Below are 71,510 nucleotides of genomic sequence, written 5' to 3' on the forward strand. Positions count from 1 at the left end.
TAGGAGCTTGTTATTTCGTACCTTTGACCCTCCCTATTTTCCGTTTATTTATGCTTATGAATCTTAGTTTTTTTCGCATGCAAGCTTTCCGTTTACGTGAGTATTATGGCTTTTGGTTTAAACTTTTTCAAAGACTCCTAGATAAAAATAATTTTTCACCTATATTATATTATATAATTTTACTTTTAGAGGACGTAATAGCACACCACCCCTGTTTTACGACTTAAGCGTAAAGCTCTGTGTGGTAGGGTGTTACACTTTCCCGATATCAAAAGGCTAGTAAAATTTCTACTTGTGGCAATCGACTACTTTACAAAATGGGTAGAAGCCCAACCACTCGCCAAGATAACAGCCGACAAGGTACAAAATTTCATGTGGAAGTTTATCATATGCCGATATGGACTACCTAAAGACATTGTTACTGATAATGGTCGGTAGTTTACTGATAGAAAAATAGCATCTTTTTTACAAAACTTAAACATTTCATCATTACGATTGTATCATGTTTAGTTACATGTAATCCATTCGAAGGTTGGGAGGTACTCTTTTCCCTACCACCGAGGTTTTTCCTAAAAAACGGGTTTTAATGAGGTCGACCACCTCAAAAATGTCAAAACCATTTTCGAATACAAATCCATATCTATCTCATTTGAATATCAACACAGTAGCATATATAGCGAATGGAAACAATATTCCATACATACAAAAAAAAATAAAACAGCAATCATACATGCTACACTATCAAACAAAGCACTTATAAGAGTTTCAAAATGAAACAAAACAATAATAGCCAGCTCTTTACAAACTTCTCAAAATAAAAAAGTCAAACAGGCTTATTTTCTGCACCTACAATCTCATCCTGGACCTCGTCTCCAGGCTCATCATCAACCAATTTTCTATCCACAACTATTTTCGTCACGTCAAATTGACTGGTTTCAAAACCATGAGCAAAAACTTGAACCTGGCTCACTGTACGGTCAAAACCGGCAGCAAACAACTCCAATCCCTCATCCTCCAACTCATGAATCCGGGAAGACAATTTTTCCTTCTCTACATCAGTTTCTTTCAGCTGACCTTGAAGGTCCCGGATCTGATTTTGTAAATTTTTCACTTCGGTCTCCATGTTTTTCATCTTCTTGGTCAACTCAATGACCACCCCATCTCGTTCAGCAAGAGAGTTTTCGACTTTTGAAACTTTATCAAGCTCACTCCTTTCTTTAGCACCCAACAACTCCGTACTTCACCCAACACACAGCAGTCTAGTAGCAACAACCTTACATAATAGAAATTTGGTCAAACAAATGCAAAATCCAAAAGCGATGTAAGTCAAAATATTAACATACGCACCTGCAAGTACAGCCTGATAATTTGCTTGCCAACATCCCTCAGAAGACGCACATCATTTGGATTTTGTGCAACCTTATCAGCTAAAGCCCCAAATGGAAAACGATCACTCCAAATCGAATCCACACCTCCATCAAATGAAAACTCAAGTAAATGCATTTATCTTTTTGCCTCACTCCTAACTCCGGAGCAAAGCACCAAATCCATGTAAGACCCAGAAATTTTAAATAAATCTTATTATGAATTAATTTCAATTCATCTATTCATTAGAAATTCTATTTTCAGAAATTATTTTATTAAAGCTAATTAAATCAAAAATTAAATCAGATTTTGATAATTAATTAGAATTTTACCTAATTTTATAATTATTGAATTATTTTCTATATTTAAATTATAAAATTAGTAGTTATGGAATGAGAAGAATTTTTATGTGATTTAATTCAAATAATTGATATTTCTATGATTTAATACTTTAAGTTTTAGGAATAAAGAAAATAGATCTTATTATCTTATAAATTCAACTAAAGAATTTGATTTCAAATCAATTAGTATTTTAATACAACAAATAATATTTTAAAATAATTTTAAAGATTAAATTAGATTTTAAATTAACACTCTATACCCTAATTTGATTAAAATTAACTAAATCCAAATTAATCCCAAAATCCCCAATTTTATACACAAACCCTAACCTTAATTTTACCCTAATCCTTACCCACACTCACCGCCACTCATTAGCACTCACCCTATTCCCCTTTTCCCCAAACACATACACAGCAGGCACAGAGAAAGAAAGAAACGGCAAAAAGAAAAGGGAGAAAACGGGGAAAGAAAAGAGGGAGAGCAGAAGGGGGAAGAGAGGGAGACGGCGCCGGTGGGCATCATTGCCACCGTCGCCGCCGTTGTGCCGTCAGGAGGGAGATCCGAGGAAGAGAGAGAGTGTGGAGTTGAGGGAGCAGAGAAACACGCCGCCACCTCCAGACGCTGTTGCTGCCGCCGTCGCCCTCATCCCGAATCGCCATCATCGCCGGTGTAGGGAGAGGAGTTATCGCGCCACTGTAGCGCCGCCGCCACTGTTGGGTCACCGTGCTGTCGTCTGAGAACAGAGAGCGTGCGCGAGGAAGGAGAAGCCCTGCCCTCGCGTCCATGGTTGTCTCCGCGGGTCCCTGTCGCCGCCGCCTCTGAGTTCGTCGCCGTCAAGCAGAGCGCGCACAGAGGAGAAGCCGTTCAAGCCACTGTCAAGTCACCATCGATGAAGCTTCAACCGCTGTACCTCTGGTCGCCGGAAACTGCCGTTGGAGCCGCCACCTTCTTGGTAAACCCTAGCCCTGTTTTGGTTTTCTCTTATTGTCGGTCAAAATCCTGGTTACTATAAGAGCTGTTGCTGAGGTTGTTTGTGCCAGGGATTGTTTATCGCGAGTTGCTCTGTCGGAGCTACCATTCCACTACTGCCGCCTTTGCTCTGAGCCGTTAATTGTAGCGAGTATTGTTGTCATGGCGGCTGCTCGGTTTAGTCGCTCCTCTTTAGCATGGTAAGCTATTCCTTATTTCAATTTCGAACTCTGTCAGTTGTCGCTGTTCTATTATATGTTAAGACTCTCCGACGTTAATGCTTTAGGATCGAGGTCCGGTTGCTGCACGTTGGTAAATTTAAGTTGCTGTTATGGGTGCGGACACCATGGAGATGTGATTGCGATTGTTACCAATGTCGGGCCGAGAGGAAAAGAGTTCCGGTGACGTGTTTGGTCTATAGTTTCGACTTATTGAGGTAGGGGTTTTTCCTAAAATCTACTTTATATTACAGAGTTGTTATGAATAGATATTAATGTGAGAAACATATGTCTGTGATTATGATTGTCTTATAAATGTGGTTGTTTGCTGGACTGAATGATTGGCTACTTGATTGCTTGAGTAGTTTGTGATTGCTGAAAAGAAATTAGTTTGAAAAGTTTAGTTGATTATTATGAAAAATGGCTTTCTTGATTTTGAAGCTACTTTTGATAATGTGAACGAATCGGCTTTGGAAATGATTTGGAATATGAAATTGAATTGATTTCGGAAACGGTTTAATTTTGAGTTAGTCTAATTTTATAAATGATTTAGTATTTGAGCTGGTTTGGTTTTAAAAAGAGATTTATTATTGGCATTTATTCGCTTTGAAAATAAATTGATATTGGAGTTGGTTGAATTTTGGAAGATGATTGAGATTTGGAAATAGTTGAGAAAATGTTTGAGAAATGTTTGGATGGAACCCGAAAAGGGTGGCAGAATCCGAGTTTTAGAGGAGATGCTGCCGGAATTTTATAAAATTGGAAGTTTTGTTTGAAGTAATTGTTTAAAAAGATTTAGTTCTTAAACGTTATATGTTTAAAGTTGATTTATTTAGAAAAGAAAGAATTATATTTTGGATTGAGATTGTTGATTAACGGAAAAAAGGATGATGAGGATGGATTTGAAATATGATTTTTGAATGAATTTGGAAATGGGATATGGATTGACGAATGATGATGATATTGATGAATGTGAATGAATTATTTATGTGGCTTATGAATTTGAAATATCTGAGATACGAGGTTCCCTGGATTAAGTGCCGTGGCTTGCCACCACGTGTACCAGGTTGAAAACTCGATACTCTGTTGACCCTACGACGTAAGTGTGACCGGGCACTATATAAATTCCCGGGAATGTTACCCCCATTGAGCAATATTGATTATTTGAGAAAAAGCTATGCATAGACTCTTGGGGATGCACGTCGGGGGACAGTCTAAGGACAATTCAGACTTGTCAGGTTGGCTGGATAACCGACAGATGAGCCTCATCAGCCATAGGACAGGCATGCATCATATGCATTTGTATGCTTTGCTTGGGTTTGAACTTTTTTTGGTTTGCCTAATTGCTAAACTGTTCTTAACTGCTACTTGAACTATTTGCTGTAACTGCTTCTTACTTGTGCTTTCCTTGTCTGTCTTACCTGTGTTTGTCTTGGCGTGTTACATTTGAGAATGGACTTTGGTGCTGAATGAATGACTGTGTTGTTTGATTGCATGGTTGGTTTCTGATTGAGATTTGCTTATGAGAAAGGAAAGACTTTGGATTTATGAAAATATTAAACATTGTTTCTTTGAAAAGGTTTTGAACGATTAGCTATTGGATTTTTAAAAGGGTTCATAAGGTAATGATAATCATGGAATCTGAAAATAGTTTTCTTATTGAATATCTTCTTATGACAACTTTGAAACTCCGTGGTGAGACCGTGTGGTTAGGTTCTCACCCCCCTACAGCTTTACCTTTTTTCAGGAACCAGATGAAGAAGCATTAAGAAGAGTTATACTACGTTTGGTTTATATGTTGTTGTATTAATTAGATTATTTTCTCCCCTCGTCTTTGTTATTACAAGTTTGTAAGAGGGATAGAAATTGTATGTTTTATACGTATATTATATTGAATTATTATATAAGGAGTCTTGTATATGAATCTATGCCTACTTGTAATTTTCTGAAAAAAAAAAGTATCTATTTCCAGTTTTCAAAGAAATCAGCGATACAGTATCGAGTTATAGGCTCCTATTCTAATATTTAGTATGTAAAGTAGTCGTAATACTCCTTGCTATCAGAGTAGCGCAGCCGGAAGCGTGATTTCTGATAGTGAGGGTGTTACATTATGGTATCAGAGCGGTTCATCCTGATTGGAGCCTTGGGGATGGATTGGCCATGTTTCATTACATTCTCTGAATGTCCGTCATGTTGTAGGTCTTGTCCAAGTAACAAGAATTAGAGTTTATGCACATGACTGCCTATTAATTAACACTGTCAGCTTACCGTTGCATATCTGTTGATGTTAAGTCTGGCCAACTTAATGTTGATGGCTTATGTGAACGGGGAAGTTAATGGGTTATTATAGGCGAATTGGAATTGATAAGTAATAGGTAACGCTTATCGCGCAGCTTGCAGACGTTAGGAATTAATTCTCGAGGATATTCTTTTATGCGTCTTGAAAATTCTACTGATGACTTATAACTTGTTCTTCCACAGTATGCCTTGAAAACCTTCATTTGAGGCTTCTTTTCAAAAAGTAGTTTGATTATTCTTCAATCTTGTTCCTTGTTGAAATACATTCTGTTTAATTCTAACTGCTTATGTTTATGTTTACTTAATTCCTTGGAGGATTTGTTTTTGTTTGTTCAAACTCTTTTTGATTCATGTACTCTTTTGTGTGATCTTGAAATTGTTTAATGCATCAAAAAGGTCTTTGAAATCTTTAAGAAATTGTTATTGATTGGGTTGTTTTTCTTAAAGAATTTTGTATTTCTTCGAATTAGTTGAGAACTTATTCGATTTGTCGGGTCTTGTAAAATTTTGTTCGAGTTCCTTGATTAAGTTCCTTTCTCAAAATAAGAGAAGGTTTCCTTACCTTTCAATCTTCTTGAATATTTTTATGAGATTGTGATTTCAAAAATAATAATAATAATAATAATAATAGAATTTTAGTTTTAAACTTTTTAAAAGAGATATTCGATTCTCTTGGAAGAAATTTCAACTCAATCCTCTTTTACTTGATTGTACCTATAATCATTCTTTAATTTTAATAAAGGTGTTTTAAATTTTGCATATCTTTATTTATATGTATTTTTGAAACCATACCTTAAATTTCTCTTTTAAACAAAATTTGAAATTCCTTTCAATTTTACCGTGATTTCATTATATATTCCTAATTGACTAAATGCTTGAATATCTTTTGAGATTTCTGAAGAATTACTTTTGATCCTTAATTCAATTAAATTTCATCTTTCAAATTTCATATAACTTGTCTTTACCTCAGAAATAGTTTTGGTGAAAAACAACTTGATTTCCTACCAATCTCGCTTTGTTTTTATGCAAATTCTTAATTGATTATGTAAAGTATCTTTCAAGGTTGTCGAGAAAACATTTCATTCTTAGCCTGGCTAATTTTCATTTCACAAATCTTGTATAATTTAGTTCGACTTGAATTTGTTTTAACGTGACGCAATATTTACGTTTTCGATGATTCTCTTGAATTTTGTAAAACAATTGTCTTGTTCTCCTCTAAGGTTTCTATTGGAATTCTTTGAAATTAAAATTCTTTCCCACTTGCATTTTGATTCTTCCTTCCGACATCTTCGTGACTTTTGACCATTCTTATTTGTTGGTGATTTGAACCATTCCATCATATTCTTGTGAACCTTGTGCTCCTCTGACTTGGTTTTAGTTTATTTTGATCTAATTTATCACTACCCTTTTCTTGTTTTCTTTGGAGTTCCTAAATTCAATATTTCTTGTTAGGATACGAAATAACTCTTTTTGAAACGTTTTCTCGTGCCTGTACATTATTGTTTAGTTGTAATCCTACGCCTTCTTCCGAATTCATGTGAATCTTATCTTTGTCGCTTGTTCTTATCTTACTGAGAATTGTATCTCTTTGAACATACTTGCGCTTATCTCTTTGAAAATTATTTTGGTACGACACGGATCCTTGAATCTTTGAAAATGTTAAGTGTCTCTTCTAATTAGGTGGTATAGGTTTATGCGTTTTAATCGTGCCGTGTCATTTGTCTTTTTTTTCTTCTTGAGATGTAATTTATATTTCTTTGCTTCACAATCTGTACTTTATGCATATCTTGATCTATCTACATTTCTGACTTTGTTAAAACTTACAACACGATTGTTAATCTTATGTTCCTTCACGAACTATGAACCCTAGTACTAATTTGAAGTCGGTCTGCTGTGATGTGTTACTATTGGTTCCGATCATTTCTCATCTGTAAAATCTCATACTTCGACTCAGTTTGAATTTATTTAAGACTAATGCACTGTTTTTCTTTTTATTGACCCTGTCGAATTTCTTTGATTCAAGAATTATCCTCGAAGTTGATAAATGATTCCTTTTCAAAAAATTTCATTGCTTGTACATTCTTGTTACCTCCAATTTAATTCATTCTTCCAAATTCTTATAAGTACTGTCTTGGTTATCTGTCCTTCCTTTCTAAAATCTCGTGATCTTCTGAGTAAACTCGAGATATGTGTTAGTATCATGTGTGATCTTAGATATGGTAAGTAATACATTAGTCCTTAGGACACGATTAGCAAAAGCGGAAGGTAAAGCTTGTAAGTGTATGATGCCACAAGATGTTATGGAGCTTTATTTTACGCAAAAAAGTTTTGTTGACATTGGACGTTTGACCGATAGTGAATTTGCAAATCTTTGATGAGATCGAGAATTTTAAATTGGGATTTTTGACGATGAATTATGTTAAAGTGTGGGAAGTTGAAACCTTGAGGCTTGATATGAAAACTAGTTATCACCACAGATGTGTCAGAGGTGTGCAGCAGAATGGAATCATGAAGTTATGAAGTAAGAATGTTTTTGGGGAGTTATAAGTAAGTTGGGAAGCGCCTAGTAATTAATTAGTTAAGGGAACAAAAGTGTTGATTGCATTGTTTTTGCAAATATCTATCTTGAAAATTTGCATGTTAATATGTTTCAATTTTGATAAAGTATTGACACCATGTAACCCTTTTTCTTTTGAGCCTATCTTGTAACTTTTGCTTTACACCATGCTTTTCCTTTATTTTTAAGTCTTATGGTTTATCTACTAATTAAAAATTTATGTATATGCACCAAGACTTTTTGCTTTTCTAAAATATTCAAAAGTAAAGTACCAAAATTATGTAATATTTTATGTATTATATTACTTAAATTTTCGAGGACGAAAATTTTTATAAGGTGGGTAGAATGTAAGACCCAGAAATTTTAAATAAATCTTATTATGAATTAATTTCAATTCATCTATTCATTAGAAATTCTATTTTCAGAAATTATTTTATTAAAGCTAATTAAATCAAAAATTAAATCAGGTTTTGATAATTAATTAGAATTTTACCTAATTTTATAATTATTGAATTATTTTCTATATTTAAATTATAAAATTAGTAGTTATGGAATGACAAGAATTTTTATGTGATTTAATTCAAATAATTGATATTTCTATGATTTAATACTTTAAGTTTTAGGAATAAAGAAAATAGATCTTATTATCTTATAAATTCAACTAAAGAATTTGATTTCAAATCAATTAGTATTTTAATACAACAAATAATATTTTAAAATAATTTTAAAGATTAAATTAGATTTTAAATTAACACTCTATACCCTAATTTGATTAAAATTAACTAAATCCAAATTAATCCCAAAATCCCCAATTTTATACACAAACCCTAACCTTAATTTTACCCTAATCCTTACCCACACTCACCGCCACTCATTAGCACTCACCCTATTCCCCTTTTCCCCAAACACATACACAGCAGGCACAGAGAAAGAAAGAAACGGCAAAAAGAAAAGGGAGAAAACGGGGAAAGAAAAGAGGGAGAGCAGAAGGGGGAAGAGAGGGAGACGGCGCCGGTGGGCATCATTGCCACCGTCGCCGCCGTTGTGCCGTCAGGAGGGAGATCCGAGGAAGAGAGAGAGTGTGGAGTTGAGGGAGCAGAGAAACACGCCGCCACCTCCAGACGCTGTTGCTGCCGCCGTCGCCCTCATCCCGAATCGCCATCATCGCCGGTGTAGGGAGAGGAGTTGTCGCGCCACTGTAGCGCCGCCGCCACTGTTGGGTCACCGTGCTGTCGTCTGAGAACAGAGAGCGTGCGCGAGGAAGGAGAAGCCCTGCCCTCGCGTCCATGGTTGTCTCCGCGGGTCCCTGTCGCCGCCGCCTCTGAGTTCGTCGCCGTCAAGCAGAGCGCGCACAGAGGAGAAGCCGTTCAAGCCACTGTCAAGTCACCATCGATGAAGCTTCAACCGCTGTACCTCTGGTCGCCGGAAACTGCCGTTGGAGCCGCCACCTTCTTGGTAAACCCTAGCCCTGTTTTGGTTTTCTCTTATTGTCGGTCAAAATCCTGGTTACTATAAGAGCTGTTGCTGAGGTTGTTTGTGCCAGGGATTGTTTATCGCGAGTTGCTCTGTCGGAGCTACCATTCCACTACTGCCGCCTTTGCTCTGAGCCGTTAATTGTAGCGAGTATTGTTGTCATGGCGGCTGCTCGGTTTAGTCGCTCCTCTTTAGCATGGTAAGCTATTCCTTATTTCAATTTCGAACTCTGTCAGTCGTCGCTGTTCTATTATATGTTAAGACTCTCCGACGTTAATGCTTTAGGATCGAGGTCCGGTTGCTGCACGTTGGTAAATTTAAGTTGCTGTTATGGGTGCGGACACCATGGAGATGTGATTGCGATTGTTACCAATGTCGGGCCGAGAGGAAAAGAGTTCCGGTGACGTGTTTGGTCTATAGTTTCGACTTATTGAGGTAGGGGTTTTTCCTAAAATCTACTTTATATTACAGAGTTGTTATGAATAGATATTAATGTGAGAAACATATGTCTGTGATTATGATTGTCTTATAAATGTGGTTGTTTGCTGGACTGAATGATTGGCTACTTGATTGCTTGAGTAGTTTGTGATTGCTGAAAAGAAATTAGTTTGAAAAGTTTAGTTGATTATTATGAAAAATGGCTTTCTTGATTTTGAAGCTACTTTTGATAATGTGAACGAATCGGCTTTGGAAATGATTTGGAATATGAAATTGAATTGATTTCGGAAACGGTTTAATTTTGAGTTAGTCTAATTTTATAAATGATTTAGTATTTGAGCTGGTTTGGTTTTAAAAAGAGATTTATTATTGGCATTTATTCGCTTTGAAAATAAATTGATATTGGAGTTGGTTGAATTTTGGAAGATGATTGAGATTTGGAAATAGTTGAGAAAATGTTTGAGAAATGTTTGGATGGAACCCGAAAAGGGTGGCAGAATCCGAGTTTTAGAGGAGATGCTGCCGGAATTTTATAAAATTGGAAGTTTTGTTTGAAGTAATTGTTTAAAAAGATTTAGTTCTTAAACGTTATATGTTTAAAGTTGATTTATTTAGAAAAGAAAGAATTATATTTTGGATTGAGATTGTTGATTAACGGAAAAAAGGATGATGAGGATGGATTTGAAATATGATTTTTGAATGAATTTGGAAATGGGATATGGATTGACGAATGATGATGATATTGATGAATGTGAATGAATTATTTATGTGGCTTATGAATTTGAAATATCTGAGATACGAGGTTCCCTGGATTAAGTGCCGTGGCTTGCCACCACGTGTACCAGGTTGAAAACTCGATACTCTGTTGACCCTACGACGTAAGTGTGACCGGGCACTATATAAATTCCCGGGAATGTTACCCCCATTGAGCAATATTGATTATTTGAGAAAAAGCTATGCATAGACTCTTGGGGATGCACGTCGGGGGACAGTCTAAGGACAATTCAGACTTGTCAGGTTGGCTGGATAACCGACAGATGAGCCTCATCAGCCATAGGACAGGCATGCATCATATGCATTTGTATGCTTTGCTTGGGTTTGAACTTGTTTTGGTTTGCCTAATTGCTAAACTGTTCTTAACTGCTACTTGAACTATTTGCTGTAACTGCTTCTTACTTGTGCTTTCCTTGTCTGTCTTACCTGTGTTTGTCTTGGCGTGTTACATTTGAGAATGGACTTTGGTGCTGAATGAATGACTGTGTTGTTTGATTGCATGGTTGGTTTCTGATTGAGATTTGCTTATGAGAAAGGAAAGACTTTGGATTTATGAAAATATTAAACATTGTTTCTTTGAAAAGGTTTTGAACGATTAGCTATTGGATTTTTAAAAGGGTTCATAAGGTAATGATAATCATGGAATCTGAAAATAGTTTTCTTATTGAATATCTTCTTATGACAACTTTGAAACTCCGTGGTGAGACCGTGTGGTTAGGTTCTCACCCCCCTACAGCTTTACCTTTTTTCAGGAACCAGATGAAGAAGCATTAAGAAGAGTTATACTACGTTTGGTTTATATGTTGTTGTATTAATTAGATTATTTTCTCCCCTCGTCTTTGTTATTACAAGTTTGTAAGAGGGATAGAAATTGTATGTTTTATACGTATATTATATTGAATTATTATATAAGGAGTCTTGTATATGAATCTATGCCTACTTGTAATTTTCTGAAAAAAAAAAAGTATCTATTTCCAGTTTTCAAAGAAATCAGCGATACAGTATCGAGTTATAGGCTCCTATTCTAATATTTAGTATGTAAAGTAGTCGTAATACTCCTTGCTATCAGAGTAGCGCAGCCGGAAGCGTGATTTCTGATAGTGAGGGTGTTACAATCCACACCAGAGAGGATCTATAGAGATCGTTTAGACTTAAGGGTTTTTCTCTTTTTACCTTGCGGACACGCACTAGATTGTGCTGCATTGGCAGTAGCATTTTTGTCAACCTTAATAGCTGAGCTCTCCTTGACATTTTTCTTTTTCTGGTCAAGAAATGTCCTCATCTTTGTGGACGATAAGCTCGGCACTCTCCCACCTACACAATAAAGTCAAATCATCAAAACATTGAAGTGGGGAAATAACTCAAATAGCAAAACAAGCATTTACAGAGCCCTCACCAATATAACTGCTCAGCGCATCAAAATCATTTTCAAACTTCAAAACCTCTGAAATTGACAATAACTTTCTGGCAGAAAACAGCCTATGAGATAATCTAGAAACAAGTCCTCTTCCTCAAAGCTCTTAAAGGCATCCAGAACCTGCATAGGCTCAGGACACCTAAAAAGAGGAAATTTCTCGCCTAACTCGTCATCTAAAAAGAACGGATACTCTGTCTCGCAAGACCGGAACTTCACAAACATTTCTTTAAAGCTTTTGAAGGAGGATTTGTACAACACAAACAGCAAGCGACCCGGATAACTACTCAAATTTATCCAAAGACCCTTCCGGACACTTTTCGCTTGGAATAGCGAAAAGAACACTTCTAATGAAGGTTCATACTCCAAGAAGCTCATCAAGCACTCAAAGGCTCAGAGGAAAGCCCAAGAGTTAGGATGGAGTTGGGAAGGAGCACAGCTCAGCTGTGTTAAAACGATGCATTCAAAATCGGTGAAGGGGAACTTCACTTTCAACTCAGTAAATAAACAGGCATATACATAGAAACAAGCCCAATCCCCTCTTTTTTCACAAACCCTCTCCTCCCTATTACAAGACAGCAGTTCAACAACACAGCCAGAACCCTCACGAACCCAATTAGCAACATTAAGTGAAGCAAACATTTTGGGATTTTGAAAAAGGGACGCACGACACTTAACGTCTGTGTGAATGCATTCATACAGGTCATCTTTGACCTCAACCACTTTGTCCTCTGGCTTTTTCACCATCAAAACTAAGAAGAACAGGAAAACAGAAGCACAGTAGAAAAAAAAAACACTAACCTTTCAATTCCATTCTTCTTTCAATTAGTACAATGAAAAAGCTCTCCTAACACTGCAGAGCTTCCCAATACAATAAACACTATCACATGATCAGAATTGAAGTTAATCCCTGACCGTCAGATCATCAAGACTGTTCGCATAACCAATACCCCAATAAGGCACGTTTGCATCGGTTTAGGTTCCCACTAACATTTATTACCAACGTCCTTCAGGACTCTAATACCAATAAATGCATATTTCTCTCCCTTTTCTATTTATATACTTATTTTTACTTTTATTTTTATATTTTATCTTTATCTATTATTAATTTTCTTTTTTCAAGTTTGGAGGCTATGATACGTGCCTATTTATTCAGACCGACGTTAATACCCCAGATGACGAGCATCAATTGCTCGGTCAAACCAGATAACACCAAACTAGAGAAAAATCAGTCACACGCCTTGGAGTAAGCAACAAGAATCTCGGATTAATAACAAACGTCTCCTTCAAACATAAATACCACTACACAAGTAACCAAAAACACACAATCATAGAACACAAAAAAAGTTACACAAGAGTTCGGATTATTTTTCTTTCGCATTATTAATCACGAACTGATTTAGGCATCGAAGTCTCTTTTGCAGGTTCTCCATACCACTCGGATGAGAAAGGAATCTCGGCGCAATACTCAGAAGAAAGACGCCCTCAGCGCTCTTCAATTGTCGCCGACCTATACCTCGGAGTCCAGTCCAGACAGAAACAAGCTTAATAATTTAATTATTTATATAAAATATCTACTTATTTTATTTTTCAAATAGAAAATAAAATTATATAATATATAATAATTTTATACACTTAATATTATTAACTTTTGTTCAAAAAAACTCCCCCCCCCCCCCTTAAATCCGTTTTTGTGCACTGTAATTAGTAATTACTGCTACAGATTTTATTGCAAAGTGAGCTGTAAGAGATTACCTTGTTCAGGTGGAATGATTTTATCCTTAAAATGAGCTATATACAATTGTCTAGTAAAAAAAAATCTTCTTCTCCTTACCTTCATTCTCGTTTGGTCACACCCGAAAAAAAGGGCATGTATAAGTAACATATTTTGTGATAAACATTTGAACAGACATTGTTGCAGTAGTTACACACTATTTCACCCATGCCTCTTCCTGTTGCCAAAGTCCAACTTGATAATTGTAGATGACTTCTTTCTCATTTCAGTTTGCCATAAATCTCTTTTTGCAATGACTTCTTTCTCATTTCAGTTTGCCATAAATCTCTTTTTGCAAGGATTCTGGATATAACTTTGCCACTGATATAGGCCTAGTCTACCCTTATCTCCTTGGTGTTGTACACAAAATCATGCCTTTAATTTTTGTTACTCATCTCGTTTGCTATGTATATGACATCAGGAAATAACATGAAAAAACCACTCCTACTCCTAACCCTTGCTCTTTTATTTTATTTTGTTTCGGACCAAATTGATAACTCATCTTTAAACTAAATAAAGAGTGTTACACTCTTGTTAATTAAACAAATTTCAGATCTCTATTTATTATATTTTATATCAATAGTGCATTGTCCTGTTTTTGCATTGTTTGTAAACATTACATATCATCCACATCCACATCCACATCACAACACATTCACTGAAAACTGCCTTCAGAAGCAGGAGGGAGAGCTTCTATTACTTTGGAAAGTAATTCAATCAGTCATAATCTTGAATCTTGATAAGATGAGCAGTTATTTAGCGAAGATGATGCCTGCAGCATGATAGTAATAAAAAGTCTGTCAGGACAAGTCATGAATCTAAGAGTTGGCAAAACATATAAAGTTGAGCGAATGTTAGTTGAGAAAAGTTGGTTTCTGAATCCTTCCCTTAATCCTATGAGCTCACCTTAGAGTCTCTTTTGTGCCGCGGCGTACTTTACAACGGATGGTAGGGAGTCCAAGGCGCTGGTGCGCTTCATAGCGGTGACACCCAGAGAAGCCTACAAACCAAAGAGGACATGCATATTCTGATTGTGTTTCCATTGTGACAAGGAATATAAAATAAGGAATAAACTATCATTTTGGTATTCGAAAATACAATCTTTCTAATGCAAAAAATGATTGTTTATCCTGTAAAATAATCAGTCTTCCATGTCCATGGTAGATCTTTTCAACTCCTTCACTGTCTCTTATATATCTTAGATATAACATAAAATTTTCAGATACTATACACTATAATGTTCCCACAGCACATTTCAGATGTGCTTCAGGAGCATGCAAGTATTTCTCGCCGAGGAAAGCACGTACCGTAATAGACTCCGTCAACCTCTAGCACATCAATCTGTAGCATGCAAAAGGAACTTAAATTTGCAGCTGCACATCATATTTTATGAATGAGAAATCTATTTAATATCCAAGTCTCCATATATCAATGTACTTTGATGTGTTCTCATTCTTTCTTTCCTGGCCACTTCATTCCTTGGAACAGAAAATTCTTTTAAGAATTAAAGAATTTGGCATATGCCTAATTTTAACAACCATGCTACGGATACATAAAAATTCAATCACCAAATCAGCCGCGCGCATAAAATATATGTTGGAGGATAAGATATACACATTGAAAATATATGAAACAATACATTTATATATATACAAATACATCTTGATTGATTTTTTATCTACACATAGTATTTTAATTTTTTATTTTTTTAACCACAAAGAAGGCACAAATTTTAGCTTAGACAATTAGACCCCAATCCAAATTCCAAATGATATCCAATGATACCCCCATAATATATAAAAAAAAAAAAATCCAAAACCAACACAATAGCAAGCATATAAACTCCAATATCAACACAAAAACTTTGACCAGCAACCTGCTAAACAAGGAGAAGCAAGTAACAAATGCTTACAGGTACTTGAAGACCAATTTCACTGATACTATCCATAAGTTGTTGAACTTTGCTAGCATCATTTGATCTTGTCCTCATCAAAGGCCTTCTGATCTTATCAAGAGGAAGCTCCACTATCACTGGCCCCCCACCACCACCACTACTGCTTCCTAAACCTCCTGGAGGAGCCCCTGAATATTCAAATAAAAATAAATAAAAGTATTTTAACTTAGAATCTGAAAATAAAAATACAATTTAGATTTATAAAAACAGATAGAGAGAAAGATTTGTGCAACACCATTGGAACTGGATGAAGCAGACACAGTGAAGCTCCTTAATCTAATAATAGATGGAACCTGCAGAACAAAATTTGCCATTTTTCTTCTTCTTTGTGCTAATCTTTTTCTTTTTTTTTTTCCCTTCCCCCCCTCATTCATGTGGTTCTATTTATAGTCAAAATATAAATTTAGAACCAGATAATATGAATGGCTAGATGAGAAGCATGACCCACCATTTTCAACGGCCAAGATGGTTCCTTTCACAAGCTATTTAGGATGGACCTTGCTACAGAGAACAATAACTCCAAACAACATTAGAAAGGTCAAAGATTTTATTTTTTTGAACCCCATTTAGCTCTTCGGAACCATGGCAGCACTGGTTCCTTTCTCTCTTCTTAGGTACACACAACTCACTCACTCTCTCTCTCTCTCTCAATTGTGTTATTATTGAATTCAGTGTGTGTGTTTGCGCAGTGATCAAAATATTAATTTTCCTCTTCTATGATTTGCAGGAACTATTCACCATTCATGTTAGCAAGACCTTTTATTGTGAAGGGGTGCAACCTCAATTTCTCCAAGACTGTTCTTCCTCTCCCATGTCGCAGGTTTCTTCTTGTTTCTCATAATTTTTAGTGTTGAAAGAAGTTAAAGTTTTCTTTTTATTGAGATGGGCAGTGCTTAAAACCAGAAAATTGTGGAAATTTGCTTGCGCAGTCACGGAATTAACAAATAGAGAAAGGGAATTTCGTCACAGTATCAGTTAAATTTTTTAGCATTAGGTGACAGTGTGACCTAATGATGTTAATTTCCTTGGATAATTTACATTCAGTGTGTGTTTCATACGAGAGTAGAAAATGTAATCCAAGAAATTAGCTGTGTTTCTTTTTTCCTCCTCCTGTTTTGACGATTTGCGAAGAAAAGAAGAGAAAATCAGTGAAAACAGAAAATAAAAATAAAACTGGAAATAAAAATTCAAACCAAATGCACGCTAAGTCTCTGATTGGATTCTATTTTCATTTTTATTGTCTTTAAAAGATTTTGTGAACAAAAACTGAAATGAAAACAAAAACCAAATATTTAGTTGATGCTCAACTCTATATATTTTTCCATTGAGAAAGTTGGCCCTAGCATGCAAACCAGGATACAATTACAATCATTGGTAGGAATAGGAATCTACACTCAACATTGTCAATTACGTTTTTCAATTGAGAGCATTCATTTCCATTCCAATTTGCAACTAATGGCTTAGTTATTGGTGAAAATGTGTTAGACTTTGCTTGGAAGGCATTGAAAATGGTGTTTCAAACAGCATCACTCATTGAAGCTTTTCACCCTGAAATAAGCATTGGATTTATTAAATGGTGTCTCTTATTATATTAGCAAATATGCTTGTGTAACTCTAATCTCATCTTATAACTTTTGACATAATTTGTTGATAACTAGAATTGTTTTCATGTGATACATTATGTGGATTTATTTCTCCTCTTTTTTATTACTCTTTCTGTTGATAACTATAAAATGCTATCTATGGCAAATGGATCAACATGGCTGGATAAATTGATTCAAAAACGTACCGAAAAGTGATAGTGATAGCGAAATATAAAGGCGAACGATGTTGTTGATAGATATTTCCTCACTATGATACTTATTACAGGTTGCCATTTAGTGCGAGGGCGACGCACGATGAACAAGCTGCAGCCAAAGCAGCTGCTGCTACTGCTGATAGTGGAGCTCCAACAATGTATCAGCATTTTACATGATACCACTACTGTAATCATTAAGTAGTTGAACAAATGCTTCCTATTCTGAATCATATTTGAAACTCTGAGGTTCAGACTCTTCAAAATCAAAGAATTTTTTGGAAGGAATTTTTGGAAAAGGACTGTAAATACAACCTATGAAAAGGACTTCCATGTTTTGAACATGTTAGCTACTGGATTAAGTAGTTAATTTGCTACACATCAGGAATTTCTCATATCAAATTGTTACATAATTTCTTAATCATCTCATTCTTTTCTTTATTGTGTCTAAACTTTGTGGCATTTTCCTTCTTAAAGATTTGACAAGATAATCAATAAGGAAATCCCTTCCAGCATTGTGTATGAAGATGAAAAGGTCCTTGCATTTAGGGACATCAATCCACAGGCTCCAGTTCATGTTCTTGTCATTCCGAAAGTTAGAGACGGATTAACAGAACTCGCCAAGGTGACTAAACTTCCTTATCTGTATCTAATAAAGTTTTGCATTGTTAAGTATTCAGTTCCCGGCATATTCTTACTGCTGATTTGAAGGAAAAATATTAAGCTTTTCTGTATCTTGTATTCATATGAAATTTTAGCCTTTGACGCTCTCTTCTAACCAATGATAAATACATACAAGTGTCAATTGCACACATAAGAATTTGGGAATTGAAGTGAGTGTCATCCCAAAATCTAAGGATAATAAAATGGGTGTTTTCACGGAAAATACATGGTAAAGAAACATTTTCATAACCAACTTGGCTTGGTTGAGTGGTTAGCTCATTTATTCGCTTATTCAAGTGTTAGGGTTCGAATCTTGCCTTATATATGCAGCAACCTATTGGCCAACAGCAAACCCTTTAAATGGAGCCCAAATTTGCAACAGATTAATTTTTAGCTTCTCGAGTTAAGAAATACCATGAGAAATAAAAAAAAGAGAGAAACATTTTCATTTGATGTAATAATCAAATATCTTTCATAATTTGCAGGCTGAGGCTAGACATGGAGAAATACTAGGGCAACTTCTATATGCTGCACGAATAGTAGCTGAGAAGGAGGGTATCCTTGATGGATTTCGTGTTGTCATAAACAGTGGTCCAAGTGCATGTAAGGCTTGTTTCTTTCTTGTGCAACTTTCCTCAGAATCTTTTTCACTTTTGCTCATTACAATTGTTATCATTTTTCTACACTCACATTAATAATCTCTTTTGTTTCTGATTATTAGGTCAATCTGTGTATCATCTACACTTACATGTCCTAGGTGGGAGACAGATGAATTGGCCACCTGGTTGAACTCTCAAAAATCAATCCTTCTAGAAACATAAAATTTTCCCATTTTATCATGTTAGCATCACTCATTTTCTGATGTATTTCACATTAACATAACATTTCATCGTGAGCTGTACTAAGGACACATGTCAATGTCATCCATCTCTAGAGATATTTGCCCTTTATATTTATAAAATTGATTGCTTTCAGAGCTCAAAGTTTAATTGAATGTAACTCAAAGCGTGTACATTCAAATTAGTTCCAAAAAAAAATTTAGATCCAATACTTTAGTCTCTAACCATTTTTATGAAGTTGTAGAAAATTACTTTTGTCCAACAGATTGGTTTATTTATTGTTTTCAATCAATTTTTTAATATGAATGTTAGACAAATAAATTTTTAATGTTTTATTATAAAATAATTAAATATTTAAAAAATACACTTTAAAATAAATTAGTGTTCCTTTAAAATGATGTAAAGACTAATTTGTTCAATAAAAATAATTTTAAAAAATTTTTAGAAAATAAAAAATTATTAAAAATCAAAATATTTAATCTAAAATTTTGTAAAAATTAATTTACTATTTATTCAAACTTAAATTATAAATTATAAATAATAAATGAAAAATAATCTGTTATAGTGATACTTATTCTGAACTACATAAAATTTGAATAGGCTCCTGAACTATGTAGAGTATTTTTTTAATGTTCTCAGTCATTAGAACATTACAAATTTTTATAGTATTTCTAACATCTTTTAAGCTATTTTTTTAAATTATTTTGTATAGAATAAAATATTTTTTTGTGATATAATTTAAACAAATTTATTAAAAAAATATTCATGAGCTATTAAAAATGGACAAAAGAGTATTGTATGAAATTCGAATTGATAATTCATTAATATTTTAAAGAAGTCTCGTAATTAAATATTTTGTTAGCTTTTTTCTAATGCATTAAATAAAATATATTTTTTTAATTTTTAAATTATTAATTTTTTTAATCAATTATTAATTTTTTAATAAAAGAATGGGCAGAATTAAATCATGAGTAATTCGAATCTGGCCAATTCGAATTACTATGTGCAGCGTGTGTGTATAATTCGAATCACCCTGATTCGAATTACTACAATTACATAGAGATGGAGTTCGAATTAGGCTGATTCAAACTATATAGAAATGTCTCTTGGTTGATTTATGAACCAGTTTTTTATTTGGCTGATTTGCGCAAATTTTTGCTCCCCTTGGCTTATTGACGTGATTTGCCCTTAATTATACTATATAGCGTACTCTAATAAGTATTATATTATTTAGAGATGGATTAGATAATATAAAAATTAATATTAAATTTAAATTATTTTATATTAAAAATATTTTACAAATTATTTATTTAATAATTTGTATAATTTCTATATAATTATTCAACTAAAATATAATACAAATTGAAATCTAGTTTATTATTTTAAGAATTTGAATTTATTTATTTTAAAAAAAAGATATAGATTTTTTATATTAGAATTGTACAAAACTACATTTTCATTTATTACTTCTAGTTTTATATTTACTTTAGTTGTCATACTTTACCTTTTCATATGATGTTCTTTAGTTTGTAAATAACTAAAAAAAAAATTAGAAAAAAATGAATAAGAATGAGAAACACAAAAAAAGGAATATAAAATTATAAATTAACTTTATAATCATAATATATTTGAATATATTGGATAAAGAGATGTGTCAAATTTGAACTTACTTGAGTTAAAAAAATGAATAAGAATGAAAAATACTAAAAACGTAATATAAAATTATAAATTAATTTTATAATCATGATATATTTGAATATTTTTAAGGACAAATGTGTCAAACTTAAACTTATTTGGAGGAACTTTCGTCGATTGGCATGAGAGATTAAGAAATAAAAAATAGTAAAACTCTTATATAGTATACATAAGTAGACCAAAAAATGTAGTAACAAGAGTCTTCTTAGGTATAAGTTGTAAAATTTCAATATTTTTATAACTAAAAATTTTTATAATTAACATTATTATGATACTTTTAATGTATATTTATTGTATTTAATTAGTACTTTCTGTTTTAATTGAATAATAATAGATTTTTTTTAATTTTTTAAAAATCTTTTACTAAGATTATTAGTTAAATTTCAAATTTTGCCAAGTAATCAAAGTTGCTGATATAGTATCATTAGAAAAGAAAACATGACTTAAATTCAATATAAAAAAGTTAGTATCATCTTTTATATAATAAAAATAGAAAACATTGATAGATAGATTCAAAACGGTTTTCATATGCCCAATAAGCAATATCATTTTACCTTAAAAAATTGAACAAATGCTATGCATACCAGTATACTTGCAACCAAAACAACAACAAAGCAGCCATGTTAATATATATATAATTTAACTTTATTCTATATCCTGTACAATTCAATCAAGATACAATTTAATCTTTCCTTCTCAGGCTCATCTCTATGCGTATGCTAATATAAACCGTATGGAATCTACAACACAACGATTTAGTAGAATGGTAAGTGACAACAAACTTTACCAACACTTCCATATATAAGACACTCCAACAAACTTTACCAAGCCTTCTTATATATCACTCGGTTAGGCCCCACTAGCAGGTAAGAATTAATTAAAGAACAATGACGGGTGCATAAGTGTTATTCTCACAAATGCCTCACACAATAAGTAAGAATAGCTGAGATTTCGGTGACACGTATAAAGTAGTAGTAACTTAAGAAAAAAGATACTCCTTTTATGCGAGGCTTCTATGAGAAAACATGCATGCACATCTATCAGTTCACTTAATTAATGTTCTTAATCACCTCAAAATAAGCTTGCAGAACTGAGTCGTAGAATGCTAAACCCAATTTGCGTGGAATAAACCCAATTTGTGTGAGAATAGGTTCTATAAGGTTCTAAAGGTGGTCTGGTTTGTACATATGCAAGAACAGTCAGCTTCCCTTTTTAACAACCTTTTCTCGCGGTTAATCATCAGTTTAATCAAGGGAAGCTTTTTGGAAACTTGGCGCCAAATCTCATTAACAGTCCCATCTGGTTCTTCATATTCAAAGTATCGCTTCACCTGAAAGCAGATAAATTAAGTTAATACCCTGACATAACACACACACACACACAAAGAAAAAGAAGAGGCAAAGAAAAAAAAAAAGAGGAAAGGGGGGTGGGGGGGAGGGATAAAAACAAATGTTAACTAGAACACCCTCCTATATTTTTTTTTTAAATAAAATCAAAATCAAAAGGAGGGATCAAAGCATGCAAGACAATTACAGTACATGACACAGATTCAAGGGTGTCCATGATTCATGATACATCTAGGATTTAGCCATCTAGAGGAGAAGCAATGAAGACCTACAACATTGATTCAAGTTTCTTACTCAAGTTTTGTTTTGACAAATCAGTGAAACCCTCAAATTGTTACAGGTCTTGTGGGGAAGCATTCTTCTAATGTGCAAAAGGAATGTACCCTAAACAGACTTATTAAACATTTGTAGCATAACAAGAAATTTATTGAGAAAATTATACCAGCACTACTAACCTCTTTCAATTCTTTCTGATATTTAAGGATCCTCTTAGCGGTCACTGCTCTCAACTTTGATACCAAATATCCTGGCTTTATAGAAGAATCAGTGTCCACAAATAAAGCAATCTTCTTATAGTCTATAGTATCTTCAAAAGGCAACTCGATATTATCACTGACAATCACTGGAATGCATAAGCTAACTATAGCATCAAAGAGTCGACAGGCTGATGGAGTATCTCCAGCAGGATGTAAACAGAACTTCGATGTGTGCATGCCTTGTGAAGCCGCCCGTCTACTCTCTCTGGATTGTGCTCCATGTTTTATTATGACATCCTCTTCCTTTTCAAGAACTTGAAAGAGTATATCACGAATTTTCCCTCCCTGTACAATATATAAGGAGATAAAATAATCAACACAACAAAATCCCTATTGTACGAGCGAGGCACCTGAATCAAAGGCAATATTCTGGTCATTATATGGAATAAAAAGCAACACTGTCACAGCACCAAGCACATGTTTTTAGGACACCAACAACATACAACACCCAGAAAGTAGAAAATTACCCAAGTTTGTGTGTGTATCAGTTCAATTCAATTACCGTAATGTTAATATGAAGTTAAGTCTTAGAAGAACTTATATATGGTATGGCTCCAGGCTCCAAGCACCAAGAGTTTAAAGAGGTGCTTACAGATCATGCAGCCTCGCATTGGCAGCGGGAACTCTTATGACAAAACTATGAATTAGTATCATTTCCAGCTAGCTCCCATGAAGCAAAAGACAAAGTAATAGCAGTATTGTTTTTCCAAAGATACCAAAGAAGAAACATCAATGCAGAAAGAGAAAGAGAATTAGCTATGCAAAGAAGGTCTCTAAGGAGGATCCTTGGTAGATGGAAAATCATCAAAGTAGCACTGTGTATCAAAATCATTACCCTTCCATTTGCCATCAAACATGTAGATTCATAGGCAACAGAAATTTTCAAAGGCTCAGGAAGGCCGTTGCACAATTTGCACTCAGCTAGTTTAAACAGAATTTTTTCATCCTAATATTGGTTCTAAACACACCGTGTCAAAAAATTAACATCAAGGCTTCCAATTCACAATTATAACAATCAACCACCAATAATTGCATGCATAAAAAAAAATCACATCACCTCTTTGCGATACCGATTGCCCATGAAGAACAGCAACGTCTTGCGATTCTCTACGCTGACGTCACCGTCGTAGCTCCGTATACGGTGTGAGTAAGGAACCACCACGTCCTTCACCAGCGACCCCTGGTCAGGCCTCAACCTCCCGAAGTCCGCAACCAGCAGAACGCAATTCCTGACCCGATCCAAAACCCGATACATCGCGTTCGGATCCGAAGCAACGATCACGTGATCCCTTCCGTTGCTCCTTTTCCAATACTCCTGCGCCTCCAGCCACTCCACCAGCGCCTCCTGATTCTCCTCGTCGCTGTACGCGGGTTTCTCCGGGCCCGGTCCCGAGCCCGCGGGCCGAATAGGATTGACAATCAAGCTCAACGAAGAGAAAAACGGAACGAAGAACAGGTCCGCCTCCTCGGGGTCCATGACGCGAACAACTGGCGATCCGGATCGTTCCGAGTCGGGTCGGGTAAGATCCGAGAATAGATACCATTCCGCCATGTGCTGGTGGCCAGGGTACTTGAGCGACGAGACGGTGTGCGGAGCACGTGCACCACGCGCCAGCGAGTGTTGCTGTATGACGCCGTAGGTGAACCTGTGTGGGAGATCGTACAAATAGACTTTAACGGGAGGGGAGCCACCACGGCCGCCACCTCCGGCGGCGGCGAGTATGGCGGAGCGCACGGTGGTTGTAGCGGCGGTGGCGTCGGCGTCGAGGGAAGGGTTGAAGAAGGCGTTGAAGAGCGCGTAGAGGACGCCGAAGAGAGAGAATGTAATTAGGGTTTGTTTGAGGAGTGGTTTTCGGTTCATGGCGTGGAAGAACGCGTGGATTCGAGAGATGAGAGTGGATTTGGGTTTTCTGGTTTTGGCTTTTGCTGATGATGCTAATGCTGAAGCAGCTGCTCCTTCGTCCATGATTTTGGAGTAAAACGGCATTTGATTCCTTTTTTTCTTTTTTTTCTTTTTTTGTTTCCTTCACGTACAAACACGACCAATGAATTATGGTTTCGCTTTTTATCCTTTTAATTAATTTTCCTTTTTTGCTTGGCTGTGTGTGTGATTTTTGTCTACTAAATTTTAGATGGTTGAAAAATGAAAAGAGAATGAATTTAAGTATACTAATGCTAGTGTGAATGAAGAGAGCACAGGCAGAACAAGAAAAGATGAGGCTGGTTTTCGTATCTGCTGTTCTGTCAAAAGAAATTAAATTAGTAATTAGTAAGATGGTGATAAGATAACTTATCTTAATAGCATGCTTAAGTACTTAACAACGACTTGTTTTTTAATTTTTCAAAAAGAAGGAGGTTAAATGTATTTATCAAATAAAAAATATAAATGTCACCAAAAAAAATAAAAAATATAAATTTTCTCTCTCTAAATATTTAATTTGTTTGTTACTTGTTAGTTGTTATACTCTTTTTTATAATTTCTAAGCTTTGAAAGTGTTTTAAATTTATAATTTTGAAAACAGATGAGATTCTATCATACATAAAATATTTTTATTGTGAATTTAACGATGTTAAAAATATAAAAATAGTTTTACTTTATAATAAGATTGAAATGTGGATTGATAGTCAATGAAATATGGGATTTACACTTTAGCAAAATATTTCATTTTCTTTCAGATAATTAGTTATATCACTGAAATACCCATTTATTCATTATTCATATTTTTAGAAATGCTTAATATCATATATATTGAATATTTAAATTTTAACCGTCTTTAATTGCTAAAACAGAAAGTCTTTAATCAAAAGGAATATTTTTTTTTTTACGAAAGAGTAGAAGATTCGAATCACGATTTCTTAAATAAGTAGGGAGAAATTATATCATTTGAGTTAGAATTTTGTCCTTTTTTATTCTTTCTTGTCTTACAATAATTTGCATAAAATTTATTCTATTTTTATTTGTAAATAGTAAAAAATTAAACTCTAATTCGTTTTCGCGGATACTCGCTCTGTACCCAATCTACTCTCATAGTTATTAAAATCCAATAAATTAAATTAAATTTTAAAATTTATATAATCATTATATACATAACGTAAATTAAAATAAAAAATTAAAAATAAGATAATATTATTAATTATTTTACATATGATAATTATCCATTCCAAACGAGTAGAGATAGAATAGATACCGCGAGTTCAGATAATGTTGTCATCTTCACCACTAACTTTTCGTCCTGGCACATATATTTTCTTTGGATCAATTTTTTTAAAAGAAAAAAATTAGTAAAATGAAAAAATAGATCTTAATCATCTAAATTAAAATAGTAGAACTCAATTAACTCACTGTTTTACTCAAATTTTTGTTCCATTGTTAACAACAAATAAATCAAAAATTTTCGAGTTTTGTTTCACAATCTTAATTTAAGGAGCGAAAACGATTCTTTTTGTAGATGTCTCAAGGTCTCAATTGTAGATTCAAAAGTAAAATTAAAGATGAAAAGAAAACATGCAAGGTGTCGGAGGTAAAGTAAAATGCAGAAATTAAAGCAAACAGGAAATTAAAAAGAAGATGAAGGAAGAAACATGAACGTAAAAGAGAAAAAGACGTAAAAGTAGAGGAATTTTATTAATAAAAACCGGAAAAAAGCAAAGTACAAGTGTTTGAGTTCAGAGGAATTACTTAAGATTCCCAATTTTACTCTGTGATGCCAAGGGGCTGAAAGCGTTTTTTGGGTTTCTAAGTGTTTTCCAAAAAGAACTGAACTGATTACAATGTTTTTCTAAAGCTCTATTTATAGATTAGCCTAATATCAGCTAACAGTTACCATTTGTATACCACTTGCAGAAAATTTGAATTTCTTGTAACTGTTCCCGCACTTCTTGTTTGATGTTAATTTCAAAATTTAAATAAATAACTAACTATCAAATGATCTAATTTAATTTAAAATAGATATAAATACTATATATAGGAATATTACCAAATAACTAATTATTTTTTTTAATAATTTTCTTATAAAAATTATATTTTGTCAAACAAGATGCCCCCAAGATTTCTCACTTGAAGATATGCAATGATTGAAAGTGAGAAAACTTAGTTGTTTATTAACATTTTTTTTATATTGAGAGTCAATTGACATTTTAGACACATCCGCTTGACAGATTAAATGCCTACTAGTAATAGACTTAACAGAATTTCTAAGTCTATAAAATTTTTTACATTAATAGTTAAACTGTCAATGGGGTCTATTCTTTTGTATGAAATTTTTAAGTGTGTCAAATGATATCTATTCTAATTTCGGCACATTAAATGTGTATCAATTGACCTTTGTTTTGACCTTTAATATTTCAATTAAGAGTTTTTTTTTTTTTGACACACACTTTCATTGTTTTAATTGACACAATTTTCCTAACTTCAGAAGTAACAAAATCTTAACTTCGTGAAGTCGTTTCTTTCATATGTTAAACTCCAGGTGTCAATTAAATTTGATAAAATTTCTAATCCTATAAAATCTCCACACTAACATTCTAATAGTTTTGACTCCAAGCGCTAAGAGACTCAACAGAATTTCTAAGTCAATTAGGCTTTTGTATTTATGAAGTACATACTCAAATGTCAATGAGAGATTATTTTTGTCCAAGATCTTAAACTTGATGCATTTTTTTTAAATAAAACCATTCATATCTATTTTACACATCTCAATACTTTCAGGATTAAATGCCTTGGTGTCAACTGTCAGTGGCTTGACTCCAAGATTATACATCCTGAACTCCACATGCATCTCATCATAGTAACATGTACTATTATTAGCAGGAACTTCTTCCACTCCTCCATCTTCGTTCCAGAAAATCAACTTTTGATGTAGAGTGGATGGAATAGCACCCATTCCATGAATCCAATCACGTCCCAAAAGCAAGTTAAAACCAGCTTTAGAAGGAACAACAACAAATAGAGTTGGCCTATTGACAGAACCAACCTCAATTGACAGCAGAACCACACCTCTAACAGAAGAAGTCCTTCCATTAAAATCTGTTACCCCAATGCTACTTTTAATTAGCTCTTTTTCAGTCTTTCCAAGCCTTCCCATCATTCTTTCAGGCATGAGATTGACAGCAGCTCCCCCGTCAACTAAAATCTTATTAACTATACTTCCATCAACACGAGCCTTGATATGCAATGGACGCAAATGCTCCTTGTCATTTTCAGTAGGTTTCTCAAACAATCCTCCACCACACATATTGTCATCTAGTAACAAGCATTCACTTCCAGAAAAGACAAAAGACATCATAACACTCATCTTCTAATGACTCTACTTCCCGGATTTGACTATACTCCTCAGGCAGTATTGACACCACAGCTATAGGTTGCTTAACACCAAATATTGCTTCTAAGCTGTCATCAAAACCAGTGTCAAAATTATCAGTAATTAAATCTTCATCCTTTTCTCCCTTGTGTTCAACCATTACTTTCTTTCCAGCAAGATTCTTCTTTGCATTTTTATTGCATTTAGGGTGATTAGAAGAATTGACTGTTTCTACAAACTTAGTTATGGTTGGCAAAGGAGGAAAATCTACACCATGTCCCTTGTATGGATCTAAAGGAACATACTCAGGTATATTCTCTTTTTGCCCAAAAGTTGTAAAAGGAGAATACTTTGGAACATTTGACAATTGGGCCAAGGAGAATAATTAGGAACCTGCTGCATGTTAAGATTATAACAAGAATAAATTGGCTTTGAGGGAACAGGCACATTTTTTGGAATATATATACTACCTCCGTCTTGTGCATGATTCATGTTCCATAATTGAGACTCATAGTACCTGGGCTTAAAAGGTCTAGGCTTCACCCATTTGTTTTTTCCTCTCGCAAAAGCAATAGGTTGATTATGCACATTTCTCACATTCTGGACCCATTTATTGTTTGAAATTTTGGTGGGAGGAACTCTTGCCTTTTGAGAAAATCCATCAGGTTTTTCATCAATCATGACCACAGTCTTCATCTTCTGGTTGACGGGTTGTACCCCAGTGTTGTTGACGCACTTGTTCAAAGGAGTTTGACCGCCCAACTTTTGTTTTCCCTCGGCTATCTTCCGCTTTAGCTCGTTAGTTTCATTTTCTTTTTCAGCAATCTTCTTTCTCAACTCAGCCTTTTCTTTCTCTTCAACTTTGTACTTTTCAAACTCTTTTGCAGCTTCTTTGTCAAAAACAGCATTGCACTTTGGGCATATGGCGATAGTGCTATCAGATTCTTTAATTCTCAACAAAAAATCTAACAGATCCTCACCAGGACGAGGATAAACTGGCTTCTTATCTTGCTCAAAGATTCTCAAGTCCTTATTTTCATCTTTAGCACTAACTATTGTGGCATCAACTTCTACCATGTTGACAGACAAATTGAATGGCTCGACATAATTTGAGTCAGTAGCAAATGGTTCAGTGTCCACCTTCATAGTAGTTTTATCCTCAAACTTCAATCTTCCCTCCTCAATTGCTTTTTGTATCAAGTCCCTGAAACGGACGCAATTATTAGTGGTATGCAAAAATACCTGATGAAACTTACAAAATTTCTTATTCTTTATTTCATCAGCTGTAGGCTTCTTTTTTCCTTCAGGTAAAATAAGCTGCTTATCTTTTAATAAAACCTCAAATATTTGATCTGCCTTAGAAATATCAAAAGAATAAGTCTTATTTTCAACTTTAGAATAAGAAGAAACTTTTTCTTTTCCTTTAACAGGCTTCAAAGATTTGCATACATAAGGAGGACCCCCACGTAATTCAGCAATATAAATCTCCTTCTCATCTGAATCACTACTATCAGAAAAACAATTAACATATGCAACCTTTTTTGAACCCTTTTTAAAATTTTCTTTTTCTTTCTTAATTTGTTCTATCTGTCTTACTCTTTCAGCTAACTGGGAAAGATCTAAAGTATGTTGATTGACAAGTTTCTTCCTAACTCCAAATTCTAACCCATTAGTAGCCATTTTGACAACTTCAGTTTTCGGAATCGGAGTAAAACACTTATTTCTCATGTTTCTAAATCGCGCCAAATAAGTTTCAATGGATTCTCCTTCTGCACGTTTGACAGAGAATAAATCCGTAAGACTAACTTTTAATTCACCTCGGAAAAACTGATCATGAAAATTTCTTTCTAACTGCGCCCAAGAATGAATAGAATTTGGTCTCAAGTTGGAGAACCATGTAAATGCATTTTTTGTTAAAGAAGAAGGAAAGTATCTCATCTTGAGATATTCATTAGAAGCTGCTTCCCCAATTTCAACAGTATATCGAGCAATATGCTCTACTGTAGACTCATTTTCTTCTCCAGAAAATTTTGTAAGGGATTTTGGAATTTTTCAACCCCTTGGGAGCTCTGCTTGTTGGACACATTCAGGAAAAGTAGACACAAAATATGGCCTATTTAAGCAACCAACATTAAATCCCAAACGGTTTAAAACTTGTTCAACATTTCTTGCTAGATTATAATGTCCCCCTAAGTTGTTTTGCCTAAGTCTTTCTAACATATCATCAGCATTTTGATCATGTCTAGGCATATGGACATCATAATTAGGAATTGCTCCACCATTTTGATTGACATTATCAAATCTTAAACCCTGGTTATCATTTTCTTCTAAATTTACCACAGTAGCAATCCTATTAACTTGCCTATTTAATTGTTCAATTCTAGTGTTTGTGTTTTCTAAAAGAGGATTTAAAACTGTCACCATTTGATGAGTTAACATGTTTACTAGATCATGGTGACTTTCATCCATTTGTTGCCTAATATTTGCTAAAGATCCCACAGTTTGACTAGGTTGATTAACAGGCATTGCTCTTGACATGTCAGGAAATACAGGTCTAGAATTTTCTACCCTAGTGACAGTGGATGTAGTAGGATTAGATGCACTATTATTTCCTATATTAATAGAATGTGAAAAATTTTGTTGTGATACGTGTGAGCCTGACGCCCCAGAAACAGGTACATTTGACATGCCATATGGATTTTGATAAATAGGATTTTGAAAAGTTGAGTAGAGAGGCACAGGCAATCCTTGTGTCACCATGGAGGAGACATACCCCGGTGGCAAGCCATATGGCGGCCACCCCACGGTATTTATGTTAGTTGCATTTAACCCTGTATGGGCATGGCCAACGCCATCATACTTCACTGACATCAAGGTAGACTCTACGTTTGAAACCACAGGAGAATTTCCGAATTCATTTCCTCTAATCTCATCACTAGAAGTAAAAGAAGATGCTGCAGAAGTATTTGACATGTCAACTGACGCTGATTTCCTTAGCTCTGGACGCACGAACTTACCACTGCGCAACCACATGCAAATTCAAAAACTCTTGATTTTTCTTTTGACAAACTACAACCTATTGACAAGGTCCCACCAGGCGTGCCAATTTGTTTTACTCAAATTTTTGTTCCATTGTTAACAACAAATAAATCAACAATTTTCGAGTTTTGTTTCACAATCTTAATTTAAGGAGTGAAAACGACTCCTTTTGTGGATGTCTCAAGGTCTCAATTATAGCTTCAAAAGTAAAATTAAAGATGAAAAGAAAACATGCAAGGTGCTGGAGGCAAAGTAAAATGCAGAAATTAAAGCAAACAGGAAATTAAAAAGAAGATGAAGGAAGAAACATGAACGTAAAAGAGAAAAAGACGTAAAAGTAGATGAATTTTATTAATAAAAACTGGAAAAAAGTAAAGTACAAGTGTTTGAGTTCAGAGGAATTATTTAAGATTCCCAATTTTACTCTGTGATGCCAAGGGCTGAGAGTGTTTTTTGGGTTTCTAAGTGTTTTCCAAAAAGAACTGAACTGATTACAATGTTTTCCTAAAACTCTATTTATAGACTAGCCTAATATCAGCTAACAGTTACCATTTGTACACCACTTGCAGAAAATTTGAATTTCTTGTAACTGTTCCCGCACTTCTTGCTTGATGTTAATTTCAAAATTTAAATAAATAACCAACTATCAAATGATCTAATTTAATTTAAAATAGATATAAATATTATATATAGGAACATTACCAAATAACTAATTATTTCTTTTTATAATTTTTTTGTAAAAATTATATTTTGTCTAACACTCACATAAAATAAAAATTATAAATTTAATAATAATTAACTCTACTATATCAATTTATAATTTTTTTCACTTAATTTTTTTTTCTAATTTTTTGAATGCTTTTACTTATTCAACACTACAAAGTACAAATTCAGAATGGAAAAAGAGCGGATTTTTTTTATTTAAATTAAAAATAAATATTTATCGATTTAAATAAACATACAACTATTTACTAAAATACATTTTGAGTCACATCTCAGTGAGAAAAAATCACACTAAAAGCGTATTACAGATGCACTGCTACCATATTGTGACACGACACGTGTTAGTCATATTTCGGATGCAGTGCATCCGTAATATGACCAAAATTAATTTTTACCCACTGCATCCGAGATATGCACAATTAGAGTGATCAGTGGCAATGCATCCGAGATATGGTCAAGTGTGCATGACAATTTTTATTTATAATCATTACAATATTTTTTTTAAAAGACATATATTTACATGGATAAACAAGTCAAATTATACATTTGGATGCACTAAAAAAGAATCATACATTTGATGGGGTCTATAAATATAAGTATTAAGCAAAATACATATATGAATAATAGTAACTAATGCCGTCCAGCGGCAGGATTCAAGTGGTGTCTAGTCTCACGTCCACAAAGACGGAACAACTTGGGAGAACAGTATGGACGAGGACAAACACCTGGCTGGCTGGAAGTGAGTGGTGGACACTGGTATGGTGGCGGATGAGGAGCTGATACAGTCATGGGAGGAGGAGCAGCTGATACAGTCATGGGAGGAGGCGTAGGAGGTGATCTCCATACAGTATCGGATGGTAGAGTCGGCGGTGGCAGGGATGGAGTCTCAAAGTGGGGTGACGGAGCAGAACCTGACTGGTGCGGTGGTGGAGGAGGAGTCTGATAGTGCCTTGGAGGAGTTGTCCCTTGCCGGGTGGAAACACCGCTCAACGTCCCTGGTATGTCGGATATTAGTTACATCTAAATCATTAATTGTCCCTAAATAGTACTACAACCTATAATGTACCAACCTATACGTTTACGTTAAACGTAACAAAAATATATAAATTTCTAAGTTACTAAAGACTAACACCCTAAACGCATTACAAGATAATTATATAAATCTACAAATCTTAAACCTATTAAACACGGATATTTTTTATTTAAATTAAAAAATATAACATTTACCGATTTAAATTTAAAAAAAAAAACCATTAAACACTAACCTCAAAGTCCAACGCTCCAGCTACGTGCTAAGTATCATTCAACCTATTAATGTCTCCTGTGCGGACATATGCTCGGGGCCATAGCTCGTGAAGAATCTCGCTTTCACACGTGCAGAGTCTCAAAAGTTTGAAAAAAATGACCTTAATCCACGCTGATCTCGGATGTTGTGGGTTTATATACGCTCCAGACCATATCTCGGATGCACTGCCCCTGATCACTCTAATTGTACATATCTCAGATGTAGTGGGTAAAAACTAATTATGGTCATATCACGGACCCACTGTATCCGAAATATAATTTTGTTCATATCTCTGGTGCATCCGAGATATGACTAGCACGTGGCGTGTCACAATACGGTAGCAGTGCATCCGTGATACGTTTTTAGTGTGGTTTTTCCCGCGGCATCCGAGATGTGACCCAAAATGTATTTGAGTAAATAGTTGTACGTTTATTTAAATCGGTAAATATTATATATTTTTAATTTAAATAAAAAAATCCAAAAAAAGCATCGTTACATAGATGACATGTATGACATGTATGGATATGAGAAAGATAAATATTAGAAAAAAGTTTGACTTTTAAATTAAAAAAAAAGTAAAAAAATTATCGTAATTTATTTTTTTAATTGTTTAGTAAAGTTTGATTTTTTTTTATACCAAAAATAGGGAGAGTCGAACCCGCAATCTCTTAGATGAGTATGGAGAAACTATGCCATTTGAACTATAACTCATAAACTTTTGATTTTTTACTTTATATTCTTTAAATAGGACAAAAAATATATAAAAAAATATTAAATAATAAAATATCATACTTTACTAAACAATTAAAAAATATTGAGATAATCTACTCCCAAAAATTAAAGTGCTGATAATTTTAACTACGAAGATATAGATAACTATAGTATTTATTAAAAAAAATCAATTAATTCAAAATTTGAATTTTATCTATAAAACCATTAGTTTAAATGATTTTATCAAATTGATCATTTAATCTAATGTTTAATGATATAAAATTAATTAAATAAATGATCATATTTCAAATTCCATTCACTCGTTAAACTAATTTCCAAATTTCCACTCACTTAAATTAGTCTTCCATAATATGTAATGTTAACCACATTTGTTTCTTTTCAATTTGTCATCTACACTATAGTACACGTTTGTGAATGATTTTTTGGTATTTGTGGTAGTTCTAATCCCAACAAAACTACTATTACATTGTAAAATCTATTGTAAGATTTTAAACCTCATAAATTTGCAATATAATTTTAAAATGAATTGAAAACCCTCACAACTTCATTGTTCCTTTAATCCTTTTCGAAAGCATAGTTCTTTAGAAGCTCCACACTTGAAGAGACGGGGAAAAACCCACTGAAATAGAATGTTCAATTCTAGTATGATAATTGATAAGTGATAACGTGGGAAGAATTAATAATGAGTTTACTTTTTTAATTGAAAGTAGGTAATGAAAAATATTAATAATCGCCATAAGCCACCCAATTCACATAAAATTTTTGTAATATTGACGATGGCACCAAAAGAAAAAGGGGGAGAAAAAGAAAAAAACTAGTGTTTTAATAAAATTAAAGCAACAATAACTTCACATCTGCTCCACCTACAAATGCCATTGACACAGTGCCAAGCATTCATTTAATTCAATTCAAGAACACTAAACCATGCAAAATGCGACTAAAACGGGCAACCGATTCTCTAGAAAAAGAAAATTGACATTTTTACACCACCAGTTCTTTGCTCAACGATAGCCACTCAATGGGTCAGCCGTCTTGCCGGTTCTTGCATCAGTCCATGCTTTTGCAATTGTTTTCTTCATCTCATCATCCCCTTCCTCGTACATATTCTGCAATATTAAAAATTTAAAATTCATGCTTAGTATATGTCACATTCAGGGTTTTCCGTATCAAAGCCAAGAAACTACAAATACATCTTTCACTATAATTAGCCATGATTAGCTACAATAACTTATATCACTAAGGAATTTGAATCTCCTAAAGTGGAAAAGTTATAAAGAGAACACGTTAAGGACTAATCACCATTAAACCATAAACCAATAACTGATCTGACTATTTCATTTTGCAATTATCTTCACTTTAGGAAATCTCATTCAATAATCAATACCAAGAATAGATAAACAACATTGGCTAATGTGCTTCACATAAGCCCTTAAATCCTAATAATATATCTCAAATTCGACTTTCGGAAATGGGAAAATAGCAATAAATCATATTCATTATTAAAAAGGAAAACAATAAAACAGAATCTTACCTTCATTAAATCCATGATTCCTGCCATTGGGTCTTTCTCTTTATCCAAATTAGGCTTCAGCTGTAAGATTAACAAAAGAAAGTTACCACTTTATCCTATTGATTAGCAGGGAAAGAAGCCAGTAAAGTCAGTCAAAAGAATTACAATACAATACCTTGTCCTCTTTTAAGTGCAAATCCATCCAATTTCCTTTGGAAGCCTTGACCAGGGTGATAACCACCCTTGTAGGCTTGACCAAAATCTTGCATTTCTCTGGCACTATCTCATTGTGCAATTTTGGTATTGCACACCGGTAGTTCTTCCCTAGAATGTCATGGAACTTAACATCAAAGGATGTTGGCTTAAACTCGGACTGAATCTTACTCTCATCAACTCCCTCAAGAGAAACATATATCTGCCATAAAAAAATTAAAATAAAATAAAAGCATCGTTACCACATAAGTCTCATGCTAATAAATAGTAGCAGTAGCAGATAACCTCAACTATGTCAAATATTATGGTAATATAAACAAACTCCCTAAGGTATTTATCCAATATCCATATATTTCTTTTTTTTTTTGCAACAAATGATTTATGCTCCTAATAGATCCTCGAAGACATACTCCCTACCTACTAACATGAGTAAAATTGACCATTTTTTAACCAGAAATGTGATGAGGCCAATACTTTTTATCAATATTAGCCAACACTTTGAACTAATACTTTATTTTTATACTAATACGATTTAGAATTTAGTATAAACATACCTTCGTTGACCAATTTGATCATGTAACATCGCTCTTTTTGAAAATTAAGATTTCAATACATTGGAAATATCTAGTTGAGTCAATATTTAGGAATACTGTTATATAAAAATACTCCGTACACAATAAAAATCAGTTACTAAATCATTGATTCACACATTTTCATCAGTTACCAAAATAATCACACCTACAATAGAACTTGTTTATTAACTTGTTTATAGTAATATAACAAAAAAAAATTGAGATAACAAATGGCATATTTCTAGTGACGTCGCTTGAATTGACGTTTATAATGTCATAAATCTGTTTCCTCTGATAGCAGCGTCCACCATGAGTAATCAAACATGTGATTAGCACAAGAAAAAGGCATTACTTGTTGATTATATTCAAAAACCGATGATACCTTAACTTTATCGTTATCCTGATCCCAACTGAAGGATGCAAGGGGAGAATAATGGATTGCGGCTTCGGATGGAACCCTAGTTGCGGTTGAAATAGGTGCTGGAATCTGCGAAGCCTTTCCAGAAGACGCCTCTGATGATAACTGCAAATAACGAACAAAAAGCAATGACGAAGAAATTAGATTTCAAAGTATAAAAAAAAAGGGAAAAGGAAAAACATATAATTATCTCTTTTTTAAGAAAAGAACCTTCTCGAGGTTGCAAATCTCGTTGGAGAGGATAGAGAGGGTTCGGGGTCTTTTGGCGATGCTGTGGAGGTGACGAAGCTCTTCCAAATCCAATGATAGCTCTTCCGCCATTTTCTCTTCTTCACCAAATCACAGTTACAGTGGTGTGTTTAGTGTTATGGAATTTTGAGTTTTATATACGATGCTGTGGAAAATGCTAGAACCTACATGGTAATTATACTACAAAATGACGGGCGTTTCGGGCTGTTTGGATTTTCTTTACTAGGGGTTCTGAAAACTGGATCGGACCGGTCCAACCACGAACCGGACACTAATACGATTTGGTTTGCTCCCGCCAATCCCAAACCGTTTAGAAACCTCTGAACCGGCTGGTTTCTGGGTGGTCGGATCGAACCGGTACCCGGCCGGTTCTCACAAAATGCCGTCGTCAAAACTCAAAACTCAATCCCTCGTTTAAACCTAACCCTAATAATCCAATACACTACTACACTCTCCCCTCCTCCAGCGCCGTTATTCCAGTCTCTCCCTCAACCCTCAGACTCAGCCCCTCTCTACTCTCCTCCTCAGCGCCGCTCAGCCCTTCCACCGTCGCAGTCCCTGGCTCACCCTTTCCCTCCCTCGCAGTCGCAGCGGCCGTCGCCCGTCGTCCTCCGCGGAACTCGTCCGTCGCCCTCTCCCGCAGTCGCACTTCGAACCCGTCGACCGTCGTCATCCGCGGAACTCGCAGCTGCTGTCGTCCTCCGCGGTGCAGCGCAGTAAACAGTCGCATTCCTCCACATCCTTCACCCAGCTCTCTGAAACTCTTGCATCTATTTTTCTTATTTGCAGTTAGCTGTTGAATTTCAACCTTTCTTTTTTACTTATAGTTAATTTGTTCTATTTTTCTTTTTTTGGATCTGATCATTTGGTCTTGGTTGTTATTATTTTTTACTCTGATTTCTTGTTATAATTATTTGTTCTCGGTTCTAATTTTTTATTTTGGGCTTTGGTTCTGTTTTGAATTTTGTTTCTGAACTGATTCCTTATTCTAATTTTTAGTTATGATTATTTCTTCTGTTATGTTTTTCGTTTGGGATTTTTTACTCTAAACTGTTTTTTTATTGAGTTGACAATAATATTCGACACAAAAATATTCAGAACATTATTATCGGCAAGGTTATTAGTTCCTCACTTACCTTCAGAACATTTTGAGGTTCTAACTTTCTAAGTTCGAATTTTATTATAAAACGATTTGTTGGTTGGACCAACAGTTTAACCGGTTGGACAGAAAATCAGTGAACCGATAATTAAAACAATTTGTTGACTGATCCGGTTTTCACAATCTATTCTTTCCCTCTATGGTCTATATACCCAAAGAAGAAGATTCTAGAGTCTAGAATTTTGGAGTCATCACTAATATTAATACTTTAATAGGACATTGTAATTTATGAGTGTCTTAATTTTTTTTTCTATTAAATGAATAAAATTTTAAATTATTTTTAAAAATATAAGAAATCAAAGAATATATATTTAAATAGGTCTTCAAAAAATTTTGCATTAAATAACAGAAACAGTTAGGAGTGATTAGACAATTAGTTTGGTTGCATTTGTTCCTAATTTGTGAGATATATAATGAGGAGTTTTATCTCTGCATAACAGAGTGAATAATACATTCAGTGAATTGATACACAATAGAATTCAACACACGTATATTCTTTCAAAGTCTTTCATCATCTAACTCTATTATTTATGTTCATGTTTATGTAGATGATTTTTTAATAACAGGGGACAGCCTATGGCTATTTCTTTTTTTTATTCAACAGCTGCATAACATTTTTTCTTTAAAGAGCTTAGGCTTTTTTAGGAATTGAAGCTAAACAACTTGATTCAAGTGCATGCCATTTATGCCAAACCAAATACATCTGTGATTTACTTGACAAAACTGGCATGCTTAATGCCCTCCAATCCCCACTCACATGATTACATCAGAAAAATTAACAAAAGATGGTGCTGTTTTCTTTTGTGATCCTACACACTATAGGACTGTGGTGGGTGCTCTCCAATATTGCACCCTCACTAGACCTGAGATTTTCTATTCAGTAAATAAAGTAGCACAATATATGCATAATTCTCTTGAAACTCATTGGAGGGCTGTTAAGCGAATTTTGAGATACTTAATTGGAATTATTCACCCCTGCACTAACTTGAGAATTTTTGCTTTTTCAAATGCAGATTGTGCTTCGGATATGGATGATAGACACTCCACTTCTGGTTATTGTGTTTACATAGGAGATAATTTGATTGCATGGTCCAGCAAAAAATCAAGTGCTGAAGCAGAGTTTAGAGCCTTATCAGATACTACTTCAGAGATTGTTTGGCTCCAGAATTTGTTATCTTATCTTTGTAATACAACATTCCAACCACTCCAGTTATATATTGCGACAATAAAAGTGTAGTTCAATTATTTCACAATCCAATTCTTCATCATCGAAGCAAATATTTCGAATTCAGACTGCATTTTGTTAGGGAGAGAGTGAACCAGCAAAAATTACATATAGTTCATATCCCAGGCACAGATTAAATTGCTGATATCTAATTAAACTCCTCTACTTATCAGTCTTTACATGCTTCAAAAACAAACTTAAGGTCACTTCAAGAGCACCCTTAAGTTTTGGGGTGTGTGGGGGGAGATAGGACAGAAGAGTTGAACTCCAATAACAGAATCGGTTAGGAGTGGTTAGACAATTAGTTTGGTTGCATTTATTCCTAGTTTGTGAGATATATGATGCAAAGAAGTTTTTTCTCTGCATAACACCGGGAATAATACATTCAGTGAATTGATGCACAATAGAATTCAACACATATTTTTTCAAAGTCTTTCATCATCTACTTTAGGTAGAATCAAGATTTTTTTTCAAATAACTCTTGTATATATTCCCAAAAAAAAAAATTACTATCAAAGTCCTTTAACTTTTTATTTAAAACTTAAAAGATAAATTAAATTTTCTATTATTATTCACGGTCATGGTAATTAAGGCGACTCTTTCTATTTGCATTTACTCAATTTTTGCACAACAATGTGACTTTCATTTTTCTCGTTTCTGCGTCTCTCATAAAAGTGGCGATGCCGTGGGCCCCAAGTTACATCCGGATGAAAACTATTTTTTGTTGAGCTTAAATTCAATTCTATCTACCCATTGAATTCTATCTACGTGGGCTTAGATTACTGAACGAGACTGAAAAAAAAAATAATAATGTAATGAAAAAATTTAAGCATTTTATAGTGCATGTATATTAACTCTTATTAATATCTATGTATTTGAAGTTTCCAATTTAGAATATTAAAGTAAATTTTTATAACCATGTTTTCCTTTTATAGGTTTTGATCATGAAATTCTGTTTCTAAAATGCGAAATATACCATCAGATGTAGATTGTGTTTTGTTACAAAACTGATATTTACTGGCTTACTGCATTTCTTTACAATTAACAATCTTGGCAAGCCATGATTCTTGTCCCTTTTTGTATAGAATGAGGTGGTGAGTCCCCAAGAAGCATCTTCCGATCACAGCAAACAATAGTGTCCACAGGGAGATCCAACGTGCAGCTGATGATCAAAGTTAGCTAGGTAGTAACAAATTCTAGGTCTATTCACTTTCTCTTCTCTTGAGTCTGTGTCATCAAAATATTCTGAAGCTGCTTTTGCAACTGTGCTTTTATTTGCTGATTAGAGGCCAAGTTTCTATAAACACACTCCTTTTCAGCCTGCAGTTCCAACCTTCTCTTTTCTGCCATAACTATCTCCGAATTACATGAATTCTGGTTGTTACCTTTCAGTTCAATGAAAGATGACCTCAACTGAAAATACAGAACACAATCCATAGCTCAGTTCAATCTCCTTGCAATGCACCATATTAACCTCACATTTGCTGCACTTCATGCATATTGATAGCATGATGAAGCAATGTGATGGAAAGCTGAAGCTAACATTCCTTTTAATCTAATATATGGAAGAAGAAGAAGAAGGCAAATAGATCTCACAGATGATCAATCTCCCAAATAGTTAACCAATTTCATTTTAGCAGGTTGTGGGAGCTAGTGTTTGACATATATATCACACATTTCTTGAAAAAGAAGGATCCAACAAATTTATAAAAGAACAAAACTTTTACCATACTACTGTGTACACAAAATCAGTCACTTATATAAAATACACGTTAAAAATGAGTCAAACAACACATGTATTTATATACAAATACATATTTGATTTAGTGGCTGATTTCGTAACATTTTTGAAACTCTTATATACACCCAATGTATATGAAATTTATACATAAACGACAACCTACTACTTAAAAAATCTTATGAATAGAAGTATGTTATTATCATATATTATCACAATAGTTGAAGTTATTAATTCAACCACCTAATTACCTTCAAAAACTTACAAGTAGATGTATTCACTGTATTACAACACCGTGAAAATTAATTTTATATTGATCTCAATAATTTGCAACAATCTCAGAATAATTTCATATCAATAATCACCAATATAAATTTTGTCATGAAATGAAAAACAGTAGAAATGCTGCATCAAATTGTGATGTCAATGTTACCTCATTTACTCTATTCCTCAAACCCTGAACGTCCCTTCGACATTTCACCACAAACTCGTCAGCAACCTCCTTAAATTGCTTCATTTCCACCATCTTAGCTTCGTAAAACCTATCCCTCTTTTCCCGCAACTCCTCAAGCTCATCCACCTCGTTCTGAATCGACCTAAAGTGCCAAAAATCAGTTCCAATTCCAATTCCAGAAGAGTAATTAAGGGAGGTGGCATTAACCTGAAAATTTGGGAGAGGGAATCGTATTTGGCTTCGAGGTTGTGGATTTGAGAAGTGAGAGAGAGAAGGTTGAAGTTCTGGGAAGCAATTTTGTGATCGAGAAGGAAGCATCTCTGTTCGGTGGCTCTGATGTTGGCGAGCTTGGAGGCCAAAACGCGAGACTTGTTTGCTTGCAACTCTTTCTCCGCCTGCAACGAACAAGGGCTTGATTACGCTTAGTTTTGTTGGATGCATAGAAAATATTCGAAGTTTCAAATAAGAATGGAACCTGGAGGAGAGAGAGGCGTTCACATCGAGTGCGGTCCATGTGGTGGAGCCGTTCCTGGAATGCGGATGGAAGCGCCATTGTTGCTTGCTTCAAAGAGAGAGACCAAGGGCGAAGAAGCAGCCTAACTTTCAACCACTCTGGTTCTGTTGCTGTGCAATATAACTATCCATTTGAGCTTCTCTTTTGTTTAGGGGCTAATTTTTATGTTACGGAAGTAGAAGTGGTTAGGAAGTGGTTATATACGTTAACATTTTTTAATATTTTTTAAAATTGTAGAAAGTACACAAATTGAAGGGTTTGATTCTGAATCTTAAATTTTTTAATTTTTTTTAATACAAATTAGACGGTTCAATTTGTGTACCTCTTACAAATTGGATGGTCCGATTTTTATATTTCTACAAATCGGATGGTTCGATTTGTGTACCTTTAGAAATCGGACGGTTCGATTTTTGTACCTCTAATAAATCAGACGGTTCGATTTCTGCTTCTCTAATTAAACAATTTAATATTTGAGTATAACACTCCAGCAATCCACATTTTAAAAAAATACCACTACTACTCTAATATTAAAAATAAAAGGTTCTTGTTTAGGAGAAACTCTTTGGGTTAGGAATTTTTAAGTGTATTTGGTCATTATTTAATTATTATAAATATTAAATTATTTTTATTAAATAAATTTTATTTATTTATATATGTAAATTTTGTAAAATATGAGTATAAATTGTATTAATTTATATGTATAAAATTTTAGTAAATATAGATATAAATTATATATTTTTTATATATAAAATGTAGGTAATTCACCCCAATAAATCAAACCAAGTTAAAAATTATCTGAATCTCTCAAATCCAAAAATGTTACCTAATTGTCTCCATTTATATTTCTATGTAAATCAAAGGATTAAGTACTTTTTTCGTCCCTAATGTCTGAGGCAAAAATCAAATTCGTCCCCGACTTTTTTTTGTTATTAAAATCATCCTCAACGCTCAGAAATGCTTTAAAAACATCCTCCCGTCCATTAGACAATTCTTTCGGACACCTTTGCCCCTGAAGTCCTTAACGCTTCATTTTCATTCCCGCGAAAGGGCTTCAGTGTCTCATTTACATTACACACTTGAAAACTGATCTTTCACCTTCAATGATGCCCTAATAGAGGTTCATCATCACTTGAGGAGTAGCGTCACTGTATTTGGACTGCGTTGGCAAGATTGTGGAAGGAGGTCGTTCCGCTGTTCTCATCTCGAATCAAGTATGTATGCACCATTGGTTTCGGTTTTGTGGAACTTGAACTTAATAATGTGTAATGGATTTCGTTAGTTTTTAGAAACTGGTAGGGTTTGATTTAAATTTTTTTGTTTTTTCGTTTTAGGGGATAGGAAGCTTTAATCTTAGTGTCTACCATGGGGGGTGGTCGATTTGGATATGACAATAGGACATTGCAGTATATAGGGGGACAAAAGACATTGATCGAAGATGTTGAGAGTGATTGCTGGTCTGTATTTGAGGCATATGCAGAGGTGAGACAGTTTGGGTACACGAAGGAAAACATTTCAACTTTGTGGTATAAGGATCCAAGTGCTGAATGGTTAGAGAAGGATTGATGTGGCGGAAATTGGCAGATTAAGAATTATTAAGAAAAATGGCATTGCAAGTACAGCTCTTAATCAACAAAAATCCACTTGTCAATTTAGAAAAGAGTTGTCACAAAATTAGAATTAGAATACTGGGAGTATGAGTCCCAGGTCGTCTCCCAATGAGTTGCAGAAAGATATGCTATTTTATTAATTAGAGGTTTTCCAAAATGGTTTGAGTTTGATAAACAGGAAATTAAATCAGAGAATTTATGTAATTTAAATAAAAATCTTGACCGGGAGAAGATTAATCGGAAGTTCTATCCTTGTTGGAATTTTCTCAAGATTAATTAATAATTAGTAGTTGTTCCACTTAGTTAACCCTCAACGAATGAAGGAAAGTCAAGTCAAAAGCCAACTTCTATTCACAAGTCCTAATCCTCTCCCTTGGGAAGGATTAGAGTTAGTGACTAACAAGCCACCAACAACGAACCAATTACAATTGAACTCTTGAGTATTCCAACTCAGGGTTCTCCTTTTAATCAACTCCCAATCAAGTTGGGGACTACTCCATTATCATAAATATAGACTTCACAAAATAAAGAGGGGAAATAAAAAGAGACATGATAAACAATAATCAAAGAGATTAATTAAAAAAACAGTCTTTGTATTAAATAATTCTAAAAATAATCCAATTGTACTCTGGACAAATTAAGGATATGGAAGAGTAAGTAAAAAGTAGAGAAAACAAACTAGAGAGATGAAGTCTTACGGAGGTAACAACTCTTCTCGATATCCCAATCCAAAAAGCAATAAAAAACAAAATCCTAAGAACTATGAATGTGTAGAGAGAAAACCTAGAGGACGAGTAAAATCAGATCTAAAAACTAAAAATTATGCAGAATGAATGTCGTCCTTTGTCTCTACATGTTCCTTGGCTCTAATCTGCGTTTCTGGGCCGAAAACTGGGTTAGAATGCGGCCCAGAATTCACGCCAGCGACTTCTGTAAATTTTGCAGATCGTGCACGCCACGCGACCGCGTCGTCCACGCGTTCGCGTCACTCAACATTTTCTGTGCCACGCGTGCGCATTGTCCACGCATTCGCGTCACTCGTGCAGCTTCCAATCCACGCGTTCGCGTCAGGCACGTGAGCGCGTCACTGCCATTTCCTCTATTTCGCGTGGTCGCGTGAGCCATGCGCCCGCGTCACTTCTCGCTGGTCATCTCCTCAATTTCTTGTGTTCCTTCCATCTTTGCAAGCTTCCTCTCCATTCTCTAAGTCATTACTGTCTTATGAAGCTTGAAACACTTAGCACACAGATCATGGCATCGAATGGTATAAAGGAGAATAAAACAATATTCAATTAAAAGATCTTTAGGAAGCAAGTTTTCAATCATAGAACAATTTTAGGAAGGAATTGTGAATACATGCAAATCATATGAATAAGTGGGTGAAAGACTTGATAAAACCACTCAATTAAACACAATATAAATCATAAAATAATGGTTTATCAACCTCCCCACACTTAAACATTAGCATGTCCTCATGCTTAGTTGAAGGAGGTAAAAATGAATGAATAGGGGTATGTAAGACTCATGCAATGCAATGCAACTATATGATTTTGTTTATCTGATTAAAATAAATAAGTTCTCTAAGACAGAACATAGAGTAGATTCCACTAGTTTAAATCATACAGTAAAAGCGAGTAAATTTGTAAGAAGACAGCTTGTGAAAGCAGGGGACATGGAGTTGAGCATTGAACCCTCACTGATGGTGTGTGTGCACTCTAATCTCTCTAGTGTATAGGGTAATCACTCTATCCTTCTCTAATCATGCTTTCTAATTTTTGTTCTTCACCTAATCAATCAACAACATTTAATGTACCAATACAAACATCATGAGGTCTTTTCAAGGTTGTAATGGGGCTAAGGTAAAGGTAAGGGTATATATGGCTAAGTGAGCTTATAAATTGAATCTTTAATTAACCCAAGCTTTCACCTGATCATATATGTATATTCTATATAACTTTAAATTTCATACCTAGCTACCCAGAATTTTCTTTTCACATTCCATACTCATGCATCAACCTTTATTTTGATTTTATCACATGTGCATTGATTGTTGAACTTTAACTTATCATTGGGGTAATTTTGTCCCCTTATTTACTAAAATATTATAAATTTTTTTTGAACATAAAAATAAACATAGCTTATCAATGCACATAGATTTTCAATTTTCTTTTATAGTTTCACATGAGTAGGTACCCAAATTTCCATTATCTTATCATGACACATTTCTTTATTAACCTTTGTTCCCACAATCTTCCCAAACTCAATTAACACACAATTTCTATCTTAAGCTAACCAAAGATTCAATAGGGATATTTAATTATTTTTCTGCTTAAGGCTAGTAATATGGTAAAATGTAGAACAAATGGGATTAAAACGGCTCAAAGTGGCTAACAAAGGTAATTAAAAGGGTAGACTTATTTGGGATAAGTGAGCTAAACAAATAATGGCCTCAATCATATGCAAGCATGTAAATACACTAAATAATGGACATATAGGATAAAACAAAATTCAAATTACAATCATAGATAAATGAACACACAAGAATAAAATAGTTATGGTTAAATAATGTAACCATGTATTTAGGCTCAAAGTCTCACAGGTTGTGTGTTCTTTAGCTCAAAAACCATGTTCCAATTACAACTTCAAACAATTTTAACATAAGGGTTTTGATTTAAATTAGTGAAAGATTTAGGTCTTAGGAGAAACCTATTATCCTTTCAATCAAGTAGAACATGCATGCAATTAACCTATTACTATGCAATCTATCATATTCTAAAACAAAAAATTGAAAAACTAACTATTTTATTGGTGTTAAGGAAGAGAAATTACCTCCAGAAGTCAGGCACTGACCGACCTCCCCATACTTAAGGCTTTGCACCGTCCTCGGTGCCATCTGTCAGGAACAAAGGGGAGGCTGGTAGTAGTATCTCCACAGTCGGGACCGTCATGGCTCCCTGTGCTGGTAAATGAAATGGAGTCTGGGGTGTCTGGGTCCTTGTCAGGCCTGTGGTTGCCTGTGAGTAGCTCCTTGAGGTATTTGAATCAGCGCTAGTTGCGGCGCTCTCGTAGATTCGCTTTCTGTTCTTGCCGGTCCAACCTCTCCAGTATTTGATGGAGTAACTGACTTGTTGAAGGTGCTTGTGGTGTGGAAGGGGGAATGTCTGCAGCTTGTTCTGCGGACTGGCTAGTAGTGGCTGTTGGTGGCCTGAGATATTTCCCGTTAGGGACGTACTGATCATCCCGTGGAAGCATGGCTCTGGTGTCCCCAGCTCTGTAGGAGACTCCGGCTACTGCGACAAGATCTGAGACCAAGGCGGGAAAAGGTAGGTTGCGCACAATTTGTGCGTGTCCCATGGCATTTCGGATGTGTCTTGGTAGGTGTAGAGGCTGGTCTGTGAGGATGCACCAAAGTAGAATGGCCATGTCTGCAGTGAAGGAGGACTCATGAGTGCTCGGAAAGACGTAGTGGGACATAATTTGTGCCCATACGCGAGCCTCCAAGGTAAGTGCAGAAGCTGATATTCCCTTAGGTCGGGAACGATGGTATCCATAAATCCATCTGCTGCTAGGTTGTGTGATAACTCTGAGAACAGCGTCCCAGTGAAATTGGTACATCTGGCGCTTGAGTGCGGCCTCTTGGAATGCGTCTAGTCCTTCTGGAGCAGGGGGGAGATCCAAAGCTCGTTGAACGGCCTCTTCTGTAATGGGGATTTGCTTCTGACGGACATAGACAGATTGCAGGGTTGGCAAGTGGAAATTAGAGTAGAACTCGACTACCCATGAGAGATTAACCTGTCGTGGCTGTCTTTGTAGGAATCCCCAGTGTCTGTGTTTGATTCGCGGCTCAACAAATTCAGCAATACGGGTCGGGAGGATAAGTAGGTATTCGTTGTTGTAATTCCTTGCTGCCAGGATAGGGAACATCTGCTCACAGTAGCGGTTGGGAAATCGCGCAGTGTCCTTTGCTGGGAAGGCTTTCTCTTTTTCATCGACCTTGATAATCCTCTTAATTCATTTTGTTGAGGGCTTAACTGCAGTTGAAGAGGGCTCTGCCACTAATGCTCTTTTTGTTCTTCTCCTTGTTGGTGGTTTGGGAGTAGCTTTCTCTTTTCCTTTCTTGGTGGCCATCCTGAAAGGGAAAGAATAAGGGTGTTAAGAATTCAAGGGTTAGAGCAAGGAAGAGAATATGAAAGGTGGTAATCAATGCACATTAAAACGAATGATGTTAACATATGGTCATGACTACATGTGAAAAATCATCAATGAAAATATAGCAAGTGCATATGAAGACAGTTAAATGCAAGGTGTTTATTGGCATGCCGGCAAAGGCATGAGTAGCATAGATCAAGCATTCAAAGTCCAAGTTAGATTACCAAGTCTGTCAAACTAACAATCTCTTTGTAATAACAATTATATTTAGTTAATGAAATATAAAAAGTATTTTGTGAAAATCAAGCATTTAGAGTAGTAGATTAAAAGAAATCTAAAAATAGTGCACAATGTCATACGGGCATTTTCACAAACACATAGCATGCATGGTAAATAAGCTATTGAAAGTATTAAATTGAACATGCAAGCAACCCTATAAAATTAATATATAATTGTCAAACAATTCCTTAACAATCCACAAGCAAATCATAAGAAATGATGACCCAAATAAATTTCCAACACCAATTAAAAGAAAAAGAAAGAAAAAGAAAACATGGATAATGAAAGTAAAAAGAAAAAAAAAAGAAAAGTAGAAGAAAACATAAAAATAAGAAGAAGAATAGAAAAGTAAGGAGGGAAGAAGAAAAGAAAAACCTTGATAATGGTGGTGAGAGAGAGAAAGTAGAAAGTGAGAAAGAAGGAAGAAGGAAGAAAAGGGGGGAAGAAAGAAGAAGGGAAAAGAAAAAGTAGGATCTGGGGAAGAAAAAGATAAGATATTTTGGCATATTTGGATAAGTTGTGCGGCGCAAGCGACGCGGACGCGTGGGGTACGCGTTCACGCGAATGGCGCTTAGATGAAACGACGCGGACGCGTCGTTCACGCGGACGCGTCGTTCACGCGGACGCGTCGTTCACGCGGACGCGCGTTCACGCGGACGCGTGACATGATCGGTGCTAGTGGCGCGAGAGCAGCCTCGCGCTCGCATAACTCTCTGTTCAAAACTCATTGTTGCCAAATTTCAGGGTGACGCGTTCGCGTGGTGGACGCGATCGCGTGAATGGCCAAGATTGGAAAACGACGTGGACGCGTGGGGCACGCGTTCGCGTGGTAGGGCTTGTGCGTCTAGCACCATTCCAGCCCCAGTCCAGCGTGACATTCTGCCATACACCATTTCTTACGTCGATTTTCAGGACATGCGTTCGCGTGCTTGACGCAGACGCGTGGGAGGCATTTTTCCCAGATGACGCGGACGCGTCAGCGACGCGGTCGCGTGGGTCAAATTGTGCCAAAGGCACGCCTCCAGCCATGCTCTCGCATGACTCACTGTAAAATCTCTTTTCTTCCTTGAGGCACATACGACGCGGACGCGTCGGCGACGCTGTCGCGTCACGTGCCTTTTTTTTCGATATGCAAATGCAGATGCAACTATAGACACTAGTACTGAGAAGAGTTATTGAAAAAGTAAATAAAGGAGAGGGGAAACGATCATATCATGGTGGGTTGTCTCCCACCCAGCACTTTGCTTTAACATCCTTAAGTTGGACGCTCCACTAGCTCAGTCTTCTGCTGTGGGTGGATCCTCCAAGAGGAAGATCTCTAGCTCCTGGTTTTTTGCCATCTTTTCGCCATGAAATAACTTCAAGCGATGTCCATTGACCTTTATAAGTTCAGGGCTTGAAGGATGGCTCAAGTGAAAGACTCCGTATGGCTCCGCTCTCTCTACTCGATAGGGACCGTCCCATCTGGATCTCAGCTTGCCTGGCATGAGCCGTATTCTGGAGTTGTAGAGGAGGACTAAGTTCTCAGGTTGGAACTCTCTTCTCTTGATGTTCTTATCATGCACATCTTTCACCTTTTCTTTATACAGCTTGGAGTTTTCATAAGCTTCTAGGCGAAGGTTCTCTAATTCTTGCAGTTGTAACTTCCGTTCAACTCCGGCTTTTTCATAGTCCATGTTGCATTCCTTTACCGCCCAGAAGGCTTTATGTTCTAACTCAACTGGGAGATGACATGCCTTTCCATAAACTAAGCGGAAAGGACTCATCCCGATTGGCGTCTTGTATGCTGTCCGATATGCCCAAAGCGCATCTTGGAGCCTGGTGCTCCAGTCCTTTCTATGAGGCTTGACTATCTTTTGCAGTATGCGCTTTATCTCTCTGTTAGACACCTCGTCCTGCCCATTAGTCTGGGGGTGATAGGCTGTTGATACTTTATGAATTATCCCATGCCTCTTCAGTAATCCTGTTAGTCGCCTGTTACAAAAGTGAGTGCCTTGCTCGTGGTGATCCAAAGCGACAAATAATATGGTTTCTAACAAAGGAAACAACAGTGTTAGCATCATCAGTACGGGTTGGAATTGCTTCCACCCATTTAGAAACATAATCTACAGCTAACAGTATATAAAGGTGACCATTAGAATTTGGGAATAGACCCATGAAGTCAATGCCCCAAACATCAAAAATTTCACAGAAAAGCATAATTTGTTGAGGCATTTCATCCCTCTTGGATATATTACCAAACCTTTGGCATGGGGAACAAGATTTACAAAATTCAGCAGCGTCTTTAAAAAGAGTAGGCCACCAGAATTCACAGTCTAAAATTTTTCTAGCTGTTCGTTGAGGGCCAAAATGTCCTCCACTCTCAGACGAGTGGCAGGCCTCTAAAATGGACTGGAATTCTGATTGAGGTACACACCGTCTAATTACCTGGTCAGCACCACACCTCCATAGATATGGATCATCCCATACATAATATTTGGACTCGCTTTTTAGCTTGTCTCTCTGATGCTTAGTAAAATCGGGAGGAAAAGTGTGGCTAACTAGATAATTAGCTACAGGTGCATACCAAGGAACTACATCAGATACTGCCTGTAAGCTATCAAATGGGAAATTATCATTGATATGAATGGAGTCATCTTTAATGTGCTCGAGGCGACTCAAGTGGTCTGCCACTAAATTTTGGTTACCACTCCTATCTTTAATTTCCAAATCAAATTCTTGCAGCAGTAGCATCCAATGTATTAGCCTTGGTTTAGACTCCTTTTTAGCCAATAAATACTTTAGAGCTGCATGGTCTGAATACACTACTACCTTAGTACCAAGTAAATAGGCTCGGAATTTATCCAAAGCAAAAACAATAGCTAGAAGCTTGATAAACCACTATTTTATGGTTTATCTTGTGCTCAATTGAGTGGATTTTATCAACTCTTTACCCACTTATTCATACTATTTGCATGTTTTACATTTTCCTTCCTGGTTTTGTGCTATGATTGAAAACATGCTTCTTTGATCTTATATTTGCTTATTATTAATCCTCTCTTATCATCATTAGATGCCTTGATATGTGTGTTAAGTGTTTTCAGAGATTATTGGGCAGGAATGGCTCAGATGATGGAAAGGAAGCATGCAAAAGTGGAAGGAATACAAGAAGTTGGAGAAATTGCTAAGCTGTCCAGCCTGACCTCTTCGCACTCAAACGGCTATAACTTTAGCTACAAAGGTCCAAACAACCCGGTTCTAGTTGCGTTGGAAAGCTAACGTCTGGGGCTTCGATTTGATATATAATATGCCATAGTTTCCCTAAAGCTAGGCGACGCGAACGCGTGATCCACGCGGATGCATTGCATCTGCGAACTTCAATCGCGCGGTCGCGTGGACGACGCCTCCGCGTCACTTGTCCGCGACCTGAACGTACCAGAATATGCAGGGGGCGATTTCTGGGCTGTTTCTGACCTAGTTCTCGGCCCAGAAAACACAGATTAGAGGCTATAAAGTGGAGGAATGTATCCATTCATGAGAAGGCTCTCATAATTCACAATTTTAGGAGTAGATGTAGTTTTTAGAGAGAGAGGTTCTCTCCTCTCTCTTAGGATTAGGATTTAGGACTTCTCTTAGTTTTAAGAGTGACTCTCAATCCCAGGTTCAATGTTCTTTTTATTTATTTCTCCAATTTAATTTGTATGTCAGATTTAAGTTCTTTTGTGAATGCAATTCGAGGTATTTTCAGACTTAATTTTGCTTTGCTTTATTTATATGTTTGCTTTATTTTATAAATAATTTAGATATTTTTCCCCTTTTTGGCTTGGGTCAAGTAATTGGTAACACTTGAGCTGTCAAATAAAACAGTGGTTGAAATTGGCAGATTCTGATTGCACTAGGATTGCTCTAAAGCTAGTCTCTCCACAGGAGTTGACTAGGACTTGAGAATCAAGCCAATCAGCCCACTTAACTTTCCTTTGTTTAGTAAAGGCTGACCAAGTGGGATTAAAATCCAATTCTCATCACAATTGATAAGGATAGGACTTCCAGTTCTTATACTTTGCCAAGAGTTTATTTTATAGTTATTTATTTATCTTATTCTTCTTATGCAACATACTGCTTCCTTACTTTCTAAAACCCCTAATTTACAAGACTCATAACTAATAATAAGAACATACCTCCCTGCAATTCCTTGAGAAGACGACCCGAGGTTTAAATACTCGGTTATCAATTTAAAAGGGGTTTATTACTTGTGACAACCAAAACGTTTGTACGAAGGGATTTCTGTCGGTTTAGAGACTATATCTACAACGCGACTGTTTTTATGAAATTCTTTACTGGTAAAAATTCCAACGTCAAAATGGCGCCGTTGCCGGGGAATTGCAAACGTGTGCCTTATTATTAGTTATTGTAAATATTTTTTTTGATTTTTTCTTGTTTATTTGTTTTTATTTTTGTTTTTATTTTTGATTTTCCATAAATTAAGAGGTTATTTGTTTTTATTTAGTTATTAAAATTTTTTTTTTCAAAAATTTGTTCTTAGTGTTCGTCTTGGTCTTCAAGTTGTTCTTCACGTTCATCTTGACCTTCAAGCTGTTCTTAGTTGTTTTCTTCGTTTTGATCTAAAAATTTGAAATTTGGTGTCATTTTATTGTTTTTCTCTTTCCTCATTAAATTCAAAAATATTTTTAATTAATTTTTTCGAAAAAAAAATTTCAGATTTTTATTTTTAAAATTTTTATCTTATCTTATCTTATTTCAAAAATCAAATTTCAAAATTCAAATTTAAAAATTTTCAAAATTTAATTTTTAATTTCAAAATTTAAATAACCTTTTAATTTAAATTTGTTTTTATTTTTGTTTTTAATTTTTATTTACTACTATGAACTCTCACCCCTTTGGCTATGAGTCTGGTTACAATTATGTTGCAGGAAGAAGAAATTACAATGAGAACATGCATCAGGGTTGGAACAATCAAAGATGGGAGGAGCCACAAGGATTTGATCAACCCTCATGGCAACAACCACCTCCAGTGGACTATCAACAACCACCACCATATGCCTATGAACCCTTTCCTCAACATGACTTTGGACCACCATACTCACAAGCCCCTTTCCACTATTCACCTCCATATGACCCTAACCCACATCCACCATACCAACCACCTTATGAACTAAATGAACCATACATAGACCCACCCCAAACCTCCATGGAGAAAGCACTTGCCAATCTAAACTCTACTATACAAGCTCTCGTCGCCCAAATCAGACCACCAAATACCTTCAACAATCAACCCTCAAGCTCTAGTGCACTTCCTTGTCAACCACAGAATAATCTCTCCATCCCATCACCACCATCCATGGAAGAGCACCCACATCCATCAATCCAAGAGCAAGATGATCCCAATTATGCTATTGATATAGAACAGGAAAGAAGGAATCATCTTCGCGAATCCATACTTCATAAAGAGCTAGAGGAGGCCCTACGGGTAAGGGTAGGAGAGACCCTTGAAGATGAAAGAATAGTTGAAGGAAATTGTCATAGAATGAAAAACATCGAGGATGAGTATACTTAAACAACTGGACAAAGCAGCAATTATTAAAAAGGAAGAAGTGGTTGCGGACTTAAGAGATGCTGTACCTCCATTGGAAAGTCCAGTCACAGAGCCTCCTTCCACGGTGTTTGATGTTGATGTTGAGAAGAGCGTACAAACTCCAAGGCAGATCATAGTTGAAGATTTTGTAGAGGTTGATCAAGAGGTAGAAGATGTCAAAGAAGAGCACAAGGGAGTGGAGCTTGAAATTACCTTGCCAAAGTTGTTGGAAACCCCTCCCCCTAAGTTGCCATCATCCTTCACAATATTCAAGTGGGTAAAATTCATATCCCATAGCTTTCTAATCCCACTTGAATATGGGCTACTGGAGATGGATGGTCAACTTAGAGCTCTTTGTGGCATTAAGAGTAAGAGGAAGATGGCTAGTGGTAAGAATTGTCCTGCAAGATTCATTATGGTTGGAAGCTTTAAGTTTAAATACAAAGGTTGGTGTAAAGCTCAACTGAACGGGTCTAGGAAGTTGTTTGGCCGCTTTAGTGAGAATTCAGATTTCCTACCACTCGGATGGAATCATGATGATCAACAAGAAGACGGGTGCAAAAGCAAGATTTGGGACCCCGGAATCCAATCTAGAAATCAGCACTCTTGGGGCCTTGTCACATGCTTTAACTTACTTGAAGGCTTTCTGCACCTAGTTTGGGATCCCAGAGGACATTGGAATCATAAAAATTGGTGGAGGTTCCTGGATGAGTTCAAGCACAAGCCACCATAACAAAGGATTCCCCAAATGTCCAACTTAAGGACAATAACTAAAAGTGCTAGGTGGGAGACAACCCACCGTGGTATGATCGTTACTTTTTTATTTTTATTTAGTTTTATTTGTTTTTGAGTTTTATTTTATTTTATTGAACCTGGAGTTTTGCATCACATTCATATTAACACTGCATTCTGCATTTTCTTTTCAGATAAAAAAATGCCACGCGACGCGACCGCATCAGCGACGCGTCCGCGTCGCAAGGAGAGGGGAGAAAAATAAAAACGAACAGAGAGTCACGCTGGAGCGTGGCTGGAGGCGTGCCAGTGGCACAAATCGACCCACGCGACCGCGTCGCCGATGCGTCCGTGTCACATGGGAACTTTGGCCTCCCACTCGACCGCGTCACCCACGCGGCCGCGTGACCTGAAAATCGACGTCAAAAGGGTGCATGGCTGAAAGTTGTGCTGGAGTTGGGCTGGACTCGTGCTGGAAGCCCAAGCCCTCCCACGCGAACGCGTGCCCCACGCGTCCGTGCCATATTGGAAATCAGGCCATTCACGCGATCGCGTCACCCACGCCACCGCGTCACCCTAAGATTTGGCAAAATGAGTTTTGAACAGAGAGTTGTGCGAGCGCGAGGCTGCCCTCGCGCCAGTAGCACAAAACGTGTCACGCGACCGCGTGACTGACGCGACCGTGTCGATTAACTTAAAAGCGCATGTCACGCGACCGCGTGCCCCACGCGTCCGCGTCGAAAGCGACGCACAACTTATCCAGATGAGCCAAATATTTTATCTTTTCTTCCAATCCTAATTTCTCCTATCTTTTTTTCTTACTTTATTTCTTTCACTTCTCATCTTCTTTCTTTTATTTTATTTTAATTAATTTGCATATTTCATTCATTGCATTTTAATTTGTGCATATTTTTATTTTCTTTTCTGAATTTTTATTTTTCCATTGGTGTTAAAAATTTTTTTTCTTATTCAACTGTTGCTTCTTTTCTTGAATTTATTTTGGTAACTTGTTTTACACTGTGGGATGATATTAATTATATGCCAATGCCAATCTTTTATGATACTTGCACTCCATTTGCATTGATATGAGCTTGTGTTGATACTTCCACTACCCACACTCCTCCCCTATGTTACAAATTTTATACCACTGGTATGCCATGGCTTCTATTGTTTTCTCACGTACATGTTGAAGCTTCCATGTAAATGAGACCATTATCATTTGGCATTACCCAACCTATATTTCATTTATTTTCTATCTTTATTTTTGGGTTACTTTTCTTTCCTTTTTCTTTCAGGATGGCCACCAGGAAGGGAACTGAAAGAAGTTTACATGGGGAGACAGACAAGTCCATCTGCAAAATCTTAAAGAAAAGCATCAGTTGGGACAACCCGTCCACCTGCACATCTCAGCATGCACCGAGGACGGTGCAATCTTTAAGTGTGGGGAGGCCGATACCGATCTCCATGGGTCAGTACTTTCTTGTCTCAACACCAATGTTTAAATCTTCTTTGTAGATTGATTGTTGCATTTGCATGTTTGATTGCATATTTGTTTGAATTTTTTTGCATATCTTACCACTTGGTTAAAGTAATATTTTCTTTTTCAAGAAACCTTTTTAGAGAATTTCACTAATTTGAATAAAATTTAATGTTACACTTGTTTGAAGAGATATTATACTGGAACATGATTTAGAACTCGAACACACAAAACCCGTGAGATTTTTGAGCCTATTTAAATTGGTTGCATTTTATCAACCAAAATTTTGTTTTAGTGTGTATTTTTCTCTCTAAAATTGTAATCTTTGTCTTGCTTAATTCTATATTTCCATTATTTGATGTATGCATACACTTACATGATTGAGGCCTTTGTTTCACTGAGCTTACATACCCATATGGCCTTACCTTTCATTATCCTTTGCAAACCAATTTGAGCCTATTTTACCCCTTTGTTCTTTACTTTAGCACATCTTCAACTCTAAGCGGAAAACAATATTGTCCTTAATTTGAATCCTTGGTTAGCTTAGACTAGTGAGAGTGCTTATGAATTAAGTGTGGGGAAAAGTGGGTTTGGAAATATTTGGTTTAAGAATTGGGTGTTATATATCTTTATGAAAATGTGAAAGAAATGTTTAGGACATGTTCATGCATTCAATAATTTAATCATATGCATTGAGAAAAATAAAAGAAAAAAAAATATATATATAAAAAAAAGAAAAGAAAAAAAAAGAGAAAAAAAAAAGAAAAAGAGAAAAAGAGCAATTAAGCAAAAAGGGGACAAAATGCCCCAAAGTAAATGGTGAAAGCAATGCATATGTACTGTACTTAAAATTAGGATGCATGAATATGTGGAAACATGGTTAATGGATAGTTAAGGGTGGTTATGATTACATGGATTGTCTAAAGTTAGGTGAAAAGTTTAAGTTAATTAATGATTCAGATTTTAGTCCACTTGGCCAAATACAATCCTACCTTGACCCTAACCCCATTACAACCCTTAAAAGACCTCTTGATTTGTGTATTTGTGCATTAAATTTATGTTGATTGTTAGATGAAGAGCAAGCCTTAGAAAACAAGGTTAGTAGAGAATTGAGAGAATCGAACCTAAAACACATGAGTGATTAGAGTGTATACACTACCAGTGAGGGTTCGATGCTCAATCCCTTGTTCCCTGCTTTCATGAGCTATTTTCTTCTTGCAAGTCTATTTGTACTTCATTTTTATGATTTGAATTAGTGAAATCCAGTTCATATTTCCTCTTGAAAGATTTGTTTACTTTTAACCAAGTAGGTAGAAATATTTTGCATGTAGTTGCATTCATAGGTTGCATTTCATACATTCTACCATTCCTCTTCATCTTTATAGCTTCTCTTGAGCTTAGCATGAGGACATGCTAATGTTTAAGTGTGGGGAGGTTGATAAACCACTATTTTATGGTTTATCTTGTGCTCAATTGAGTGGATTTTATCAACTCTTTACCCACTTATTCATACTATTTGCATGTTTTACATTTTCCTTCCTGGTTTTGTGCTATGATTGAAAACATGCTTCTTTGATATTATATTTGCTTATTATTAATCCTCTCTTATCACCATTAGATGCCTTGATATGTGTGTTAAGTGTTTTCAGAGATTACAGGGTAGGAATGGCTCAGAGAATGGAAAGGAAGCATGCAAAAGTGGAAGGAATACAAGAAGTTGGAGAAACTGCTAAGCTGTCCAGCCTGACCTCTTTGCACTCAAACGGCTATAACTTTAGCTACAGAGGTTCAAACAACGCAGTTCTAGTTGCGTTGGAAAGCTAACGTCTGGGGCTTCGATTTGATATATAATATGCCATAGTTTCTCTGACGCTAGGTGACGCGAACATGTGATCCACGCGGACGCGTCGCATCTGCGAACTTCAATCCGCGCGGCCGCATGGACGACGCCTTCGCGTCACTTGTCCGCGACCTGAACGTACCAGAATATGCAGGGGGCAATTTCTGGGCTGTTTTTGACCCAGTTCTCGGCCCAGAAAACACAGATTAGAGGCTATAAAGTGGAGGAATGTATCCATTCATGAGAAGGCTCTCATAATTCACAATTTTAGGAGTAGATGTAGTTTTTAGAGAGAGAGGTTCTCTCCTCTCTCTTAGGATTAGGATTTAGGACTTCTCTTAGTTTTAAGAGTGACTCTCAATCCCAGGTTCAATGTTCTTTTTATTTATTTCTCCAATTTAATTTGTATGTCAGATTTAAGTTCTTTTGTGAATGCAATTCGAGGTATTTTCAGACTTAATTTTGCTTTGCTTTATTTATATGTTTGCTTTATTTTATAAATAATTTAGATATTTTTCCCCTTTTTGGCTTGGGTCAAGTAATTGGTAACACTTGAGCTGTCAAATAAAACAGTGGTTGAAATTGGCAGATTCTGATTGCACTAGGATTGCTCTAAAGCTAGTCTCTCCACAGGAGTTGACTAGGACTTGAGAATCAAGCCAATCAGCCCACTTAACTTTCCTTTGTTTAGTAAAGGCTGACCAAGTGGGATTAAAATCCAATTCTCATCACAATTGATAAGGATAGGACTTCCAGTTCTTATACTTTGCCAAGAGTTTATTTTATAGTTATTTATTTATCTTATTCTTCTTATGCAACATACTGCTTCCTTACTTTCTAAAACCCCTAATTTACAAGACTCATAACTAATAATAAGAACATACCTCCCTGCAATTCCTTGAGAAGACGACCCGAGGTTTAAATACTCGGTTATCAATTTAAAAGGGGTTTGTTACTTGTGACAACCAAAACGTTTGTACGAAGGGATTTCTGTCGGTTTAAAGACTATATCTACAACGCGACTGTTTTTATGAAATTCTTTACTGGCAAAAATCCCAACGTCAAAGCTCTTTTTCAGTAGTAGTGTAATTAGATTGAGCAGCATCTAAAGTTTTATATGCATAAGCAATTACAAAAGGATCGTTACCTTCATGCTGAGCCAGCGCTGCGCCTACTGCATGATTGGAAGCATCACACATGATTTCAAATGGTTGACTCCAGTCTGGTCCCCTCACAATCGGAGCTTGAGTCAAGGTGGTCTTCAGCTTATCAAATGCCTGTTTGCAATCCTCACTGAACTCGAACTCAATATCTTTCTGCAATAGTCTGGATAAGGGTAGTGCTACCTTACCGAAGTCCTTAATGAATCTCCTGTAAAAACCTACATGGCCAAGGAACGAACGGACTTCCCTCACAGAGGAGGGGTAAGGTAAACTAGAAATAACATCCACCTTTGCTGGGTCTACAAAGATACCAGTATCAGAAACAACATGTCCTAGAACAATTCCTTGTTTCACTATAAAATGACACTTTTCAAAATTTAAAACAAGGTTTGAACTAACACACCTGTCCAATACTTTAGATAAACTATCCAAGCAAAGGCTAAATGAATCACCATATACGCTAAAGTCATCCATAAAAACTTCCATACAAGTCTCAATGATATCAGAGAAAAGACTCATCATGCACCTTTGGAAAGTGGCTGGTGCATTACATAAGTGATGAGCGGATAATTTATACGCTTTTTGGCATTATTTTTACTTAGTTTTTAGTATGATTTAGTTGGTTTTTAGTATATTTTTATTAGTTTTTAATTAAAAATCACATTTCTGGACTTTACTATGAGTTTGTGTGTTTTTCTGTGATTTCAGGTATTTTCTGACTGAAATTGAGGGAGCTGAGCAAAAATTTGATTCAGGCTGAAAAAGGACTACTGATGCTGTTGGATTCTGACCTCCTTGCACTCGGAATGGATTTTTTGGAGCTACAGAAGTCCAATTGGCGTGCTCTCAATTGGGTTGGAAAGTCGACATCCAGCGCTTTCCAGCAATATATAATAGTCCATACTTTGCTCGAAGATAGACAACGTAAACTGGCGTTCAACACCAGTTCCATGTTGCAGTCTGGCGTTCAGCGCGAGAAATAGGTTACAAGTTGGAGTTCAACGCCAGAAACAGGTTACAACCTGGCGTTCAACTCCAGAAATAGTCCAGGCACGTGAGAAGCTTAAGTCTCAGCCCCAGCACACACCGAGTGGGCCCCAGAAGTGGATTTTTGCACTATCCATCTTAGTTTACTCATTTTCTGTAAACCTAGGTTACTAGTTTAGTATTTAAACAACTTTTAGAGACTTATTTGGTATCTCATGACATTTTTAGACCTGAACTTTGTACTCTTTGACGGCATGAGTCTCTAAACTCCATTGTTGGGGGTGAGGAGCTCTACTGTGTTTCGATGAATTAATGCAACTATTTCTGTTTTCTATTCAAACATGCTTGTTTCTATCTAAGATGTTTATTCACACATCAATATGATGGATGTGATGATCCGTGACACTCATCATCATCCTCAACCTATGAACGCGTGCCTGACAACCACCTCCGTTCTACCTTCGATTGAATGAATATCTCTTGGATTCCTTAATCAGAATCTTCGTGGTATAAGCTAGAATCCATTGGCAGCATTCTTGAGAATCCGGAAAGTCTAAACCTTGTCTGTGGTATTCCGAGTAGGATTCAGGGATTGAATAACTGTGACGAGCTTCAAACTCACAAGGGCTAGGCATAGTGACAGACACAAAAGGATCAATGGATCCTATTCCAGCATGAGTGGGAACCGACAGATGATTAGCCGTGCGGTGACAGCGCACCTGGACCTTTTTCACTGAGAGGACGGATGGTAGCCATTGACAACAGTGATCCACCAACACAAAGCTTGCCATAGGAGGAACCTTGCGTGCGTGAAGAATAAGACAGGGAGAAAACAGAGATTCAGAAGACAAAGCATCTCCAAAACTCCAACATATTCTCCATTACCGCAGAACAAGTATTTAATTCATGCTCTTTTATTCTTCGCAATTCATACTGATAATTATAATTGATTTCCTGATTAAGATTTACAAGATAACCATAGATTGCTTCAAACCAACAATCTCCGTGGGATCGACCCTTACTCACGTAAGGTATTACTTGGACGACCCAGTGCACTTGCTGGTTAGTGGTACGAGTTGTGAAAAGTGTGATTCACAATTTGTGCACCAAGTTTTTGGCGCCGTTGCCGAGGATTGTTCGAGTTTGAACAACTGACGGTTCATCCTGTTGCTTAGATTAGGAAGATTTTGTCTTTTGGGTCAGAGTCTTTTACTTTCTTTTCAAAAATCTTTCAAAAGATTTTTATTTTTCTTTATTATTCTGTGATTTGTCTTTGAGTCTTTTATTATTGTTCTTGTTAAAATTTTAGAATCCTTGTTTTCTTTTTCAAAAATAATTTTTCGAAATTTTCTTTTTTTACTAATAATTGAATTTCTCTGTTTGAGTTTAGTTTTATATTTTAAGTTTGGTGTCAATTGAATGTCTTTATTTTCCTTTAAAATTTTCGAATTTGTGTTCATTGTTCTTTCTTAATCTTCGAGTTGTTCTTATTTATTTTTCTTGTTTGATCTTTAGTTTTTCTTGTTCTGTGATTTTCCTTGTTTTCCTTGTGTATTTTCGAATTATTAGTATTAAAAAAAATAATAAATAAAACATCTTTATATATTAAATACCTTTGTTAAAACACTTTAAATTTATAGCTCAGTTGGCTAGAGCGTGGTGCTTATGTTCTTGGTAATTGGCTATCTTCTTTTTAAAACTTTTTCAAAAATAATTTTTCTTTGAACAAATCTTGTGCCAAACTTTAAGTTTGGTGTTTTCTTGTTGATTTTCTTTAGTTTTCGAAAATTTTGTTTTGGTTTTCTAAAAATTTTAAGTTGGTGTTCTATCTTCATGTTCTTGTGAGTCTTCAAAGTGTTCTTGAGTCTTCTTTGTGTTTTGATCTAAAAATTTTTAAGTTTGGTGTTCCTTGGTGTTTCCCTCCAAAATTTTCGAAAATAAGGAACATTAGATCTAAAAATTTTAAGTTGTGTGTCTTTTGTGTGTTTTTCTCTTTCATCATAAAATTCAAAAATAAAAAAAAATCTTCTCTAACTATTTTTGAGCAAATATTCGAAATTTTTTCAAAAAAATTCAGATTTTTATTTTAAAATTTCTATTTTATCTTATCTTAGTTTTTAAAATTTCAAAATTCAAATTTTTTTCCAAAAAAATCATATCTTTTTCAAAATTTTATCTCATCTTATTTCAAATTTCAAATTTCAACTTTCAAAATTTCAAAATTTAATTTTCAAAATTTAAAATTCAAAATCTAATTTTCAAATTTAAAAAATCAAATCTTTTTAAAATTTAAATCTTTTTCAAATCGTTATCTTATATTGTTGACTTTTTCGAAAATTCAAAATTCAGTTTTCAAATTTCAATTTTCAAAATTTCAAATTTCAAATTTAAATTTCAAGACTTTTTAATTTAAATTCCTTATCTTCTCTTAGCTAGCTTATCTTATCTTTTATAATCTCAATTCTTAAAATCAAATCTTTTTCATATCTTTTCTTTTCTTATTTTATTTTATTTTACTTTCTTACAAGTATCTTTAATTTTAAGACATATCCTTTTCAAAACTTCCTAACCAATTTCTCTCTTTTCATTTTTTTCAAAAATCCTCACCCACATTTTTTTAATCTTTTTAATTAATTAATTTAGTTTTCAACTTTATTTTATTTATTTTTCTTCAAATTTTGAAATTATAGTCAATTTTTCATTTATTTTATTTTATTTTAATTTAGATTTTCAAAAAAAAAAATATAAAAAAATAAAATAAAAATATATTCTATTTGCTATTCATATCAATTCCCTTTTCTCCATCATGGATCTAAGTGGAAATGAACAGTCTAGAAGGACTCTGGGGTCATATGCCAACCCCACTACTGCTTCATATGGGAGTAATATCTGTATACCCTCCATTGGAGTTAGTAGCTTTGAGTTGAATCCTCAGCTCATTATCCTGGTGCAACAAAGTTGCCAGTATTCCGGTCTTTCACAGGAAGAACCTACAGAGTTTCTGGCACAGTTTTTACAAATTGCTGACACAGTACATGATAAGGAAGTAGATCAGGATGTCTACAGATTATTACTATTTCCATTTGCTATAAAAGACCAAGCTAAGAGGTGGTTAAATAACCAACCTAAGGCTAGCATAAGGACATGGAAACAGCTGTCAAAAAAATTTCTGAATCAATATTTCCCTCCAAAACGGATGACACAGCTAAGGCTGAACATCCAAGGCTTTAAACAAGGAGATAATGAATCTCTTTATGATGCCTGGGAGAGATACAGAGAGATACTAAGAAAATGCCCCTCTGAAATGTTTTCAGAGTGGGTGCAGTTAGACATCTTCTATTATGGGCTTACAGAGAAAGCTCAGATGTCTTTGGACCACTCAGCTGGTGGATCTATACACATGAGAAAGACAATTGAAGAAGCTCAAGAGCTCATTGATACAGTTACCAGAAATCAGCATCTGTACCTAAGTAGTGAGTCTTCCATGAAAGAAGAGGCTAAAACAGTAACTGCTGAACTCAGTTCTGCAGAACAAGTTACTGAATTCAATCAGCAATTAGATTTTCTAACAAAACAGCTAGCCAAATTCAAGGAGATACTACAAGACACAAGAATGGCTAATATGAATATGGAAGTATAGTTGAAGCAAACAAAACAGCTGTTATCAAAACAAATAACAGAAGAGTGCCAAGTAGTTCAATTAAGAAGTGGGAAAACATTAAAACCTCACTTCAGAGCAGCAGAAAGCCAAGAAAAGAACAACTGATAGAGGATGAGCAAAATACTATCCAAAATCCCTCTAAGGACAGTAAGAGCCCAGAGAGGAATAACTCTGGCGTTCAAATGCCAGAAAAGGGTGCAAAGCTGGCGTTAAACGCCCAATGGAAGCTCAGTTCTGGCGTTCAAACGCCAGAAACAGGTAGGAAGTTGGCGTCCAACGTCAATCAAGCTTCCAACCCTGGCATTCAAACGCCAGTGAGGGATCAGACACACAAGTGCTGATAACAACCCCTCTAAAAAGGCTTTCCCAACCACTTCTGTAGGAAATAAACCTGCAGCAACCAAGGTTGAGGAGTACAAAGCCAAGATACCTTATCCTAAAAAACTCCGCCAAGAGGAGCAGGATAAGCAATTTGCTCGCTTTGTAGACTATCTCAGGACTCTTAAAATAAAGATTCCGTTTGCAGAGGCACTTGAGCAAATACCCTCTTATGCGAAGTTCATGAAAGATATCTTGAGTCATAAGAAGGATTGGAGAGAAACTAAAAGAGTTCTCCTCACTGAAGAATGCAGTGCAGTCATTCTAAAAAGCTTCCCAGAAAAGCTTAAAGATCCCGGGAGCTTTATGATACCATGCATATTAGAGGGTAATTGCACCAAGACAGCTTTATGTGATCTTGGGGCAAGCATCAACCTAATCCCTGCATCCACCATCAGAAAGCTTGGCTTGACTGAAGAGGTCAAACCAACCCGGATCTATCTTCAACTTGCTGATGGCTCCATTAAATACCCATCAGGCATAATTGAGGACATGATTGTCAAGGTTAGGCCATTTGCCTTCCCTACTGACTTTGTAGTGCTGGAAATGGAGGAGCACAAGAGTGCAACTCTCATTCTAGGAAGACCATTCCTAGCAACTGGACGAACCCTCATTGACGTCCAAAAAGGGGAGATAACTCTGAGAGTCAATGAGGATGAGTTTAAGTTGAATGTTGTCAAAGCTATGCAACATCCAGACACATCAGACGACTGCCTGAGCGTTGATATTATTGACTCCCTAGTGGAAGAGGTCAATATGATTGAGAGTCTCGAATCAGAGTTAGAGGACATTTTTAAAGATGTTCAGCCTGATCTGGAGGATTCAGAGGAATTGAAAGAGCCTCTGAAACTTCCTCAGGAAGAGGAAAAACCTCCTAAACCCGAGCTCAAACCATTACCACCATCCCTGAAATATGCATTTCTGGGAGAAGGTGACACTTTTCCGGTGATCATAAGCTCTGCTTTAAATCCCCTAGAAGAGGAAGCGCTACTTCAAGTGCTAAGGACACACAAGACAGCTCTTGGGTGGTCCATAAGTGACCTTAAGGGCATCAGCCCAGCAAGATGCATGCACAAGATCCTATTGGAGGATGATGCTAAGCCAGTGGTTCAACCATAGAGGCGGCTAAATCTAGCCATGAAGGAAGTGGTGCAGAAAGAGGTCACTAAGTTACTAGAGGCTGGGATTATTTATCCTATTTCTGATAGCCCCTGGGTGAGTCCTATCCATGTTGTCCCTAAGAAGGGAGGTATGACAGTGGTTCATAATGAAAAAAATGAAATGGTTCCTACAAGAACAGTTACAGGGTGGCGTATATGTATTGACTACAGAAGGCTCAATACAGCCACCAGGAAGGATCACTTCCCTTTACCATTCATAGACCAGATGCTAGAAAGACTAGCAGGTCATGAATACTACTGCTTTTTGGATGGCTATTCAGGTTACAACCAAATTGCAGTAGATCCTCAGGACCAAGAGAAAACAGCATTCACATGTCCATCTGGAGTATTTGCATACAGAAGAATGCCTTTTGGTATGTGCAATGCACCTGCAACATTTCAGAGGTGCATGCTCTCTATCTTCTCTGATATGGTAGAGAAATTTCTGGAAGTCTTCATGGATGACTTCTCAGTATTTGGAGACTCATTTAGCTCCTGTCTTAACCATCTAGCACTTGTTCTGAAAAGATGCCAAGAGACTAACCTGGTTCTAAATTGGGAAAAATGTCACTTTATGGTGACTGAAGGAATTGTCCTTGGGCATAAAATTTCGAACAAGGGAATATAGGTGGATCAAGCTAAGGTAGAGGTAATTAAAAAACTACCACCACCCACCAATGTTAAGGCAATCAGAAGCTTTCTGGGGCATGCAGGATTCTATAGGAGGTTTATAAAGGATTTTTCAAAAATTGCAAAACCTCTGAGCAATCTGCTAGCAGCTGACACGCCATTTATGTTTGACACAGAGTGTCTGCAGGCGTTTGAAATTCTGAAAGCTAAGCTAGTCACAGCACCAGTTATTTCTGCACCAGACTGGACAATACCATTTGAACTAATGTGTGATGCCAGTGACCATGCCATTGGTGCAGTACTGGGACAGAGGCATAACAAGCTTCTGCATGTCATTCATTATGCTAGCCGCATTTTAAATGATGCCCAGAAAAATTACACAACCACAGAAAAAGAGCTGCTTGCAGTGGTTTATGCCATTGACAAGTTTAGATCATACTTAGTAGGATCAAAAGTGATTGTGTACACTGACCATGCTGCTCTTAAATATCTACTCACAAAGCAGGATTCAAAGCCCAGGCTCATAAGATGGGTGTTGCTTCTGCAAGAGTTTGATATAGAAATAAGAGACAGAAAAGGGACAGAGAATCAAGTAGCTGATCACATGTCCCGGATAGAACCAATAGCAGGAGCATCCCTCCCTCCTACTGAGATCTCTGAAACCTTTCTGGATGAGCAATTGTTTGCTATTCAGGAAGCTCCATGGTTTGCAGACATTGCAAACTATAAGACTCAAGGTTCTCCTTCTGTAACCTTGGAGAGGAAGCATGAAAAGCTTCTCTCACTGCAGAGTCAACCAAAGTCCCCACAGTCAAATTCTAAATTTGGTGTTGGGAGGCGACAACCAAACTCTAAGTTTGGTGTTGAACCCCCTACATTCAAACTCTAAGTTTGGTGTTGGGAGGTTCCAACCTTGCTCTGATTATCTGTGAGGCTCCATGAGAGCTCACTGTCAAGCTATTGACATTAAAGAAGCGCTTGTTGGGAGGCAACCCAATATCATTTAATTATATCTATTTATTTTCCATTGCTATTTTATGTTTTCTTTAGGTTGATGATCATGTGAAGTCACAAAAACAAATGGAAAATAAAAAAACAGAATGAAAAATAGTATGAAAAATAGCACACCCTGGAGGAAGATTATTCTGGCGTTTAAACGCCAGAAACAAGCACCAAGCTGGCGTTTAACGCTAGAAACAAGCATCAGTCTGGCGTTAAACGCCAGAAACAGGCTACATTTAGGCGTTTAACGCCAGAAATAGGCAGCAGTCTGGCGTTAAACGCCAGGATTGCATAGTAAGGGCATTTTGTACGCCTAATTAGAGCAGGGATGCTAAATCCTTGACCCCACTGGATCTGTGGACCCCACAGGATCTCCACCTACCTCACCATTCAAATTCAAACCATTCCCCTCCCAAACCCACCCATTCACACACTTCCATCTCCTCCATCTTCTCCACTTCTTTCTTCTTTTGCTCGAGGACGAGCAAACCTTTTAAGTTTGGTGTGGTAAAAGCATTGCTTTTGTTTTTCCATAATTCAATGGTAGAGCAATTGACTGCAGATCAAAGAGCTATGAGAAAAGAGCAACAAAGGCAAGGAAGAGACATAGAGGAGCTCAAGAGCACCATTGGTTCTTCAAGAAGAGGAAGACGCCACCCTCATTAAGGTGGACCCATTCCTTAATCTCCTTGTTCTTATTTTCCTGTTTTTCCTTTACTATGCTTCATGTTTAATTATGTTTGTGTCTTTACCATATGATCATTAGTATCTAAGTGTCTATGTCTTAAAGATATGAATGTCCTATGAATCCATCACCTTTCTTAAATGAAAGTTGTTTTCTGAAAAAGAAAAAGAAGTACATGAATTTCGAATTTTAAAATAGTTTAATTATTTTGATGTGGTGGCAATACTTTTTATTTTCTGAATGAATGCTTGAACAGTGCATATGTCTTTTGAATTTGTTGTTTATGAATGTTAAAATTGTTGGCTCTTGAAAGAATGATGAAAAAGGAGAAATGTTATTTGATAATCTGAAAAATCATAAAAATGATTCTTGAAGCAAGAAAAAGCAGTGAAGAACAAAGCTTGCAGAAAAAAATGCGAAAAAAAAGCCAATAGCCCTTAAAACCAAGAGGCAAGGGTAATAAAAAGGATCCAAGGCTTTGAGCATCAGTGGATAGGAGGGCCTAAAGGAATAAAATCCTGGCCTTAGCGGCTAAACCAAGCTGTCCCTAACCATGTGCTTGTGGCGTGAAGGTGTCAAGTGAAAACTTGAGACTGAGCGGTTAAAGTCGAGGTCCAAAGCAAAAAGAAGAGTGTGCTTAAGAACCCTGGACACCTCTAATTGGGGACTCTAGCAAAGCTGAGTCACAATCTGAAAAGGTTCACCCAGTTATGTGTCTGTGGCATTTATGTATCCGGTGGTAATACTGGAAAACAAATTGCTTAGAGCCACGGCCAAGACTCATAAAGTAGCTGTGTTCAAGAATCAACATACTGAACTAGGAGAATCAATAACAATATCTAAATTCTGGGTTCCTATAGATGCCAATCATTCTGAACTTCAAAGGATAAAGTGAGATGCCAAAACTGTTCAGAAGCAAAAAGCTAATAGCCCCGCTCATCTAATTAACATTGATCTTCATAGATGTTTTTGGAATTCATTGTATATTCTCTTCTTTTTATCCTACTTTGTTTTTAGTTACTTGGGGACAAGCAATAATTTAAGTTTGGTGTTGTGATGAGCGGATAATTTATACGCTTTTTGGCATTGTTTTTACTTAGTTTTTAGTATGATTTAGTTGGTTTTTAGTATATTTTTATTAGTTTTTAATTAAAAATCATATTTCTGGACTTTACTATGAGTTTGTGTGTTTTTCTGTGATTTCAGGTATTTTCTGACTTAAATTGAGGGAGCTGAGCAAAAATTTGATTCAGGTTGAAAAAAGACTGCTGATGCTGTTGGATTCTGACCTCCCTGCACTCGGAATGGATTTTCTAGAGCTACAGAAGTCCAATTGGCACGCTCTCAATTGGGTTGGAAAGTCGACATCCAGGGCTTTCCAACAATATATAATAGTCCATACTTTGCACGAAGATAGATGACGTAAATTGGCGTTCAACACCAGTTCCATGTTGCAGTCTGGCGTTCAGCGCCAGAAACAGGTTACAAGTTGGAGTTCAACGCCAGAAACAGGTTACAATCTGGCGTTCAACTCCAGAAATAGTCCAGGCACGTGAGAAGCTTAAGTCTCAGCCCCAGCACACACCAAGTGGGCCCCAGAAGTGGATTTTTGCACTATCCATCTTAGTTTACTCATTTTCTGTAAACCTAGGTTACTAGTTTAGTATTTAAACAACTTTTAGAGACTTATTTTGTATCTCATGACATTTTTAGACCTGAACTTTGTACTCTTTGACGGCATGAGTCTCTAAACTCCATTGTTGGGGGTGAGGAGCTCTGCTGTGTTTCGATGAATTAATGCAACTATTTTTGTTTTCTATTCAAACACGCTTGTTTCTATCTAAGATGTTTATTCACACATCAATATGATGGATGTGATGATCCGTGACACTCATCATCATCCTCAACCTATGAACGCGTGCCTGACAACCACCTCCGTTCTACCTTCGATTGAATGAATATCTCTTGGATTCTTTAATCAGAATCTTCGTGGTATAAGCTAGAATCCATTGGCAGCATTCTTGAGAATCTGGAAAGTCTAAACCTTGTCTGTGGTATTCCGAGTAGGATTCAGGGATTGAATGACTATGACGAGCTTCAAACTCACAAGGGTTGGGCATAGTGATAGACGCAAAAGGATCAATGGATCCTATTCCAGCATGAGTGGGAACCGACAGATGATTAGCCGTGCGGTGATAGCGCACTTGGACCTTTTTCACTGAGAGGACGAATGGTAGCCATTGACAACTTTGATCCACCAACACACAGCTTGCCATAGGAAAAACCTTGCGTGCGTGAAGAAGAAGACAAGGAGAAAGCAGAGATTCAGAAGACAAAGCATCTCCAAAACTCCAACATATTCTCTATTACTGCAGAACAAGTATTTAATTCATGCTCTTTTATTCTTCGTAATTCATACTGATAATTATAATTGATTTCCTGACTAAGATTTACAAGATAACCATAGATTGCTTCAAACCAACAATCTCCGTGGGATCGACCCTTACTCACGTAAGGTATTACTTGGACGACCCAGTGCACTTGATGGTTAGTGGTACGAGTTGTGAAAAGTGTGATTCACAATTCGTGCACCAATAAGCCAAAGGGCATTCTCTTATAAGCATAAGTCCCAAAAGGACATGTAAAAGTAGTCTTTTTCTGATCTTCAAGAGCTATATGGATTTGAAAATAACCTGTATAACCATCTAAAAAACAGTAATGAGATTTACCTGACAGGCGATCAAGCATCTGATCAATGAATGGCAAGGGGTAATGGTCCTTGCGAGTGGCTTGGTTGAGACGCCTGTAGTCAATGCAAACTCTCCATGAGTTCTGTACTTTGGTTGTGAGAAGGTCTCCCTGCTCATTCCTTATTGTTGTTACTCCAGACTTCTTGGGCACCACTTGCACTGGGCTGACCCATTCGCTATCTGAAATGGGGTAAATGATATCTGCTTCAAGTAGTCTGGTTACTTCCTTCTTGACAACTTCTAAGATGGTTGGATTTAATCTTCACTGAGGTTGTCGGACAGGCTTTGCTCCTACTTCTAAGAATATTCTGTGTTCACAAACTTGAGGGTTGATGCCTACTATATCTGTCAAGCTCCATCCAATTGCTCTCTTATGCGTTCTCAATACACTAAGTAGTTGTTCTTCTTGTTGGGAAGTGAGCTCCCTTGCAATGATAACTGGGAACTTCTGCTTGTCCTCAAGATAAGCATACTTGAGGTGTGGAGGAAGGGGCTTTAATTCCATTTTTTTCTCATGGCTTGGCTCTGGATCATCTGGGGCTGGTGAAAATGGTAATGAATCTTCAGTATGTTCAGAGGGTGTCCCCACACTTGGATCTTGCTCCAGGTGACTCTCTTCCATTTCTTCCTGGTGAGTTGCAGCTATAATATCATCAATGATGTCACATTGGAATATGGAGTGATCTTCTGGGGGATGCTTCATAGCTTCGTCCAGATTGAAACTCACTGTTCTGCCATCTACCTCAAAAGAATAGGTTCCCGAAAAGGCATCCAGCTTGAACTTCGAAGTTTTTAAGAACGGTCTTCCAAGCAGGATTGATGAAGGCTTTCCGGAGTCATTTTGGGGCATCTCCAAGATATAGAAGTCAATGGGAAACATGAGCCCCTTAATGCTCACTAACACATCTTCAGCAATCCCAATCACTGTAATAATGCTTTTATCTGCTAACACAAAACATGCTGCCGACCTTTTTAAGGGAGGGAGCCTTAAAGCATCATATATAGACAAGGGCATAATACTCACGCACGCTCCTAGATCACACATACAGTCAGAAAATTTCACACCTCCAATGGTACAGTTAACCATACATGGGCCTGGATCACTACATTTTTCAGGTATATTTTCCATTAAAGCAGATATAGAACTACTGATGAGCGGATAATTTATACGCTTTTTGGCATTGTTTTTAGTATGTTTTTAGTATATTTTAGTTAGTTTTTATTATGTTTTTAAATAAAAATTACATTTCTGGACTTTTCTATGAGTTTGTGTATTTTTCTGTGATTTCAGGTATTTTCTGGCTAAAATTGAGGGACCTGAGCAAAAATCTGATTCAGAGGCTGAAAAAGAACTGCAGATGCTGTTGGATTCTGACATCTCTGCACTCGAAGTGGATTTTATGGAGCTACAGAAGTCCAATTGGTGCGCTATTAATTGCGTTGGAAAGTAGACATTCTGGGCTTTCCAGCAATATATAATAGTCCATACTTTGCCCAAGATTTGATGGCCCAAACAGGTGTTCCAAGTCAGCTCAAGAATTCTGGCGTTTAACGCCAGAACTGGCACAAAAGCTGGAGTTAAACGCCCAAACTGGCACAAAAGCTGGCGGTTAACTCCAAGAAAAGTCTCTACACATGAAGGCTTCAATGCTCAGGCCAAGCACACACCAAGTGGGCCCGGAAGAAGATTTTTGCATTAATTACCTATTTTTGTAACCCTAGGCTACTAGTTTTCTATAAATAGGACCTTTTGCTATTGTATTTTCATCTTTGGACGTTTAGTCCCTAGACCTTGGAGGCTGGCCATTCGGCCATGCTTACACCATTATCACTTTTGTATTTTCAACGGTGGAGTTT

At 36.0% G+C, this 71,510-nt stretch overlaps 5 protein-coding genes across 6 annotated transcripts; 1 reads left to right on the plus strand and 4 right to left on the minus strand.

Moving 5' to 3' along the window:
• Window positions 1-14,153: 14,153 nt before the first annotated feature.
• SRX (sulfiredoxin) lies at window positions 14,154-15,943 on the minus strand. Of its 2 annotated transcripts, XM_016342750.3 has the most exons (5): window positions 15,812-15,943; window positions 15,535-15,704; window positions 14,930-14,963; window positions 14,529-14,622; window positions 14,154-14,394 (listed from the first exon to the last, which is right to left on the minus strand). In XM_016342750.3, exons 1-5 carry the CDS (start codon window positions 15,888-15,890, stop codon window positions 14,379-14,381), a joined length of 393 nt encoding a protein of 130 aa, XP_016198236.2. In that variant the 5' UTR covers window positions 15,891-15,943; the 3' UTR covers window positions 14,154-14,378. The 2 variants fall into 2 exon arrangements, with proteins under 2 accessions (XP_016198236.2, XP_016198238.2); XM_016342752.3 differs by lacking the exon at window positions 14,930-14,963.
• A 129-nt stretch (window positions 15,944-16,072) lies between these two features.
• LOC107639268 (HISTIDINE TRIAD NUCLEOTIDE-BINDING 2) lies at window positions 16,073-19,017 on the plus strand. The gene is made up of 6 exons (XM_016342749.3): window positions 16,073-16,190; window positions 16,304-16,396; window positions 17,446-17,532; window positions 17,849-17,996; window positions 18,520-18,637; window positions 18,756-19,017. The coding sequence occupies exons 1-6, from the start codon at window positions 16,159-16,161 to the stop codon at window positions 18,821-18,823; spliced, it is 546 nt and encodes a 181-aa protein (XP_016198235.1). The 5' UTR covers window positions 16,073-16,158; the 3' UTR covers window positions 18,824-19,017.
• Window positions 19,018-21,174: 2,157 nt separating this feature from the next.
• On the minus strand, window positions 21,175-24,732 carry ARAD1 (Exostosin family protein). The gene is made up of 3 exons (XM_016342747.3): window positions 23,508-24,732; window positions 22,370-22,735; window positions 21,175-21,898 (listed from the first exon to the last, which is right to left on the minus strand). The coding sequence occupies exons 1-3, from the start codon at window positions 24,435-24,437 to the stop codon at window positions 21,722-21,724; spliced, it is 1,473 nt and encodes a 490-aa protein (XP_016198233.1). The 5' UTR covers window positions 24,438-24,732; the 3' UTR covers window positions 21,175-21,721.
• A 9,545-nt stretch (window positions 24,733-34,277) lies between these two features.
• Window positions 34,278-37,286, minus strand: LOC107639266 (uncharacterized). Its single transcript, XM_016342746.3, has 5 exons — window positions 36,453-37,286; window positions 36,207-36,347; window positions 35,215-35,454; window positions 35,061-35,120; window positions 34,278-34,635 (listed from the first exon to the last, which is right to left on the minus strand). The coding sequence occupies exons 1-5, from the start codon at window positions 36,561-36,563 to the stop codon at window positions 34,531-34,533; spliced, it is 657 nt and encodes a 218-aa protein (XP_016198232.1). The 5' UTR covers window positions 36,564-37,286; the 3' UTR covers window positions 34,278-34,530.
• Window positions 37,287-39,778: 2,492 nt separating this feature from the next.
• Window positions 39,779-41,750, minus strand: LOC107637747 (cytomegalovirus UL139 protein). Its single transcript, XM_016341088.3, has 4 exons — window positions 41,543-41,750; window positions 41,275-41,462; window positions 41,047-41,209; window positions 39,779-40,288 (listed from the first exon to the last, which is right to left on the minus strand). Exons 1-4 carry the CDS (start codon window positions 41,618-41,620, stop codon window positions 40,082-40,084), a joined length of 636 nt encoding a protein of 211 aa, XP_016196574.1. The 5' UTR covers window positions 41,621-41,750; the 3' UTR covers window positions 39,779-40,081.
• Window positions 41,751-71,510: the final 29,760 nt, after the last annotated feature.

The sequence above is a fragment of the Arachis ipaensis genome, chromosome B4 (assembly GCF_059453495.1).
Source record: "Arachis ipaensis isolate K30076 ecotype BB chromosome B4, ASM5945349v1, whole genome shotgun sequence".
Lineage (NCBI taxonomy): Eukaryota > Viridiplantae > Streptophyta > Magnoliopsida > Fabales > Fabaceae > Arachis > Arachis ipaensis.

Excerpts from the sequence above, each read along its gene's own strand:
- LOC107637747 (XM_016341088.3), bottom strand. The coding sequence starts at position 41,620 with ATGGCGCTTCCATCCGCATTCCAGGAACGGCTCCACCACATGGACCGC. Across the intron at positions 41,463-41,542 it reads AACGCCTCTCTCTCCTCCAG|GCGGAGAAAGAGTTGCAAGC; the intron begins GTTCCATTCTTA and ends TGTTCGTTGCAG. Across the intron at positions 41,210-41,274 it reads TCCCTCTCCCAAATTTTCAG|GTCGATTCAGAACGAGGTGG; the intron begins GTTAATGCCACC and ends TTGGCACTTTAG.
- SRX (XM_016342750.3), bottom strand. The coding sequence starts at position 15,890 with ATGGCAAATTTTGTTCTGCAGGTTCCATCTATTATTAGATTAAGGAGC. Across the intron at positions 15,705-15,811 it reads TGCTTCATCCAGTTCCAATG|GGGCTCCTCCAGGAGGTTTA; the intron begins GTGTTGCACAAA and ends TTGAATATTCAG. Across the intron at positions 14,623-14,929 it reads GGTTGACGGAGTCTATTACG|GCTTCTCTGGGTGTCACCGC; the intron begins GTACGTGCTTTC and ends TTTGGTTTGTAG.
- LOC107639268 (XM_016342749.3), top strand. The coding sequence starts at position 16,159 with ATGGCAGCACTGGTTCCTTTCTCTCTTCTTAG. Across the intron at positions 17,533-17,848 it reads GATAGTGGAGCTCCAACAAT|ATTTGACAAGATAATCAATA; the intron begins GTATCAGCATTT and ends TCCTTCTTAAAG. Across the intron at positions 17,997-18,519 it reads GATTAACAGAACTCGCCAAG|GCTGAGGCTAGACATGGAGA; the intron begins GTGACTAAACTT and ends CATAATTTGCAG.
- ARAD1 (XM_016342747.3), bottom strand. The coding sequence starts at position 24,437 with ATGCCGTTTTACTCCAAAATCATGGACGAAGGAGCAGCTGCTTCAGCA. Across the intron at positions 22,736-23,507 it reads GCAATCGGTATCGCAAAGAG|GGAGGGAAAATTCGTGATAT; the intron begins GTGATGTGATTT and ends TATATTGTACAG. Across the intron at positions 21,899-22,369 it reads ATCAGAAAGAATTGAAAGAG|GTGAAGCGATACTTTGAATA; the intron begins GTTAGTAGTGCT and ends ATCTGCTTTCAG.
- LOC107639266 (XM_016342746.3), bottom strand. The coding sequence starts at position 36,563 with ATGGCGGAAGAGCTATCATTGGATTTGGAAGAGCTTCGTCACCTCCAC. Across the intron at positions 35,121-35,214 it reads TGCACTTAAAAGAGGACAAG|CTGAAGCCTAATTTGGATAA; the intron begins GTATTGTATTGT and ends TTAATCTTACAG. Across the intron at positions 34,636-35,060 it reads GAATCATGGATTTAATGAAG|AATATGTACGAGGAAGGGGA; the intron begins GTAAGATTCTGT and ends TTAATATTGCAG.